Source organism: Herpailurus yagouaroundi, unplaced genomic scaffold, assembly GCF_014898765.1.
Source record: "Herpailurus yagouaroundi ecotype Mexico unplaced genomic scaffold, PumYag 222, whole genome shotgun sequence".
Classification (NCBI taxonomy): domain Eukaryota; kingdom Metazoa; phylum Chordata; class Mammalia; order Carnivora; family Felidae; genus Herpailurus; species Herpailurus yagouaroundi.
This window is the reverse complement of record NW_024412453.1, coordinates 2,951,708-3,022,954: the sequence shown is the minus strand read 5'-3', so window position 1 is coordinate 3,022,954 and position 71,247 is coordinate 2,951,708. Positions and strand designations below refer to the sequence as shown.

Below are 71,247 nucleotides of genomic sequence, written 5' to 3'. Positions count from 1 at the left end.
GTATTCACATTTCAGGCTATGGGATGGAGGAGGGAAGGGGAGAAAGACTTGCAAGCCACTTCTAATTTAAAGGCCTTCCTAGAAGTCACACACAGGTAGCACTTCCAATTATATCCCATAGACCAAAATTTAGTTGCAGGTCTCCCCTAAGGGTAAATGCAGTTCTTTAGATATAAGGGTGGCTCTCAGTCTTTGCCACAGATACCTTCCTGTTTTGTTTTGTTGTTAATTTTGCCCTGTTATCCTGAGACTGAGGGGCTAAAGCCTACTTTAAGATTTGAGTCCAGTTTTCCACTAGAAACCCAGTGTCCAATAGAAGTATGATAGGAGCCACATATGTAATTTACAATTTTCTAGTAGCCACATTTAAAAAGTAAAAAGTAGGTGAAATTAATTTTGATGTATTTAGTCTAATATATCTAAATATTTCAATATGTAATCATTATAAAAAATTATTAATGAAAAAAGTCATTGAAACGTTCTACATTATTTTGTAGTAAGTCTTCAAACTCCAGTGTGTATTTTACACTTAATGGCACATCTCCATTTGAATTAGCCACTTTTCAGATGTTCAGTACCCATTCAATGGCAATGGGACTTGAGATGGTATATTCTGCTTTCTTGAATTTTTATCTTTCTTGCCTTCTTCTGTGTGTCACTCAGCATTTTGTCAGGAAAAAAAATAACAGCTCTCAGAGATAATATTAACATTGTGTTGTATTTCCCTCCAGACATTTTTTTTCCCATGCAGTATACCCATAAGGTACATACATATATGTAATGAAATGAACTAGTTTGTGATCTGTTTTTTGTATTAGACAGTACAATTCCCCTAGGGTCTATTTGAAGAGCTACCACTTTGCAGTCTAGAGCAATATACTCCGTAGCGATCTTTCCTGGACTCATCCCAAAATGCCTCTGGCCCTCTTGGTGGATTTACCAAGCTATTTTTAAATTGGCCAGGCAGCTTTCTAGTCAGCAGGATGAGACTCTTGTTGCTAAAAGTTAGCTTAGTAGGAAAGGTCCTTGTGCTCATCTCCATGTGCATTTGATTCTCATTAGATGTGTTATTTAAGTTCTATGAGGTCGCCTCAAACAATGAATTCGCAATTTCTCCAGGGGAACTACAGGATTAGGCTCTGGCAAATGTATGGTCACAATATACTCATCAATTGATAAATACATAAACTATTGCATGTGTATTTTTGTTTGCAGGTTACTTATATATATATTGTTCATTCGTTAACATTAAACTCATGGCCAATAGCACTAGAAATCTTGCCTGAACAAAGTATTTTCTCTTAAGGCACATCACAGCCTTCTTACACTTAAGAACACTAGACAGTATTTCTGCCATTTTGAATGGTGAAATTACCAACAAAAAACAAAAATGTAAGAAAAGGTATTACAGAACCTTCCATCAGATTGACATAAGCATAATTTATAGAAACATCTACTTGTTTGGAGCATATTTAGATGATTTATTTCTCCCAAATAAGTTTTAGCCTTTCCTCAGAGTTAATCAGCCCTTTAAATTCCAGAAAAGAATAGATTGGCTTCTACACAGAGTATTTGTGAAACAACTCCCATCATTTCTTCTAGGAAGCCTCTGGAATGTCAAGTCTTTGTTGTCTTACTTTTAGGCTGAGAGAGTCAGAAACCTGCTCAAAATAGCTTAAGCAAATGAGTAGTGAGGCATGCTGGGACTTTGGAAATGGGAGGCTATCTTAGAAGCCAAGGGCAGGAAGTGAATCAGGATCTGGCAGGTCACTGGGGTTAGAGGTAACTCTCAACATCTTTTCTTGGGCCATGTTGCTCATGTTGCTTCCAGTTACTGTTTTTCCTTGTGCATCACCTTCATTCTCCTCTCTCTACAGCCTGGCTTTCTTGACTCTTCCATTCACATGGGCCAGTGTGACTCCCCAGGCTGGTACCTTCAACTCCCTATGTCTCCCTCCCTGAAGCCCTTTAGGAGCCTTCTCTGGGAATGTCTGATTCCTAGGATCAGGCTTGACCAAGTCACTTGTAGCCAGGTTGGTGACAGCTGGGCAGGGGCTTCTCACTTCGTGGAGAGAAACATGGCTCCAGGGGCCTACCCCTATTGTGGGAAGGGACAGTGTTCAGAGACGTGGGAAGAGAGAAGGAACATGGGCTGGGCAGATGCCCCCTGATGGCATTTTCACTTGTGGATTACCTATGACTAACTAGTTTTGCTCCCATGCTGGCCCACAAGGGATGTTTTTGAACTAACCTCTGAATCATGTACCAGTGGGCACCTAGGGACCGCGGTCTGGGAGAAACTGTTACCCAGCACCTTGGAGTTGTCTTTACCACTGGTTTTATTTATTTATTTACTTATTTTTAATATGAAATTTATTGTCATACTCTGGTTTCTCTTCAGATCGCATAAATCTTTCGCCTTTTACTAAAGAAATTTATTGTCAAATTGGTTTCCATACAACACCCAGTGCTCATCCCAACAGGTGCCCTCCTCAATGCCCATCACCCACTTTCCCCTCCCTCCCACCCCCCATCAACCCTCAGTTTATTCTCAGTTTTTAAGAGTCTCTTATGGTTTGACTCCCTCCCTCTCTAACTTTATTTTTTCCTTCCCCTCCCCCTTGGTCTTCTGTTAAGTTTCTCAAGATCTCACATATGAGTGAAAACATGTGGTACCTGTCTTTCTCTGTATGACCTATTTCACTTAGCATCACACTCTCCAGTTCCATCCACATTGCTACAAAAGGCCATATTTCATTCTTTCTCATTGCCACGTAGGACTCCATTGTGTATATAAACCACAATTTCTTTATCCATTCATCAGTTAATGGACATTTAGACTCTTTCCATAATTTGGCTATTGTTGAAAGTGCTGCTATAAACATTGGGGTACAAGTGCCCCTATGCATCAGCACTCCTGTATCCCTTGGGTAAATTCCTAGCAATGCTATTTCTGGGTCATAGGGTAGATCTATTTTTAATTTTTGGAGGAATCTCCACACTGTTTTCCAGAGCGGCTACACCAGTTTGCATTCCCACCAACAGTGCAAGAGGGTTCCGTTTCTCCACATCCTCTCCAGCATCTATAGTCTCCTGATTTGTTCATTTTAGCCACTCTGACTGGGGTGAGGTGGTATCTGAGCGTGGTTTTGATTTGTATTTCCCTGATGAGGAGTGACGTTGAGCATCTTTTCATGTGCCTGTTGGCCATCGGGATGTCTTCTTTAGAGAAGTGTCTATTCATGTTTTCTGCCCATTCCTTCACTGGATTATTTGGTTTTCAGGTGTGGAGTTTGGTGAGTTCTTTATAGATTTTGGATACCAGCACTTTACCAGTGGTTTTAAATAATCCGATGCCTTTGTCCTCCTTCTCTCTGGTAGCAAGGGACACTGATTGTCTTTTGCATTCTGACACCAGGGAATTGGCCTGTCTCCTAAACAGTTCCATATGGAGCCTTCATGTCCTTAAATACTGGCCACATCACTCCTACTTTGGAACCTGCCATACTCAGGCAGGTTTAAAATAAATTGTGTGCAGTTTAAAATAAATTTCCTTTGACCTTGGGCAAGTTGCTTAGGGTCTTTGAATCTCCATCACCTCTTCTCTAAAATAAGCAATGCCAGGCTCATTGGTTTGTTGTGAGGTGATCTCAGAAGCTGTTTAGAAAAGCTGTGGCACAGAGCCTGGCACATAACAGTGCTAGTCTGTCCCAGCCTGGCATTCCTGAGTTCTTCAGCACAGCACCCTCCCTGTAAAATCCAGGTTGGATGACATGTGCCTGCTTCCAGGATAGGGATGGAAAATTGCAGTTCATGTTACTGAATAATAAGCTGTCCCACTTTTCATCCTCCCATTATATCCCCCTCTATTGCCATGAGAATGAGAAGTTAATTGCTATGTTCCAATTCCCTGGATTTAAATAAAGTTCCTCCTTACCTGCCTGTGAGTGTCTTAGGGGGAAATAAATGAGTAAATACATTGAAAGCACTTAAAACCGTGCTTGGTGCCTGAGTGTTTAATCAATGTTCTCTATTATTTTTTTATTTCCTTTTTTTATTTTAGAGAGAGAGTGAGTGGGGGAGAGGGGCAGAGGGAGAGAGAGAGTATCCTAAGCAGGCTCAGCAGGACCCCGTTGCAGGGCTTGATCCCACAATCCTGAGATCATGACTTGAGCTGAAATCAAGAGTTGGATGCTCAACCAACTGAGCTGCCCAGGTGCCCCTCTATTATTATTAGGTGTAACTGAATCATATCCTCCTCTTCTATGACAGACTGGCCTAAGTAGGGCTGTACTTCTTAGGGGAAGACAATTGCTGGGCTTAACTGCATCTTAAAATGGTCTCTCTGCATATCTGAATGATTCTGTTTGTTGGTTACAGGGCCCAGACTCAGAAGAGGATAAGAAAAAAATAGATTCTTTTAGGGTCTGGAAGAATAGTCCTACTTTTCCCCTTTTGGATCCCCAGGCCAAACTGTCCCCAAGTCCTATTGATTTTTCTTTTGTCATTCCACTTTCATATTGCCATCAGCCTAGATTTGCCCATCAGTGTCTCTTGCCTGATTTCAGGCGAATTCTCATAATTGCCTTTTGCACATGACTGCCAGGTTCATATATCTTAAATTAGTGCTTTCATGATATCATAGTCCTGCTCAAATGCCAGCAGTTTGCCTCCTGTTTTTTTTTCTAGATAAAGTTTAAACAAGTGCTTTACAGTGGAAGTACTGTGCAATGTGTGTATAGAGTTTTAATAGTAGTCCTATTAAAAAGCATGAAAAGAAATGTGAAATTACTTTCAATAATATATTTTATATAACCCAAAATATCCAAAACAATATCATTTCGATATGTAATAATATAAAAAATTAGTGACGAGATAGTCTACATTTTTTTAGGTTTATTTTTTTATTTTAGAGAGAGAGCCAGCGTGAGCAAGGAAGGGGGCAGAGGGGGAGAGAGAGAGAGAGAGAGAGAGAGGGAGGGAGGGAGGGAGGGAGGGAGGGAGAGGGAGAGAGAGAGATCTCAAGCAGGCTCCACGCTTAGCATGAAGCCCGACTGAGGGCTGGATCCCACAGCCATGAGATCCTGACCTGACCTGAGCTGGAACCAAGAGTTGACACTCAACTGACTGAGCCACCCAGCCACCCCAGTCTACATTTTTAAATATACTTAGTGCACATCTCAATTCAGGTACTAAATATCCATTGAAAATACTTGATCTCGGGGCGCCTGTGTGGCTCAGTCAGTTGAGCGTCTGACTTCGACTCAGGTCATGATCTCACGCCCTGTGAGTTCGAGCCCCGCATCAGGCTCTGTGCTGACAGCTCAGAGCCTGGAGCCTGCTTCGGATTCTGTGTCTTCCTCTCTCTCTGCCCCTCCCCTGTTCATGCTCTGTCTCTCTCTGTCAAAAATAAATAAACATTAAAAAAAAAGAAAATACTTGATCTCTTCAGATTTCATGAAATTTACATTTGAAAATTTATTTGAAACCTACCTGACCTCTTTGAAATGTAATTAAAAATATTCCTGTGACTGAAGCATATATCCATTTTTAAATTTAAGTTAAACTAAGTTAAAAACCTAGTTCATCAGCCATATTTCAAGTCTGCAGTGGCCACATGGGGCTACTGTGCTGGATGGTCCAGGTGTAAACTCATGAGCCTGGCATTCAGGTGTTCCAGCCTCATCTCCCCACTGTGGTTACTGGGTCTCTTGATTATAAGGGTCAGAGAGAACAGTTCAGTCTGTCAGATGATGCCTTGGGTGGTTGGAGGAGTTAATAAGAATGTATGTGGACTAGAGCTGGAAAGCAATCAGGACTTAAGACAGATCCAGGGACCAGCCCCACTCCCGTGACCCGTTCTCTCACCTTCAGCTGACTTAACAGGAGAAGTTGAATAGCCAAATCTGGTAGCTTTTCTCAGGAGGAGCTAGAGGCAGTATAGCTAGTGGGCATTGTGCCATTTTTGTGGCCTGACAGGAAGTGAAGTTGTTCATGCCTGGAGAGTTCTAAGGAGGCAGTGCTGAAGCCCCAAGACCAAGGGCAGTGGCTTCTTGGAACAACAGCCTTTTCTGGTTAAGCAGCATGAGCACTGTATTTTGATCACTATCAACTTCAACTGCAAAACCCTATTGCCTTCTAGCTTGCCTCCAGATCCCCACTATTGGAGTCATTAAGAGGAACATGTGTTTTGTGTAGTGGCATCCATGATCACTGTAGCTTGAATTTCCTCTTCATTTCAGCTCCTGGCCTGTAAGGCACTGAGGAATGAGACCTGGGAAGGACTAGTTTTGATGGGAAAAAGTTCTTGATGGAACATTGTAAGGGAACTGGAACCAACATGTCAGTAGTGAGGAGAGAGACAGCATGGGGCTTAAGTAGAGGGGCGAAGCCCATCCTTGTGGGGTTGTCTAGGGCCAGTTCTCTATTAAAGCGGCCCTTCCCCATTGAGCCAGATCCAAAAAAAACCCTTTTGCCTGGTGAAGGAAGTTAGCTTGTTTATTAACACAGCATAAGCTTGCAGGTGTCATCGGACTATGTCCTGACTGTGGTATCCAAGTTGATGACATAAAAGCATTTTTTCCTAACAAGGTGAAGCCATTGCACGCATTAGACATTCAGAATGAAGAGATTCAGCTTTGGATGCCTAGATTTTGCCACTTGGAAACCGCGTGACTCTAGGCAAATGCCATTGCTTCTCAGACTTTAATGTGCGTACAAGTCACCTGGGATCTCATTAAAAATCAACATCTGAGGGATGGGGGTGCCTGGGTGGCCCAGTCGGTTAGGCATCCAGCTTCACCTCAGGTCATGATCTCATGGTTCCTGAGTTCGAGCTCCGCATCAGGCTTTCTGCTGTCAGCGCAGAACCCACTTTGGATCCTCTATCTCCCTCTCTCTCTGCCCTCATCTGCTCATTCTCTCTCTCTCTCTCTCTCTCTCTCTCTCTCTCTCTCTCTCTCTCTCTCAAAAATAAACATTAAAAAAAATCATCTGATTTAGCAGATCTGGGGGAGGGCTTGAGATGTTGCATTTTCAACAAGCTCCCAGGTGATGCCAAGTAGCTAGGACTTAACCTCTCTGTGCCTCAGTGGCCTCAACTATGAAACTTCAGCTGTGAAGTAGGAGATAAATGGTGTGTACTTTACATCCATGTGTACACATGCTGAGGGCCTCTTCTGAGAGGGTGTGTGTTAAGCGGTAGAGCCATGACCAGGTCTTTCCTACTTTCATAAGACTTAAAGTTGGGTGGGACTCTCAAACCTGCCATCTGCCTATAGCTACCTTAAGCTGTTGCCAGGGTGACTCATGTCTTGGGAAAATTGTTAGGGTTGTTGACTTGTTACATTACTTATGAGCCATCCAACTTCATGGCCTTTGCTTATATACTTCCTGCAGCTCAGGTGGGTCCATCAACCTGGGGGTCAGACGTAGCGTTTAATCCTGGCTCTTTCTCCTTTGCCTGCAGGTGGTTGCCTTTATGAAGTCTCCGGTGGGTCAGTACCTGGACAGGCATCCTTTTCTGGCCCTCACTATGCTGGTGTTTGTTGCTGTGTCGGCCATTCCTGTTGGATTCTTCCTGCTCCTTGTGGTGCTTACCTCCCTGGCTGCTCTTGTGGGAGTCATTTTACTGGAAGGTATCCTGCTCATCTATTCACCCCCTTGGAAAATGATTCAGTTGGGAGCACAGTATTTATTTGGCACCTGCCACTGATATCAAAGTTTCCTCTTATTGAAAAAATCAGAATGACCAAGGCAGATTGTCAGAGTAGTTAAAAGATGGACTCTGGAGTCCACATTAGAATCCTACCTCCACAGGGGCGCCTGGGTGGCTCAGTCGGTTAAGTGTCCGACTTCAGCTCAGGTCATGATCTCGCGGTCAATGAGTTCAAGCCCCGCGTCAGGCTCTGTGCTGACAGCTCAGAGCCTGGAGCCTGTTTCAGATTCTGTGTCTCTCTCTTTCTCTGACCCTCCCCTGGTCATGGTCTCTCTCTCTCTCTGTGTCTCTCTCTTTCTCTGACCCTCCCCTGGTCATGCTCTCTTTCTCTGTGTCTCAAAAATAAATAAACGTTAAAAAAAATTTTTTTTTTAAAAAAAGAATCCTACTTCCACCAACACAATTTTGGACAAGTTATTTATCCTCTCTGAACCTCAAACTCCTCATATGTAGAATGGGGATGATATAATAACTGTCTCAAAGCATTATTGTAAGGATTGAAACTTATAGTTCCATAAAGTATTTAGCACAGCCCATGGCACCTAGTAGCTTCTACATGAATAGTAACAGTCTATTTCACAACTAGTTACTGAATATCCGTTGCATGCCAGGTACCTTGCTAGGTACTAATGTTTCCTCTTCACCACCTTTCCTCCTGAAGTCACACTGCCAACTGTCAACTTCTCCTTTTGTTGCTAAGATAAAATTACTGAGAAGGCAGATCTGACCAGCTCAGTTTGCCTTTTCATATCAGATCACAAATCACAAAATACTGGCCAAAGAGGTGGTTGCCATTGGGTCAGGCAATAACCTCTGATTTATCTTACGACTTCCCAGGGTTAAGATCAAGCAGAGTTGTTTCCCTGCCTGGGGAACTGTGGATAAGGCAATTTATACTCAAAGGAGAAAGTGAGCATCATAGGCAGATGAGCAAAATACAGCCTGGCAGAGTAGCTGTTCACTAAATATTGATGGATAGAGAGACAGATGAATGAATGAGTGGAGGAATGAATGAGTACTGTAGCAAAAGTAAATTTAAGGAGGGGAAGAGAACCACTGCATTTTGGTGTATCACGCAAAGTTTAACAGAGGACAGGATTTACAGATCTGTAACAACTCTTGTTTCCTTTGGGGAAGTAAAGACTTTCTAAACAGGAGGAACAGCATATATAAAGCCTTTAGAACAGTAGTCTGGAACTTGAGTGTGTTTAAGTCTTACTTGTGTTTTTGAAGATACAGACTTCTAGGCTTCATCCAGAGATCGTTAGTAGTTCTGGAGTAGGGTCCAAAAATCTGAAATTTTACAAGCCTTCCTGATGCATCTGATTCTGATACAGTGGTTGTTGGCCACACTTGGAAAAACACTGATCCAGGATTTTGCAAATCTTTGTAAAAAGGCAGCACATCCATTTATATTGTCTGATTTCCTTCCTTTGCAAGGTCCGTCCCTGAAATTATATCACTGTAGCCATGAGGATGGAGTCCTGAGTTATTTGACCACTCCCAAGGCAAGGAAAAGGGTATTTGCCTTGCAGTGATGCCCACTCGGGTGGTTAGATTACCTCCTTTTTTTTTTAAATCTTTTTTTAATGTTTTATTTATTTTTGAGAGAGAGAGAGAGAAAGAGCGAGCAAGCAGGTGAGGGGCAGAGAGAGAGAGAGGGAGACACAGAATCCAAAGCAGGCTCCAGGCTCTCAACTGTTAGCACAGAGCCCGACGAGGGGCTCAAACTCACAAACTGTGAGATCATGACCTGAGCCGAAGTCGGACACTAAACCGACTGAGCCACCCAGGTGCCCCTAGATTACCTTCTTTTAAAGTGATACTGGAAACCTGGATCTTTATGGGAAATCTCACTTAAAAAGTCTGAGTTAACTGTCATAAGCACAGTGGCCTTGGGTCTGGTAGCTTTCAATCTGTTTTAGCTGAATGCTTCTCCTAACTATGCTTTCTTCTAGGACTGGTCATCTCTGTGGGTGGCCTCTCACTGCTTTGTGTTCTCTGTGGCTTGAGCTTTGTGTCACTCGTCATGTCAGGGACAATCATGGTGTCCTACGTGATGGTCTCCAGCCTTGTCAACTACTGGTTTTCTCCCAGGTAAATACATGTCAGTGCAATAATTTAATCTTTACCATTTGGGGGTTTTTCACAAATAATACCTTAACCCTATTTGGTTAGTAAAATTGTGAGAGGCAGGTGTTCCTTATTCCATATACATCAGACATCACTTGGGAATTTACGATGGAGTTTCAAACAACCACCACACACAATTACTCATTTTGTTGTCATGGCAACTCTGAAGTAATTGTTACTGATTCCTTTTAAAAGATACCATTAAATTTACAAAAATTCAAATTAAGGGTTTTTGCGGGGGGCAACCGGAAATACTCAGCATGCATGTACCTCAGGATGATGCAGGGGGCCACAAATCTGCTGTTCCCAAAGTCTGTCTTCATTCCCTTTGCTCTTCAGTGTGTGTGTGTGTGTGTGTGTGTGTGTGTGTGTGTATCTCACCATACTGAGTGTGTTATCTTGTGTTTGATTACATGGATTATGTTCCTACATTGTGGCTCCTAAATGCCAGCTACACTTCATCTGGGCCTTCACTGAAGGAACAGTGATGTATTTAAATGCTAGAGGGAAAACCAGCCATACTGAGATTAGTGTAAGACAGTATGTTTGTCTATAATGGACTGCCCTCCTAAGGGATTTTCAGAGATTTTTTTTTTTAATGTTTTTTAAATTTATTTTGAGAGAGAGTGTGTGAGAGCACAGAAGGGGCAGAGAGGGAGAGAGAGAATCCCAAGCAGGCTCTGTACTGTGCAGGGCTTGATCCCACAACCATGAGATCATGACCTGAGCTGAAATCAAGAGTCAGACGCTTAACTGACTGAGCCACCCAGGAGCCCCTAGAGATGATTTTTTTTTTTAATGCTTGATTTTTATCCATTCTCCTTGATGAATTTAGAATCTAAGTCCCAAGTGGGCTGTCCATTATGCTTCATTTAAGTTCTTGCTTAATTGATGACAGCAGCTACCCATCAAGCACTTGCTCTGTGCCTGGGACTCTGTTATGCGCTTTCCAGGCCTTAGTTCATATAATCCTCACAACCACCCTGTGAGGCAGGTACTAGCTCCAATCTATGACAACTAAATGAAGCCAAGTCCCAAAGCAAAGTGTGGCAGAGAAGGGACTTATACAAGTCCCTTAACTCTACAAGTTACTTAACTCTACAAGTCACTTAACTCTAAAGCTTCTTAACCAAGATTCCAAAGTGACTCCAAAACAGGAGTCAGCAAACAATGTCTGTAAGGGGCCAGATGATAATACTTTATTTTAGGCTTTGCAGACCATGTGGTCTCTATTGTAACTCCTCACCTGTGCTGTTGTAACACAGGTGGCTACATGCCTACAAGTGAGCATGGCTGTGTTCCAATAAAACTTTATTTACAAAAACAGGCAGCAGGCCAGATTTGGCCCAAGGGATTTGCCAACCCTTGCCCTAAAAGAACCTACATCCTGAATTTTATTTTTCTGTAGACTAGCCCTTGAACTTCTTACCAAAGTGTTATCCTCTTGTTACTCATGTTGGAAAATAAAATGTGAAGTAGGTATAATTTAAAATACCTCAGGGGTGGTTGTCATAGGCTTGCCTGGTTGATGTCCCTGGAGTTACATTCAGCTTCTCTAAATTGTTTTGATGACTATCAGTCTCAAAGGAGATAAAAGGAAAAATATTAGCCAAAATGTGGCTTATTAAAGCTAATGTTTCTGAGCCAAAATTTCTCCCCACCTCTGAACCCTGCTCTGCTATACCGCAGGAAGTAGCAAAACCTGAATACCACCTACTTGTCAACAAAGAGAGTAAAAAGATATCCAAGAGGGACGCCTGGGTGGCTCAGTCAGTTGAGCATCCAACTTCGGCCCAGGTCATGATCTCAGCATTGTGGGTTCGAGCCCCATGTCAGGCTCTGTGCTGACAGCTCGGAGCCTGGAGCTTGCTTTGGATTCTGTGCCCCCCTCTCTCTACTCCTCCTCTGCTCGCACTCTGTCTCTCTCTCTCAAAAACAAACAAACAAAAAAAGATACCCAAGATTTCTCCTTTATCTCCTTACAGCCCTCTTCTCCTCCCAACCAAGACCCCTGGACTGATTGTTTTCATTAGGGCAGTGGTTCTCAAGCTTTTTACCTTCTTAAAATGACCCATTTTACCTTCTTAAAACTACTGAATCTCCCCAAGTTTTTGTTCATGTGGTTTAAATGTACCAATAATTACTGTAGTAGAAATTAACAAATTCAAAAAATATTTATTCCTTTAAAAAGAGCAGTTTTACCAGTTGATGTAAATAACATCTTTATAAGTAACATTTTCCCATTACAAAATGAAATAAGTGGCATTGTTTTACATGTTACAAAGATCTTTAAGGTCTCCTTAATAGAGGTCAGCTGGGTTTTGCAGACCCCGCCTCACAAATGTGTGACTGACAAAGAGAGGAAAAGCTTTTTCAGATGACTGTGGATGTTCTTTGATAGTACACCAAAACTCAATACGTGGTAGTTTCTCAAAGGTTAACTGAAATGTGACTTTTTGTAGTTCATTATATTAAAATCTACTGGTCTGTCTTGCACTTTTATTAGATCTTCTATGGTGCGTGTTTTTTAACTTCATGCATTGCTCATTTGGAGAATATTGGTTCATGGAGTCATGCAGATGTTCCACATATACTGTGAAAACTCCACTGTTGGGGCACTTGAGTGGCTCAGTCAGTCGAGCTTCTGATTTAGGCTCAGATCATGATCTTGCGGTTTGTGAGTTCAAGCCCCGCATTGAGCTCTCTGCTGTCAGCACAGAGCCCCCTTTGGATCCTGTTTCCCTTTCTTTCTCCCTCTTCCCCACTTATGCTTTCTCTCTCTTTCTCAAAAATAAGCTTAAAAAAAAAACACTCCACTGTTCCTTTGTGGAGAATGAGAGCAACAAAGGCATTGAGCATATTATATTACTATGAAAATAGTTGTCACCTGAAAATCCTTGCACTAGTGAATTCTTAAACTCAAGAAACTCTTACTGAATGTTCCAAAGCATAGGGGGAAGAAAGAGGAACTGTTCACTTTATTCCATGATGCAAATGGGATCTTGACCTTAAAACAAAAGATAATATGCAGCTAAAATTTTTGAAAAAGAAAAAAGGGAATAAAACTGTAAGATGTCCTTAAGAAAATGGATTAACTGCATGGTGTCATCTACATACCAGCCACCTTATGTCTTTTGGTGTTGCCATGCTTAGCCCACTGGTTTGTGACCTCATGGCCACAAGAAAGCTGTTGTGGCTCTGGCTACACCAAGAACATTCAAGGCAGGATGAAGGGAGAAAAAAAAAATGAGACCTCCCTCACCACTTGAGTCTGACCATTTTTATCAAGTAAGTGCAGTTTTTCTTAGGACCTCTCCGCATCCTGTCCAAGCTGACTTCCTTGGCTAGAGTTGTGTCAGTTGGCTGTTAAGCTGGCAAGGAGGCTGTGAGATGGAGTGCTGTTTTCTCAGCTGTGTTGGTCAGCCAAACTCTGGTGTATGCCACAGTTTTCCGCACTGGGGTGTCCATGTTGGCAAAGGTATTTGAAATTCAAAGATAACCTATAGATGCACTTAATATCGATAATGCTATCTCCACTCTCACTCCCCTCAGAAACTTGCCATCACAGGGGCTAAAAAAGACCTATTTGTCTTCCTTTTTGCCCCTACCTCTCTTCTGTTGAAGATGTCAAGAAACAGCGGATTAATTGGAATCAGAAGATATGGGTCTCAATCCCAGCTCTGCCATTTTTTAGCTGTGTGATCTTGAACAAGCTGCTTAACTTCTCTGTTCTCAGTTTTCTTTCACTGGTAAAATAGGGCTACTCCAACAATCACTGGATTATTGAGAGAATGTGAACAATACACTGAGAAAATGCAGTGTCCAAATTAGAATAGGGGGAAGGGCCATAATCCCTACCCCTAACTCAGTCATTTTAACCTCTTGTACCCTCAATTTCCATCTGTAAATGGTAAAGCCTCAAATCTGGTGTTTCAAGAAGTAGCTAAAAACAAACCAACAAAGAAAGTCCTGTATTCAGTTTTGTGCATGCTCAGCATTAAAGCTCTTTAAAGAGGCCCTATGCCTGGGTAGCTCAGTTGGTTAAGCCTCTGACTTTGGCTCAGGTCATGATCCCATGGGTCATAGTTTCAAGCCCCACATCGGGCTCTGTGCTGACAGCTCAGAGCCTGGAGCCTGCTTCGGATTCTGTGCCTCCCTCTCTCTCAGCCCCTCCCCCACCCACGTTCTCTCTCTCTCTCTCTCTCTCTCTCTCTCTCTCTCTGTTTCTCTTTCTCTCTGTCTCTCACAAAAATAAATAAGCATTAAAAAACAAATAAACATGGGGTGGCAAGTGGTTTAGTCAGTTAAGCATCCAACTTCGGCTCAGGTCATGATCTCACTGTTTCTGAGTTTGAGTCCCGCATCGGGCTCTGTGCTGACAGCTCAGAGCCTGGAACTTGCTTCAGATTTTCTGTCTCCCTCTGTCTCTGCCCCTCCCCCACTCATGTTCTATCTCTCTCTTCCTTTCTCAAAAATAAATAAGCATTAAAAAATAAATAAACATGGGGTGGCTGGGTGGTTTAGTCGGTTAAAGCATCCAATTTCAGCTCAGGTCATGATCTCACTGTTGGTGAGTTTTAGTCCTGAGTGGGGCTCTGTGCTGACAGCTCAGAGCCTGGAGCCTGCTTCACATTCTGTGTGTCTCTCTCTCTGCCCCTGCCCTACTCATGCTCTGTCTCTCTCTCTCAAAAATAAACATTTTAAAAAATAAAAAATAAATAAAGAGGCCGTAGGGCTAACCATTTCCTCTTGTTACCAAACAGACTGTTAACACAACAAAACTCCGGTGGCGACTGTCAGCTTGCTATGAAGTCCGCAGACTTAGAGGGGCTCTACCAGGAATGATCGGCTGAGCGGAGCCAGAGCTTTTTGCAAGCACTTCTCGAAGTCTGTGGATCATACTCAACCCTTAGGATTGACTCAGATGGGGGCTGGGTGGTCAAACACTCCCTGTATGTGTCCTCTAGCCTTTTCTCTTATTTGTAGGATCCTGCGGGGGCAACTTGAGGCCACTTGGTGATCAGTTGCTCTTGAGTCCCTGTGGTTCTGTTGGCTGACCCACCCTCACGTGAGAATTAGCTAAAAATTGCAGTGGCTTGGCAGCTCCTCCCACCTTTCACTCCTCTCCAGTGTGCGGTCTTGACTTTGGCCCCACTCCTTACAGCCAGCAGCTTGACCCCAAAGACTCCAATCTTGTGTCCAAGGGCCCAACTGGGGCAACTATGGTTTCTTTTTTTTTCTTCTATCTTCCTTCCCTCCCTCCCCTTCCTTCCTTGCTTCCTTTCTTTTTTTTCTTTGTTTCTGAAATGAGGAAGCTGTTTATTTCTTCACCTCCTTGAAACGAGGTGGCAAAAGTGATCGAAAACAGAACAAATTCTTCTGCCTTATTAGCTTTGTATCAGAAAAACTAGCAAAATTTGGTAATTATGGCCTCTCAGACAAAGCTGGAAAATACAGTCCAAAGTTAACTTTATGGCCAAGGGCACTTTTGAAAAAGTCTAAAGGCTTAGTTCCCATGTTGAGTACTGTTAAGTGCTGTTACTTTCTAAAATACTTGCACTTGACACTTTTGTATTGTTTTCAGGAACTTGTTAAGCCACATCTGTAAAAAGTCCTATGGAATGCTAAAGGATTACACAAACTTTTAAAATCCCATGGGATTTCTACTTCAGTGGTCTGCTGTGGCATTTTATTAAATATTTATCTAGATGAGCTTCTTAACTCTTTATTTCACCCCCAAGACATCATACCTGCTTATTCCTTCTCTGTTGATTTCATGTCAGATCCCAGGTAATAGGGTTTGTGATAGACACTCCACCCGAAGTGGCTTTAAAAAGTGGGGCGCAGAAGGGGGAAGTTCATTTCACTCAACTAAAAAGCCAGGGGTTAGATTTTCAGGTACTGCCGGATCCAGTGGTGCTTTGAGGCATCTCTCTCAGCCCTCAGCCCTACTTTCCTCCCTGTGAGCTCCTTTTCCAGTCAGGCCCTCCTTACCTGGGGTCCCAGCAACTCTGGCTTTACATCAACCCTACAGTCAGCACTCTGCACTGGTAAGAAAGCTGCTCTTTTCCAACAGTACAAGCAGATGTTCTGGGCTTGGCTCTGATTGGACAGACTTGGGTCATGTGAGCAACCCTGAACCAATCACAGTGGCCAGGAGGTTAGACTCTGCTGATAGGGCAGGGCTGGGACACAGGTTCATGGGAACCAGGGATGGTTTAGGTCAGGTCCACTGGTTTCACATAGGATGGTGTGCATACTCCCAAAGGAATATGAGAAGGAGAGGAAATATTTACTGGGCAAACTAAAATAATAAGCCTGCTACTTGTGATAGGGCATAAAGGCCTTCATCTGGAAACTTCTGAATCCCTTGACTGTCATGCCTGTCCCTAAAGGTGGTTTTACCTCTACTTGAGAACAAGAGGTGCCCTTTCTTGCCAGTATTAACAGTTGGTATTTATTAAATGTTTCTTTTCTTCATGCAAGGGTCTGCTATTTTCTGTCGATGGTATCTACCCAGCTGGGTTCTGAGGCTTCAGTAATGGAAAAATGAAAAGGTCCCCAGTCCTGAAGTTCACTTTCTAACACAGGAGTTGTTTAACAAGTGAATTAAATGTTGCTGTATAGCAGTTTACCACAAACTATAGACTTAAAAGAGCATATGTTAACTCACATTTTCAGTGTGTTAGGAGTCCTGGCTCAGCTGGGTCCTTTGAAAGACTACAAACACAGTGTTGCCAGGGCTAGGTTCTCATTTGAGGCTCACCTGGGGAAGGATCCACATCCAAGCCCACATGGTCACTGGCAGCATCCAGTTCCCTGCAGTCTATATGGAACTTCACACCTGGCAGCTTGCTTCTTCAAAGCCACTGAGAGAGAGAGTCTCTTAGCAAGGCAGACATTACATTCTTATGTAGCATAATCACGTACATCTTGTCACTTTCACTGTATTCTGTGGGTTAGAAGCAATCACAGGTCCCAACCACACTGGAAAGGATGGGATCGCACAAAGGCATGTGTACCACAGGTTGGGATCATGGGCTCTACCTTAGAGTCTACCTGCTACAACAAGCAGACAAAGTATTAGATTGTGACAAGCATATCAATGAAAGTAAAGGATGATAAATAACTGTGGGAGGCCAGTTTAGTCACAGCAAGCAGGGATTTCTTCTCTGAACCAAAGAATGAGAAGTTACTGCCATGCCATGAGCTGGGGCTGCATGTTCCCAGCAGAAGGCACAGGGACACAAAGGCCCAGAGACTGGAAAAATCGAAATGTCAGTGTGGCTGGGCCTGGTAAGCAAAGGGTAGATGAAAGAGATAGGAGTCCATCGTGCACTGGTCCATATAGTAAGAAATTTACACCAATGAGTAAAGGGAAGACCATAAAGTTTAGAGGGACATAGACTTGGATGTTAAAAGATCATTCTATAGGCAGTGGGTTGGGAGCTGAAAGCCATTTAGGTCTCCAGAGGCCCAGAGCAGAGGATGGTTGTGGCACCACACTGGGATGGAGGTAATGGAGACCTCCCTCCCTTGGAGAGCCGGCAGCATCTGGTGGTTGATTGCATGTGGATGATGAAGGAAAGGGGGACATAAATTTTTTTAACTTGAGCCGGTGGGTAGACAGAGAAACTATTTTTCTGAGGTGGGGACTGGGTGAATATTCAAAATCTGCTTTGCTTATATTAAGTCAGATACGCCTTTAACACCAATAGGATTAATCAAGTAGACTGTTGGCTTAGAGTGTAGGTCTGGGCTGAGGATATAATGTTTGGGAGTATTTTCAGTGCTGAGAGCTTTACACAGACATCTTATGAGATGGTCTCCTAGGAGTAGCCAAGAGATCATTTTAAAACACATTTCCGATTATATAAACATCCTTACTTCAAACTCTGCAAGTACAAGGTGCTTTCCCACTACACTTGAGTGAGACCCATCACAAGCTGCCCCTGCTGGCTTCTCATTTTTTGTATGCATCAGCCTCTGAAGTTTAGAAATGAAACTAAGGTTTAGAGCAGAACTGACTCACTAATTCTGCCAAGAAATGTGGCATCTAATCATAGCTTTGCAATTCAGGCTCCCCATAATATTGCCTGGAGCCCAAGGCCTTTGCCAATCAAACAAAGTAAAATAACGTACAGAACCTAGCAGAGTGCCTGCCATAGAACGGGCCCATAAGGCACAGTTGTCAAAATGCACAGTGCACCATCGTTTAAAACAGTGCAACAGGAACGTGTAAGAGGCCTATTGTTAGCCAAGCTTGGAGGAATGTTAGGACTCACCCATTATTCAAAAGGTGCCTGCTTTTTAGATATAGTTCAATGTGCGGCTCATTTGGAAAGGTAATTTATCCTCAGAGCATGAAAGCTGTGACTTTATACAGCCAGAATGTTAATTTATCAGTATGTCTCTGTTTTTGCCACATGTTGGGTGCGATCTTGAAACCTCTACAAATCAATACACGTTTTCAGTCCATCCTCACTACCACCCATTTTAGAGATGAAGAAGCCAAAAGACTGAGTGGTTAAACTGTTTTAAGGGCACACAGAAACAAGTGGGATTCAAGCCCAGTCTGCCTGACTACAAAACCCACCTGTGTAACCCGTGTACTGTTCAATATCCACTCCTCCAACCTGCCTTTGAGGCCTTCTGAAATTTGGACCCATGCCCTAATAGATGCCATCTGCGACCGTACCCACATCCTTTGCTGCCGTGTCACTGAACTCCAGAGATCGCCGCTTTCATGAAACGGAATGTGAGCGATTGGCTTCCCCTAAAATTGTCCCCATTGAAGTAACCATTTCAACTACCACTTGTGTGCAGCTTCTGCAGTCTGCTCCGTGTAGAACAGGGTGTCATAGGTAAGTGATGAATCCCTGAATTCTACTCCTGCAACCGATATTGTACTGTATGTTAACTAACTAGAATTTAAATAGAAGTTGGAAAAGAGAGAAAAAACAGGGGGATTGAGCCCAGAAGTTGCGGCATTTTGGCAAAGGCAGATCAGGCGTGAGTTGTCGCAAGAAGGTTGAGAATGACTAACGGTACTTTCATGAGGTTCTGCTGTGCTTCCTTGAGCAGGAGAGAAAAGGTGGAGCTAGAGAGAGGACGTAGAATTTGAGAGTAACCTTACCTATGCCATGGCATCCCCCAGAACCCCTGTGCGTGCATGCATACACATATCCTGAGTGATTAAATTATGCGTGCACGCACGTGCGTGCACACACACACACACACACACACTCTCTGAGTGATTGGTAAGAGCTGTGACAATTATAAATTATTAAAGTGCTTTCTTTGCCTTCCTGAAGGAAAGGAAGGGGGTAGGGATTACATACAAATTTGGTGTGCCTCTTGGGTGTGTCGTTAGGGTGGATATTATCCATCATGTGTGTGGCAGAAAAGTTGAAAATCAATGGTGTTGGGCATACCCTTTCCAAACCTCCCTTTTTGAAACATTTCCACCTTCCACAGTCCAGCTTAAATTGAAGTCATGTCTTGCTGTGTGCACTGTCTTTATATGTACAGCCCTTGTGGACCAGGCATGGTGAGCAAGTGACAACCTCTCTGTGTGTTGACTTCCTCAGTCTGTAGTGAGAATGCTACCCACCCAGAATCTTTGGGAGGTGGAGGCAAGTGATCTCTAGATTATAAAAGTGCTACAACACAGTGGAACAATTATACCCTTCCTCAACGAAATTGTCTCTTGCATTTGTCCTTCCTCCCACCCTGCTTACGTGCCTCCTCTCCACCAGTGCTCTGGGGATGGAAACAAAGTCCGTCTATTCACTTTGGGTAGCCTATAACCTTATACATAGAAGCCCCTGAACAACATTTTCCATTGACTAGAAAGATCAAGAAGTCTGGATCTATAGCCTGTTCCCGTCTGGCAGCATCTGGAGGCATTTTTGATTGTCATGACTGTGTGTGTGTTTGGAAGAGGGGGTGAGGCTGGCATCTGGTGGGTTGAGGCCAGGGATGCTGCTAACCATCCTACAGTGCATATGACACCTCCTTACAAAAATATTATCTGGGCCCAAATGTTGGTGCCAAGGTTGAGAAATCTTGATGTAGACAAATAATGAGAATTAAGAGCATTAGGCCAAGCAAGGCACAGCTCGTCTGGGATCAGAGGCTGGAGTTGGCCAGGTCTGTGCTAGAGCAGCCAGTTACAGTAATGGCATCAGGAAAACACCTTCATGTTTGTGAAACAAACATTTCAGGTTTTCAAAGACCTTTCACATCGATTACTATTTTTGACCTTTCACAACAGTTTTGCAAGGTCACTCTCTTCCAACTTCATGTGATATTCATCAGCTGGCAGAAGAGGAAACTGGGCCAACAGTTTGCCAAAGGTCTCAGGGCTGGCTGGTGACTACCCCATCACCAGCCTGCCAGGTCAGGCACTGTTTGTTCATCTCTCCCTGCTTTGTTGTTAAAGCAGAAGTGACATGGGGCACCTGGGTGGCTCAGTCGGTTAAGCTCCAACTTCAGCTCAGGTCATGATCTCACAGTTCGTGGGTTCGAGCCCTGCCTTGGGCTCTGTGCTGACAGCTGGGAGCCTGAAGCATGCTTTGGATTCTGGGTTTCCCTCTCTCTGTCTGCCTTTCTCTCTTTCTCTCTCAAAAATAAATAAAAATTGGGGCGCCTGGGTGGTTCAGTCGGTTGAGCGTCCGACTTCGGCTCAGGTCATGATCTCGCAGTCTGTGAGTTTGAGCCCCGCGTCGGGCTCTGTGCTGACAGCTCAGAGCCTGGAGCCTGCTTCAGATTCTGTGTCTCCCTCTCTCTGACCCTCCCCTGTTCATGCTCTGTCTCTCCCTGTCTCAAAAATAAATAAAACGTTAAAAAAAATTTTAAATAAATAAATATTACCAAAAAAAAGCAGAAATGACAAGGCTGAGTCACGGGGAAAGTGGACTCCTTGGCAGGGGGGAATCCGAGCCATCTAGGTTGGAGAGGGCATGGCCCCCCGGCCCCCCCCCCCCCTCCGCTCCGGGCTGTAGGCATTGTTCAAGTTTCCAAAACGCAGGAGGAGACTCAAGGTCCTATACGTATGCTATGCCCCTGTTTAGGTGCTGGAGCTTCAAGCCCCATTTGAAACCCTTAAAAAAAAAAAAAACAAATGGATCAGAAGTGTTTCCTAAAGAAAGCGCTTAATTTCTGAGCCAGAAGAGGGAGCTCACGTTCAGGCAATATGAAGCTGGGCCAGCAGGGAGTAGCGCTAACTGGAAGAAGCTTTTGACTCACACATCAAATGTTAACTTGCATCCATTAATGTGCATTGTAAATGTGCATTCGTAACAAGGAGTCCTGCTACAGGGCAGATTCTGAATCCTTAGGTCTGGAGCAGGACCTGAGTTTATGCGTTGCTTACCAGCTCCCAGGGGAAGCCTTGCACAGACCACACACCTTGGGTAACAAGGTAATAAATAGATTGCCTCTTCAGTCCTCTCCTGAAGATGCACACCTGAGGCCAGACACTGTAAGTCTGCAGTACCAGGGCTAGAACCCATGTTTCCTGCATCCATGCTTGCTTCCTGGCATCTTCCCTGCCCCTGTGACCCTAACAGAATTAAGGGAGGAGGATCCATTCCTAAGTATGGAAGAGAAGAGACCATACTGTCTGCTTTGAATTGGTAACCTCATAGATACTGCCAGTTATTTTACCAGAAAAAAGATGGGTTTATCTGTGAATAAAAGAGAATTGCAATTGGGGACAAACAGCAAAACTGTAGGCAAGTCCAGGTTACAAGGGAGAGGCATGCTTTTTTTTTTTTTTTTTTTAAATGTTTGTTTTTGAGAGAGAGAGAGACAGAGTGCAAGCTGGGGAGGGGCAGAGAGAGAGGGAAACAGAATCTGAAGCAGGCTCCAGGTTCTGAGCTGTCAGCACAGAGCCCAGTGTGGGGCTTGAACCCACCAGCTATGAGATCATGACCTGAGCTGAAGTTGGATACTTAACTGACTGAGCCACCCAGGTGCCCCCCCCCCACTCTTTTTTCTGAGAGAGAGAGAGCACGTATGCGTGAGCATGCAAGCGGGGGCAGAGGGAGAGAGAATCCCAAGCCGGCTGCATGCCCAGTGCAGAGCAGGGTCGATCCCACAACCATGAGATCATGACCTGTGTCAAAATCAAGAGAGGGACAGCTCAATGGACTGAGCCACCCAGGTGCCCTGAGGAACGCTCTTTTTAAGGAGAGAAGGGGTAAATTGGGAAGGCTGTTATGAACTAAAAGTCCATTGGAGAAACTGGGAGTTTGAAGTATAGTGGTTTCTCATTGGTTGAACTGTTGCCTGATGGGGGTGAGGGGGGGCAGGAAATGAGGAAAACATCTCTACTTCCACCTGGAAGAGTAGAGTGGTTCCCTATTCACAGTAAAATTCATCTCTTCTGTTGTGTCTGCAATTGATTTGGAGTGGTAGGGCATGGGAACTCCCCATGCCAAAACTTCCTGACTCCATTTTAGTGATGTTTCCTGTTACTAATTTTCATAGAATCAAACTTCTTTGTACTATATTTTTGGTCAACCACTTCCCCACGTGAGGACCAGTGGGAATTCAAAGATGAACAGAACAAGACTCTGGTCCTCTTGGGCCTTGTGTGAGCCAAAACAAAATAAATGTAACAGAAGGTGCTCTTCTTTGTGATTTATACAAATTTGGCTATTAATCCAAAGGACAGCTTACATATAACTTGGGGTGTTCTTACAGATGCAAATTATACCCATAGTCATTCTCCTAAAAATAAAGGTTCTTTAATCCTGAATCATTTTGAGTGTTTTTTACCTACAAGAAACAAACGGCCTCCCTTTAAAAGTAGGAATCCTTATGGGGTGCCTGGGTGGCGCAGTCGGTTAAGCGTCCGACTTCAGCCAGGTCATGATCTTGCGGTCCGTGAGTTCGAGCCCCGCATCAGGCTCTGGGCTGATGGCTCAGAGCCTGGAGCCTGTTTCTGATTCTGTGTCTTCCTCTCTCTCTGCCCCTCCTCCGTTCATGCTCTGTCTCTCTCTGTCCCAAAAATAAATAAACGTTGAAAAAAAAAATTTAAAAATAGGAATCCTTAGAATCTCACTCAACATCAAAGATTGTTAAAATTTCAGCTGAGTAAATTTGAAGATCTAATTGGTTGTGAGAAATAAATCCACTGGCCCAATCAAAGGAGGGACTAGGAGACTTGGAGCACAGTGAAGCAAGGCTTCAATCAAAGTTCTTGCAAGAGCAGGTATCTGATGGACAGGCACAACTCGGGGCAGTTATAGCATGCAATTTATCTTCTAGCGTGCACGTTACTCCCCTGGTTCCTCATTGGCTGAGTACTACAGAGGTGACAGCCTTACCTGGAAGTCACCTATAGCCATGTAGTCTGATTGGAACAAATGTACACTCCTTGAGGTGACCCAGAGAACTTCAGTTCTTTGGCACATGCTCATTGCAGAGCCCACAAAAAATAAGCCTGGGGAAATGGAGAGGGGAGGAATAACCAGGAAGTGAAGTGTCCAAGCATTGGGGACTCCATTGTTGCAAGGGGTGGGGGAGGGGTGTGTGTGGGCAGCTTGTACATATTTCCAATAGGTTGTAAACCTATGGTTAACTAGACAGCACAGCTTTTATTTGGTGTGTTTGAAAATGAATCATCTCACTTCTCACATTGGTTTTATGAAGCAATTCATGAATTCCATCTAGCAAGTAGAGGGGATCTCTGAGGAGCTGTACAAAGTGGAAGGTTTTTATAGGAAAGAGGGTAGGGCAAAGAAGTTATTAGCAAAAGAAAAAAATTGTTTTAGGCAAGGTCACTCTCCCTTAGGGGAAGAGCAGGAGGTCTTACACAGATAAAGATGATCTCATCTTATTTTGGGGAATGGAGAGGGCCCATTGGTGCTGATTAGAAAATTCCTGATTTACCAGTTAAGACTACATTTCTGGGGTAGGTTGAAACTGCAATTAGATTAGGTATTAAGCTCTGTTTTGGTAACTTGGCCTAGCATAAGTTATTCCATTTTGGGGCCTGTGGTTTTCTTTTTAAAAGATGCAAGTGACTCCAGGGTTGATTGAGGAAACACAATGAAGTAGTCAGGAATTTAGGTTTTCTGTTTTTACTCCGTCATTCTCAGTGTCATTAGGTTTATTTCCTCATGGTCACAAGATGGCTGCCACAGCTCAAGGAATCACAATGTCACACAACCACATCCACAGGCAGGAAGAAAAGGGGCTAGAATTACATAACTTTTTTTTTTTTTTTTTTTTTTTTTACACAAGGAAGCAAAAGACAGAAGCCCCCTTCCAATATCCCTCAATAAATGTGATTGAACAGAATCATATGCTTGCTGGTAGCTGATCTGCAAGAGGAATGAGACTTTATCTTCATTATTTAGCTCAATCTGGGTATATCCCCTGGGGGATATACTACCCCATTCCAGAACAAAGTCAAATTTCTCTTATTAGGGAAGAAGGGAGTGGGGAGAGAAGATGGAGGATTCTGGGACCAACTCCAATGTGTATGTCAGGGCAGGGTGGGGGTGGGGGGTTTCCCATACCACCAAGCAATTCTGACACCATCTTGTGTCCTACAATTTAACTGAATTCTGTGACTATCTGATGTCACTGTGGCATCAGATCCCACACACAGGTTAAGGTCTAGGTCTTATAAGACTGACTCCACCCCAGCCCACCCTGCTTCAGGTGCCAGTCACAAGTACAGGTTGTCACCTGTGCTCCTCCTAATGGACTGGCTACAGATAGGAGGTTCTGATGAGACCCTCCTTGGGTTTGATGAGTTTGCCGGAGTGTCTCATAGAACTCAGAGAAACATTGTACTTACTAGATTACTGGTTTATTATTAAAGGATGTAATTCAGGAATAGCCAGATGGAATTGATGCAGAGGCATGGAGAAAGGACAAGGAACTTCCATATCCTCTCTGAAAGCATCACTCTTCTCAAATCCCCACCTGTTTGGATTTTACAGTCATGATTGGTTAAGTCCCTGACCACTGGTGACTGATTCAACCTCTGTGCTCTCTCCCCATCAAGGGGGTGGGACTGAAGGTCTCTACAGTCTATTTGAGGTTGGTGTCCCTGGCAACAAATCCCCTTCCCTGGTTATCTAGGGGCTTTCCTTAAGTCGTCTATTAACATTACAAAAGACTCCTTGATTGCCCTCTTCACTTAGGAGATTCCCAGGGTTTCAGGAGCTCTGTGCTAGACCTGGACAAAGACGAAATATGTATTTATTATAAATCACAGTATTACAGTAAAAGAAAGGGGGAAGAAAACCCTTTCTGATTAAGCAGCCAACACTACACTGTCTGTTCCAGTGCACTCATGACTGTTGTAGTTGTGTTTATTCACAAAATAAAGTTCTTCAGGTGCCCTGTGATCAAAGGTCAGGACCAAGAAGCTTAGCCAAAATGGTAACCTCTGGCAGGGAAATCTACTCTCAAGAGAAGAAGTCGTTACTCCTGCCCCCCCGTTGGCCCCCCCCCCCCCCATGCACACTGGAGTCCATTAACTCATCAGGTGGAAGCTGCTATGACCAAGACCATGGACACTCCATGTTCTACTGTTGGAGAACTGAATAAAGTACGCCAAAATGGCTGATGGCGCTAAAACAATCTCTGGTCTCTAGTTTAGAGACCCCCTCCTCCGGGTTCTTCTTCCTTTGTTTGCTGCGTGTGTGAAAACCCCCACAGATGTGGAAGCTGACAACTATAAATTACCCTCCCCACTTGCATTCAGCGCTCAGATCTTTGGAGAAACGGTCTCCTCTGCGCCCGCCGGTGTTAAATAAATCTCCAATCCACCAAAATCTCCAAGTGCTGCTTGGTGTTTCCACCAGCGTTCCAGCCTGGGTACATAACACTACCTTCTGCTGACCCCCCTGTCCTGCCCTCCTGCCCACAGTGAAGTGGCTTGCCTCTCCATGCACCACCACCTTCAAGCCAGAAGCAATGTAACTCTATGTATTTTCTGCTTATTGACCCAGTAGTGACAACCATAAAAGGAAATTTGCATTCTGGTAACTCAACGGGTTACAACTTAAATTCCCACATCAGGATGGACTTCTGTTCTCTGCAATTCTTCTATTTCACCAGGATATACTATGGTTTAGAAACGAGGCTGGTTGCTACTTGAATTTGCCAAGTCCTTGAGATGATAAACTGTTCCCATGTTCTTCGACTCTATATAGGAGCAACCATGTGTGTTTGTAACACGTCTATGACAAAGTTTGCCACCAATTGCTTTGTTTAACACAGCGATTCTTACCCAGGGGTGTATGTCAGACTCACAGGAGCAGCTTTGCTTTAGTTTCCTTTTGCTGCTGTAACAAATTACCACAAGCTCAGGGGCTTAAAAATAACCGATTTATTTTGGAGGTCAGAAATTTGAAATCAGTTTCACTAGGCTGAAGTCAAGATGCATGCCAGTGAGGCTATTTCCTTCTGGAGGCTCTAGGGGAGAGTCCTTTTCCTGGACTCCTTTAGCTTCTGGTGTCCACTTGTTTTCCTTGGCTGGTAGCTCCTCCCTTGTGCTCACTGTGCATCATTCCAGTCTCTGCTGCCATTGTCACATTGCCTTGTCCTCCTGTGGTCAGATCTCACCCTGTTTCTCTCTTCCAGGGATGCTTGTGATTGAAGTTAGGGCCCACAGGGATAATTCAGATAATTTCCCTATCCAGGACCCCGAAATTAATCATGTACTCAAAATCCTCTTTTCCCATGGAAGATAACATTTCACATGTTTCTGAAATTAGGACATGGATATTTGAGGGCCATTCTTTGGCCTCCCACAGAGCCTAAACATGCTTAGACACCCCTCAAAGATTCTAGTTTAGTAGGTGGGGTCAGGACATGTTTATTTTTCAAAATATATGCCTGACTAAGTACCTGTTACCTAATACATAGTTATATCCTACCTTCAGTTGCTTATAATTTTATCTCCGCGGTTTTATTTAGATGGCTCCAATGCTGACTGGGCAGCACATACACAAGAACTTGATGATTGACTATCTTATTGAATGCTCACGTGCTTTCTAAGTAGGCTTTGTTTTTTTAAGATTTTAAGTAATCTCTGTGCCCAGTGTGGGGCTGGGACCTACAACCTCAAGATCAAGAGTCACATGCTCCACTAACAAAGCCAGCCAGATGCCCCCAAATAAGTTTTATTCCCATTTTACAGATGTGGAAGTAGACTCAGATTGTGTTCCATCTGCCCAAAGTCATGCAGCAAGAGAGAGACAGAACTAGAACACACAAACCTTATTCTAGCCCTTATTCCAAAACCCTACAAATTTCATAAAACCACCCAAGTCAGCAGAATGGCAGGAAAGAAAAGTTCAATGTTGGAGGGGACTTCCCAAGGCTCATAGGTCCATTACCAATCCCTGTAACCTCCACCCATGGAACTGTTGGGCTGAGTGTTAGAATCCCACATGCCCTTCATCTACCTCCTGAGACCTGTGTCACAATTACAGCTTATCCTTACTGGATAAGGTAGATTGCAGACACTGGGTGAAGGAGCAGCCTCTTGGGATTTGAGCTCACTCCCCACACAGCTAGGCCGCCTCCCCCACATATGGCAGGATGCGTACCACCCAAAGTTGAGAACGTGACTTTCTTCAATCACTCTTATACTTGTTCCAGGTTACCATGGCAACAAGTATTCATCCTAGCAGCTGTTCCACAGCCGGTTAGCTTTTCTGAGTTCTGCCCTAGCATTTGTGGCAAACATCAGAAACAAGTCTGTGGCGGCACCCTGGAGCCCAGGTCACCTTGATCCTGACTCTACACAAACAGACCAATCTGGGGATGAGAAGCTCCAGCTTCATGATCAAGACACAGTGATATCCTGGAAAAGCTACACTAGGGTTCAAGTCGCTCTTCTGTAAAATGTACGCATTTCTAGCAAAGTGTTGGCTGAGGGACGCATTAGAGGTTATATTTGTTTCCTATTGCTGTTTTAAGAAATTAATGCAAACTGAGTGGTTTAAGACACAGGTTATTTTGCAACTTGAATTCAGAAGTCCAAAACGGGGCAGCAGGGCTGTATTCTAGGAGAGAATATATTTGCTTGCCATGCCCCACCTAATATAGGCTGCCTGCATTCCGTGGCTTGTAGCCCATGTCATTCTGATTTCTCCCTTTGGAACACGATGTGATTCTGATCTATTTACCCTATTTATAGGGACCCATGTGATTGGACCCTATTGCATAATAGCCCCTTGGCAGGACTCTTACCACATCTGCCCAGTCCATATAGACTTGGGGAGATCAGGAAGCCACTTAAGTGGCCAACTCTCAAGTGCCATTTTACAAAGTACAGCATATGCAAGACTTCTGGTTCTAATATGTAACACTGTTACAGGATAGTCACAGAAAAGTTGGACTCTAACACCATTTGTCATTAGTAGGTTAAGGCCATATTCTCTTATCAAGCAGTATCTAAAGAATGGCTTTGATGAGATACCTTGAGTTTTTAACCTCTGTTACTCTAGACAGACAAGACATTTCATATAATGGTGTGGGGTTTCCTTCCCCACACCAGGGATGAGTTCTACCATATATATCTAATGAATGGAAATTAATATTGGATTCCTCCTTCCAATATATAAGACCTATATTATACCTAGCCTTCTTGAGGAAACAACACTTGAAAAAAACAGATTATGGCATTTCCCACTTGAGGGTTGAAGAAGTCCACAAAACACTGTTTTACCCTCCCTGCCATGTACAGATATCTAATTTTTCTTTTGAAAGAACACACATGTAAGTAGGGGCTGACCAGAGGAAGAAGGAGAGAATCTTAAGCTGGCTACATGCCCGGTGCATAGCCCAACTCAGGCCTCAATCCCACCACTGTGGGATCATGACTTGAGCCAAAATGAAGAGCCAGATGCCCAGTTGTCTGGGCCACCCAGGCACACCCCTGTTCAGACATTTAGAAGCTTTATGACTTTTTTCCAAAACAAGTTCTCATTTAGACCTAGGCTTTTTCTAGTTATAGAAATGAACTCACTTATATTCTCCGTTAGTTGTCTTGAAGATGGTCTGTTAGAACTTCAGTGTGAAGCAAACACTAGTCATACTGATTTTACTGCAGTGTAGCAGAAGCTAGGGGACCCTGAGGGAAAAAAGGCTCAGGAAGAATGAATAATCATGTGTTGGTAGCGGGGAAAGCCAGTCTCCAGCTCAGCTAAGGGGCTGGTGTTCAGCTGTGGAGTCTTAATGAGACTAGAAATGTTGTAATTGCACTTAAGTAAACTAGAACCTTCTAATTTTATCCCTCCAAGGGAGATTGCTGGTCTTGAATTGCATGAGGAGGACAGGGAAGAATGACTGAGTACCTCAAGTTCTCAGGTAAATTTTCAAGGAATAATTTCCATTAGGCAATGTTGGAGCAGAACACTAGATAAATTCAATTAATTCCTTGGGAACATGTGGTTTCCCTGCCCGTCTAGACAAAGAAAATCATGCCAGTGACTAGGGGTGATTTCTTGTCTTAGTCTTGCATAGATGAATGGAGGAGTTTAAGACTGGTCTCTGTAGTCAAAAGCCACTGTTTAATTCTCTGGCTCTACCAGTTTTGGTTAAGGACGTCAAAGCTGCGTTGACAGTAAGCACTGAAGTCACACATCTCCTTATTCACATCCACACAGACTAAAGCCCATTGGGGTTGTGGAAATGTCCTACAGTTACCATTAAAGCATGACTGTAAGAAAACACTCCATGTAAGGTTAATGAGGTAAAAAGCAAGTCGCTTACTTCAACCATTTTATTTGAAAATCCTTAGTGATTTAACATCATGGTTCTGTTCTTGCGCAGGTAGGTGATGAAGCCTAGCGTTGCCACAAGGCCTGCTAAGGCAGCCACAGCTACCACAGTCTTAAAAGCAACATATCCGGCAGCCCCATACCCTTTTGAGTCCACCACATCTGGGAAGAAAGCAGACATTCAGGTCTTAAGATCATTTCAAATCTAAAGGCTCAAGTTCAAGCCTTAGGCTCCCCAGAGAAGTTAAATTATGCCTCTAATGTCTCCTTTGGGAAGCTTGCAATAGAGTATTTAGTCTTACTCTTTGAGCCAACCTCCTCCTCTCTGGTCCCACTGCTGCTCCTACTTCCTACTAACTTTAATTAACCTAAAATCCAATGGGCTGACACCTGGAAACAATCTTACTGTTCCAGTCTAACCAACATTCTGGCATTCATAGAGATGACCTCGAATGTACAATTTCTTACACTGTCTTAAGTCCCTAACAAAACTTCCAATTTCCAATTGTAAGCCTAAAATTAAGACCATTTGTGATGAGGATATGGGATATGACCAGGAACACCATCTAGTACAGACTCAAATTTGGCAGTGGTAAGGCACATTCATTCTGATCTCATAGTTTCACTTCTAGAAAGATATCCTGAATTTGTTTAATTGGCAAAGATTTAAGAGTATTCTACCATGACATTATTGACAGAGCCTGAAGTAACCTACAGGTCCTTGATTGAGGACTGTGGCTTAACTACAGCTGTATGCATGCAGTACTATGTAGCTGTTAGCTGTGAGGTGCTCTCTGTACAGATTTAAGTGTTTAAGTGTAAAATCATAGAAAGCAGGTAGAAAATATGGTTCCACTTGTGTTCAAGGGAGATTTTTTTTTAAGGGGGATTTTTGGAAGAGTACACAAGAGACTTAATGAAGTATAGCTAGGAAGAGATATTCCTTTCTCTTCCTTAGAGAGAGATTCTTTCACTGCTTAGAATTACTATAATCATGTGTTACTCATGTATGGTTAAATTCAACATAAAAGGTATGAACTTGAGTTCAGGAAGTGCCCTAAGCTTTAGCTCCATACCTCTGAGTGAAGAGCTATCTGACAGCAGGAGGATGGGTCCTGGAAGACTCACTATCATTTTCTCTTCTTCAGTGGTGCCTGTGGCTGGAGGGAGAAATTGGAATTTGTGTCTGTCTGACCTCTGGAATAGCGAGGAGTAGAGAGGGGTGTTGATGGACTTTTTTGAGCACATCTCCATCGAGTCCCCTGCTCTATGTGGGTTTTCCCCACCTTTGCAGGAGAGGACATACACCTTAGGGTAAGAATAGGATAAAATCTCTAAGAATATTCAAAGATTAAGTTCCGAGTCAACCTGGACTCCAGCATAGTAACTTTTGGGAGTCATGTTTGCAAAATATCAGGCTCCAGTCCATGTGTAAAACCAAATTTGCCCATAGTCTTATCAAGAACTGGTCATCTCAGTCTTACTCTATTGGCAGGGCAGACTGGGCTAAAAAGGTTTCTTGCAACTGAATGAAGATTCTCAATCAACCCCCCTCTTTTTTTTTTTTTTTTTAACTTTTTTTTTTTTTCATGTCAACTCTTCACCACACTTGGGGCTCCAACTCACATTCCTGAGATCAAGAATTCCATGCTCTAGCAACTGAGCCATCTGAGCACCCCAAAGCCTTATTCTTAGTTTCTAGTTCTATAAAGACCAGTCTTGCTTTGACAACTCATGGCAACAAGGACTTCAAGTTATTACCTCTCCTGTGTCTGAATGACACAGGGCAAGTCACGGAACACAGAGGGGAGTCAGCAGACAGTCGACTGCAGATTAAGACACTGCAGTGGAAGTAGACCTGGGGATAAAGGAAGAGTTAAGTGGAACTGATGCACTCACTTTTGACCTGTCCCAGGTGACTTAATCACTTACCAGACTAGAAAGCACTTGGGCCTCTGATACAAAGGCAAAGGTCTTCACATCAAACCTCCGATAGTGAGAAGGATAGGTCACAGAGGAGCCAACTGGATGGAAGGTGGTTCTGTGGTTGTCCAGGTTGTATTCACAGCTAGGAGGCACACATCAGCAAAGATTATCAGCTTCATTTTCCCTGAAGTTTAACTCAACATCTGCCCATATTCAGCTATGTGTATTCAAACACCTTCAGAATTGTTCTACCTTCTACCTGTACATTTTATTTACTATACTTCTGACATGGCGTCTCCACAAATATTAAGTCATGAGTTGTATATGCTAGTTCTGTTTTTCGAACATGCATTAATAAGATTTAAGTACCTATTTGCCAGCTCAACTTATCAAGAACCTCCAGTTTCATATGTGTGTTTTCATCGGACATTGGCTTAATCCTTCCATACTCAGCTGAGTACCTATTTTATCCCAGGCAGTTAGTATAGATCAGGGACAAGGAAAGTAGAGAATTGGGGTGCCAGAGTGGCTCACTTGGTTGAGCAACCAACTTTGGCTCAGGTCATGATCTCATAGTCCAGGAGTTTGAGCCCCACATCAGGCTCTGTGCTGGCAGCTCAGAGCCTGGGGCCTGCTTTGGATTCTGTGTCTCTCTCTGCCCATCCCCCCTCACTTCTCTCTCTCCTCTCTCAAAAATCAATAAAAAACTAAAAAAATAGTAGAGAACTACTGCTATTTTACCTCTGATGATACAAGAGGTTGGTAGCTGTAGAGAAAATCTTATGTTAGGTGGGCTACATGTAGTCCTGGACCAAGAGTGTACCTGGAGTTTAAGAGCTTAGGAACAGATTATAAGGGCTTCAAGGAAGGTAATCTATGGTTTCTATACAGATGAAGACCATTGAGGGCAGAGCTGGGAGGACAGCCACCAATTCACATGTGTCTAGTCACAGCTTCAGAGCATTATGGATCAAGTCAGATAGGCATTTAAATCCCACTATTTACTACATCTTATTTTGGCTAGTCATTTAAGCAGCCAGCTTGGGTTTTATCATGAAGTGGGGTGGCTAGTGTCTTTTCATAGCTTGAAAGGAGGTTCAACTAATGCATGTTGAGTACATAGCACCTTGCTTGGAACATGGGTGAATAGCAACTGGCAATCTCTTCTCTCTAGATCAAGAGTATTAGAGCCTGGCATCCTTGGAGAGGAACCCATTCTTTTAGATTCAAGGTTAAGAACAAAGTATATCATCCTATTGGACCAATGACTGGTTACTTATGAGTACCAAAATCAGCACTTTTGTGACCTAGTGCTCTCCTGAAACCCTAGAGGGTTTTATCTTCTCACTGGCCTTTTTTTTCCTAAACTTTTTAAAAGTAATCTCTACACCCAACACGGGGCTCACACACAATCCTGAGATCAAAAGTCACATGCTGTACTGAGCCAGCCAGGAGTCTCTTCACTGGTGTTTTGATTAGCTGAGCTACCTTATCTATAGAGAATACCTACCCATCCATGATAATATTCCACTGGGGGACGGAGGCTGGGTCCACCGTGGGTGTTGCCCAGCAGTCATCTAAGACCAGCTTGATGTTGGGGTCAGACCTATTTAGGACTCTCACTTCCAGATAAATTGGTTGGCGGAGGTATCTCACCACAGGGTACTCCTTCTCCCCGTAAGGTTGGAGGTAGGATTTATCTGAAATGGAATTGAGACCTCTTCAGTATTCAAGTGGTTGATGGTTGCAATAGGAGCTAAAGCATCACTAATGTTCCACTGGTCTGGCATCATCACAAAGTTCAGGTTAGGGAAGATTTACCTCAAAGGATTTCAGCAGGTTTTTTTAAAAATTTTTTTTTCAGTGTTTTTGAGAAAGAGAGGAGGTGAGCAAGGGAGGAGTAGATAGAGGGAGACAGGATCCAAAGCAGGCTCTGCAGTATAAGCAGAGCAGGGCTGGAACTCAGTAACTGTGAGATCATGACCTGAGCCAAAGTTGAACACTTAACCAACTGAGCCACTTAAGTGCCCCAAGCAGATTTTTTAGGTTGTAACATCTCACCTGGGTAGGTTTGCAGGATTAAGGCAAGTGGACCTGGCCTCACTGAGGCCTCTGGAGGAGGAAGACTTTGGACTCTGGTATTTATTAGCAGGTCACCTTTGCTGTAATGGCACTGCACTGTCATTCTGTAAGACATTAGGGGAGGGGCAAGGTGGTACAGAAGAATTTTAGGTTAGGATCCTGCTTGAATTTCATCTGGAGCTTAACAAGTAGCAATTTAATCATACCTGAATTCACTATCTCTAGAAATTGTGCTTGGAGGAAGATCCGCCCAGACAGCATGTATTTCATTTTCATAGATGACTCTGCCTTCCTTGAACTTAAAGTTGGATAAAGGTTAGAAGCTAGTAACAAGTGACCTCGAAATCAAGCCCTAGCATTCTATAGTCTGCCAGCACTAACCTTATGTCTTGTCCCGCATCCATTCAGGGGTATGTGAAACAGTATCAGCCCTTGAGATGCGGCCTGGAAGGTAGGTTGGCAGGATGAGTCTCCCACCCTTAGGGTTTCTAAGTTGAGAGCTGGTTTTGTCTGGTGACTGTAGACCTTTATGTCCATAAACCCATCCTGAGTACACAGGTCACCTGTAACTAGATGGCAGTCAGAGTTTAAAGTAGTTTGCCAGGTGAATGGTATTTACCAACACTGAAGTGCGGATGAGGAGATCTAGGAGAAACCCTTGAGGGACTGAAGTTATTCATGGATCAGATTATGGCTTAAAGTGTAATGCCTTGTATCATCATGTCCCTTATTTCAAGACTCACAAATCCTGAGTGGTTTGGGGAGGGCAAGGATGGAGGGTAGTGGACGCAGGAGCTAGTTTTCTTATTGGCTGGACTGGATACAGGTTAGTAAATAACAGAAGCACAGGGGCAGAGGCAATACTGAAGAAATACCTACTCCCTGTTTTTGAGCCACTTATCAGCATTTGGGGGAAGTCTTTTAAACTTTTGTAGCCCTTATAGTTACAGGTTTGGATCAATCTTATTTAGATGGTGGGCTCACGCTCCTAAACCACAATATATCCAGGCTACTTAAACATAGATCCCTTATACATACAGGTACCTATCACTGTCTTTTGGAGAGCTTATCTACTTAGGATGCTGTTTTAGTAGCTATACTGAGATTTCTGATCTGATCAGTTTCCTCAGTAGAAGCAATACAGAGTCCGAACTTCTATACGCATTCTGACCTACAGAAAGGCTAAGGGAGAAATCATGTAAAAAACCATTTTTCTTGGAAATGTTTTTACCTATAGAAACTGGTGACTCACAGACACACTCAGGATAAAGCACCGTGGATATAGTCTCTTGATTAAAGGCAAAGGTCAGCTTGAGTGAAGCTAAGTAGAACTGATAGGGTAGGCATTTTTCAGAGAACTGCAAGGAGAGAGGATTATCAATTAGCAGCCACAGCCTTGGGGGCCCAGAACAGTCCCAGTGAAGCAGGAAGGAAGTACACTGAATACCTGTAGGGCACACTCTAGAATTAATCTGGATTCCCTTCAAACCACAACAAGCAAGATCCTATCACTTCTCCAGATCAGGATGCTTTCCTAGGCAGGAAATTTATTGCTTTAAACTCATGCCCTGAAATACCCAGCTCTGCATGCTCTTTGTACTTTTCACTGAAGCCTGAATTTACAGATCAAATTCCAAAGAGTGGAGTGCTCTGCCAAGCTAGGTCTGATTCATCAAGCATTCTACAAATGTTGTCAGATGTTATTGTGAAACACACTACCCCAACCTAAGATTACTCTCTGGTGTCCCTGGCAATTCCATCAGTCAAGACTGGCCTCCAACTTAACAGTTCAGGACACTTTTGTTTGGATCAAACTGTCCCGCTTTTAGTAGGGCATAGGAGGGTCATCATCAACAACTTATAATCAGTTCGATGAGCTGAGTTACACACACACACACACACACACACACACACACACACACACACACAATGAAACAAACAAAAAACCCCACACAGGAATACTTCCATTGCAGCGGTTTAGGAGGCTGTATGTTTCAGAGTAAATTTCAGTTACTGGAGAATTCGCTTAGGCCAAGTGATCAAATGAGGCCTTCGATTTTGCATCTATTCTACTGACAGTTTATGGACCAGTCATGAACTGTATCAGGGTTATTTAATGACTGTTCTTCAAGTCTGGCTTCCTTTAAGCCTAGCTGTTCATGATAGGAACATACTTCCATTTTGAGAAGAGTTTTGCTGAAGTGCAATGTCAAGCCACTGGATTCTTCTTTATCAATCCCATTGTTGTGCAGCTGGCTTACAGCAAAGTTCCTATTTTCAAAGCTCACAGATTTTAACTTCCCAGGAAACTCTGGTATGGTCAGAGTCACATGTGTGGTGTTACAGGTCACAGCATCTAGAAGGAATGGCCAACACAATGCCCATGATCAGCTTTAAGCCCCTAGAACAGTGTCTCCCACAACTGGAGTTGCCCCTTCCTGTATGTCAGGGCCTTACCTGACATACAAAGCACTCGTGTTGTTAAGATGATCTTCTGCCCAAGAGATTCATGTATCAACTTCAGAGACACCATGTAGAGGTGACTGTTACCTTGCTGAGGGTGGGGTGGGGAGAGAACATTTTTCCAACATTGGTTTACTTGAATTTCTAACAAATGCTCTAGGAGTCATCAGGGCAAACATATACTCAAGTATTGGGCACTATTTTGGCCCAACTAGAATTTAAGCAGTTTGTCCAATGACTGTTTATCAGATGTTCTAGTTTTTAAAGCTTATGTCTCCTAACCTCTGGCCAGTCAGTATTGTCTACTGGTAGGACCTATACGTCACTCCTAGGCAGATGTGAACAAAAGCTGGTTTTATCTTAACAGCATACAGAGGAAATGTTTGTAAAACTCAGCAATCTGTTTATATTCTATGTGTAACAGGACTGTTCTTGTTAAAATGGCTGACATTTAAGCGCTTATCTGCTAGGACCTGTTTAAATTACCTTCACACATTAACTCATTTAACTTCATGTCTTCATTGTTGGCCCTCAAAGCACCAATTTCTACAAGCAATCATTGTCCTATGATGTGTAACAACAACATCTTAATTGCTCAAAGACCTTCATGGTACCCTAGATCACATAGAGTAGATCTAGATAGATCTATGGGAAGAACACATCTGTTTTGTTCACCCTTTTATATTTCATACTCAGTGCAGCGCCTAGCACATGGGAGGCATTAAGATACCTGTTCAATCAATTGTATTCTCAGTTATTTTGAAGACATGGTTGAGACCACGCTTAGACTTAGAATATTGGTCTGTCCTTTGGTAGTGGTACAAGGAGATTCATACCTACCATGTAGTGAGTCACTCCAGTGGCATTGAATGACACCTGGAAGGTGATCTTGTGGTTATCAAACAGGATATTGTATCCTTGTCTCAAGGCATCCTGAAGAGTCAGAGTTTTGGCTTTTGTACCATCACCAACCTCAATGCTCCATCCCATTGGATTCTTGGTATCCTAAAGATACAAGTTTGATTTAGAGGGCTGGTGCTCACCTTAACTCCAAGACTATTGGTCTACTTAATATTTTAATCAAGATTGAAGTTAGGTCACTTCTACTATAGAACTAAAGGTTACTTAGGTCTGTAATTTAACAGGTGACTTTCATACCGTATTTTCATCAGCCAGGCCAGGAATGACATTAAAGGTAAACTGGAAAGAAAAAGTAAATAAACCATGATGTGAGGCTTTGATTTGGCAGAGAAGTTTTCTGAAATCATGCCACCTGTCAGTATGTGTAGAACACCCAGAGCAACTGCTGTGTACTTCTACCAAGAGGTCTGGTTGTGGGGTAAGAAGAGGCACAAGTCCAGTCATGAAAACTAGCTGTGCCCTTAGACATCATTTCATCTCCAGGCTTCCGATGACAAAAAGCAATTCCAAGATCGCAACTCTCTTCCAGTTTTAAATTGGGACACTAAGTTCTTAGATGCTCATTTTTTCCCTTTGTCCACAGAAATCAAGCATTCAGTCAAGTCATGCCTTTTTATCATTGTTATAATCAAGGATGAATTATTTTCCCATTGTTGATATTAGTTATGTCAGACTATAAAATCCCAGAGTAGGAGATTGGGCTATTTTGCTTTTTTACTGTATCTTAGCATCTGGCACAGAACCTGGCACATCACGGGCATTCAATTTGTCACATGTTTTTTTAATGTGATTGCAGCTACCAATGTAATCCTTTCTACTGCCAGGTATGATGTGCTGAGCACTGTATATATCCTCTCAGTTAATTCTCAGGGCCATCCTTTGAGTTAAGTACTATTGTCTCCTGCTTAAGACTTGGAAACTAAGACTCACTGTGGTCAAGAAATGAATTCAAAGCCACATCATCAATTAGTGGTGAATACCAGATTGTAATCCTGATCCTGTTCCTAACACCAGCTCTGTGTAGACCACCCCATTTCCCCTGCAGTAACCATGAGTAGCCATCAGTCTGCTTCACTCACAGACATGAAATCCTTTGTGCAGATAGTGGATCCTGCATGCTCATGGGTTTCTTCTGCTTGCATAACTGGACAGTTGATCTGATACATCAAACTGTTATGTCTTGAAGCAGCATTGTGGTCCTTGAGTCTGATGATCATCCGGTGCTGGCCAAGCTGTGTGCAAAGGCATAGTAACAACAGTAAGTGCTGGTATCTTGGTGGGAAAGGTGATTCTAGAAGACCATTGGATCCAGCTGAATGGCCAGACTATTGAGGTTACTAGTACCACAGGTTCTGGAAAGTAACCATTCCTATACAAAGATAGGCTATAGCTAGTGCTTTCAAATATCCTAGTAAGACTCCTGTCTTGGCATAAAGTAGTTTATTGAGCTTCAGGGATTAGAGTTAAGGTTCTGATTTGACATTTAGCTGGAACCATGATATTCAAAGGTAATTTGGCACCTCTGCCCAAGTCAAACAAATATTGAGCACGTATTTATCAGCCATTGTTTGGGTGCTAGACGGGGCCATCTTTGGTATTTTCCCCTCGTTTAGGGAACTCAGTCTCAAGCAAAGGACAGCCACCTTTTTTCTATTAACTATTAATAAGTATTTTAGGATTTTAAGGCCACATACGATTTCTAACATGTACTTTTTAAGTCTTTAAAAACCATCCTTAGCTCAAGGACTATCACACACATGCATACATGCACATCATGGGTTCAATGTGGCCATCCACAGTTTGCAGTTGGCAGACCCTTGGTCTAAAGCAAACTCTAGCCTCTCTGAAAGTTGGCAAAGGCCATCTCCAAAAGGAAAAATTAATTACTGGAGGTTTTCACTGCAGAGTTAGATCAAGTAGCCAGTTAAGTATGCAGATTTCTAAAATGTACCTTAGACCTAAGTCATCAACTTAGATCAATGAACTAAGTGTATACAAAGTTCCCCAAGTGATTCTTGGCTACTTGACAGGTTTCCTTTACTGCTCCTAATAACCTTGATTGGGCAGTACTGTTGCTTGGCAATAGAGAAAACCCTATTGCTCAGCTGCTGCTTGCCTTCCAACACCTGTTTTTATAGCATAGCAGTTCTCTTTGCCAGCACCAAAATAGCCTTCAGTTGCCCATGGAGGTTACTGATCAGAATATCTCATTTTAAACATTTGTTGTATCTTACTGCTGTGCCAAGTTCTTCATCTGTATCTTATTAATTTTTAGGTGCCCTGTAGAAAAGGTACCATAATCCCCCTTTTGCAATGAGCAAGTCAAGGCTTAGAAAAGTTAGCTTACTTGCTCAAGATCACAACTCGAGAGTGGCAAAGCCAGTACTCATACCAAGGCCCTAACTTCAGGGTTTTTCATTTTCAGCATTATTGACATTTCAGGACTGGTAATTCCATGTTAAAGGGAGCCACCCTGTGCAATGTAGGCTTTTTAGCAGCAACTGTGGCTTGTACCTGCTGGATGCCAGTGGCAGACAGCCCCCTACACCAGTTGTGACAGCCAGTAAGGTCTTCAAAAGGTCTCCAAACATTGCACAATGTCCTCTTGGAAGACAAAACTAAACAACTCCCCCCAACCCCCAAAAACAGTAACAAAAACCAACCAACCAACCACCACCACCACCAACCACCCTTGATTGAGAGTAACTGCTCTACTCTAAAGCCAAATCCTTAACTAGTAGGGTTACTATTAGTAATTACTAGGTTACTATTTCCCACCATCACTCCTCAAAACTATTACTTACCATTCTTCTGGTACAGGTCTCATATGGGGCCTTTAAGGTGAGCTTTTCTGGATCCAAGATGTAAGTGCAGTTCAACAATTCAAAACTAAAGGGATCTATAGAAGCCAGAGCAAATGGCCAAGAAGTACATTACAGTAACAAAGTAAACCAAAGCTACATAGCTAAGAGTATCAATCCATTTCTAAGCTCCATCATTTTACTTTTTATTGTCCCAGATGGGTGATAGGACCCAAGCTTTAAAAGATGCTGTGGTTTCCTACTAAAGATTTCTCAGGAAATTCTGAGATAAGACAGGTTTCTAAGGCAAGATGAGGTCTCTCACTCTTACTGGCATCATGCAAATCAGGGACCCCTGTGGCATCATGGGAATTGGGTGTCAGTTACTCTAAAGTTTGCATACTCTGCTCACCTGAAAAATAGGGCTAGCCTTGAACTAAGAGTTTTCTGCTAAGACTAAGATAAGAATATACACATTACTTACCCACCACAGATGTATGCCATTTTTTGGTGCCAAAATCACTTGGAAATTCCACTGCCATTTTAGTTTCATAGCAAGTGACAGTACCTGAAGAGGAAAGGAAAAGTTTGGGGCCTCCTTGAGCTGCAGGAGGCAGGATTCCTAAACTTATGGAGTCACCTCTCCAACAGGCATCAGGGAAGAATACCACTTGCAAGAGGCAAACTTTGATCCCTACGTTCAGGGAGCTCACAGATTGGTGGCAAAGACATAACTAAAATGCAAGTTACCAACTGTAGGGAAGTTGTCAGTTAAATGCCTGGGGCTTTCTGGAACTCTCCAAAGTTAAGCCCAGAAGAGGCCCCAGAACAGGGACCAGGCTAGAACCTTGACAATGATGCTGACAGAGGTGGGGATGGTAGGTCTGTGAAGAGCTAGAGAACAAAGGTTCTATCTAAAGACTTTTCAACTTGAAGTTTAAAAAATGCCCAACATGGGGTGCCTGGCTGGCTCAGTCAGAAGAGCATGCAAGACTCTTGATCTTAGGGTCCTCAGTTTGAATCCCATGTTAAGCGTAGAGATTACTTAAACTTAAAAACTTCACCCTACATAAGCCCAAGAACACTTTTTTAAAGGCTAAATTCTACCTATAATATGCTATTTTACATCCTCTTGCCCACGTGAAAGTTTAAAAAACTCATAAGCAGAGCAGCTCCAATTTCGTCTGTCATGTTGATGCTTTCCTTAAGCATAAGCTTGTGTTTGAAAAGGACGACTCTTAAAATGGGGATTTAGTGGGGCGCCTGGGTGGCGCAGTCGGTTAAGCGGCCGACTTCAGCCAGGTCACGATCTCGCGGTCCGTTGAGTTCGAGCCCCGCGTCGGGCTCTGGGCTGATAGCTCAGAGCCTGGAGCCTGTTTCTGATTCTGTGTCTCCCTCTCTCTCTGCCCCTCCCCCATTCATGCTCTGTCTCTCTCTATCCCAAAAATAAATAAACGTTGAAAATAAAAAAAAAAATGGGGATTTAGTGTTGTGTTCTGCTGTTTTGGGGGTACCATAAAGCTTGAGGCAGTAAAGGAATAAAAACTAGTGTAGGTGTTTTGCAACATCTTTGCTTTAGCAAGTATACCAAGTCATGGGTAAGTAATAGCAAAATCTACTGACTTGATCAAACTAAGAAACGGGGTGAGTGGAGATTGTGGCCCATGTTAATGTTCCCTGGCCATCTAGCTGCAACCTGTTTGAAAGATGCTAAGGGCATTTCCCCTCACCCAACAGACATACCTGGGAAGACAGGATTCACCAACTGCAAAACACCTATGGAATTCACTGAAGTCACGAGGATAAGGAGTAGAAAAAGTGACCTGTAGGTGCTAGAAGGAGATTGGGGAGAGAGTTAAGGAGGAGTGAGCTTTAGCAAACAAGGCCATTGTGTCTGTCCCTACCGTGCTGCCAGAATTACTCACCTCCAATCTGCATTAAACCAGCTTGAAGGACTCCCACTATCTCCTTCCTGTCTGGAGGCCATGGCCAAATGTACCACCAAATCAACCAGATAGAGGGATGGGTTGGTCTGTGCTTTTTTTATAGCAGAACATAGAACATGACCCCGCCCTCTCCCCATTGGAGACACCTGAGTTTTCTCCAGCTTTCTCACCTGAGAGGAGGGATTTGGGACAGGAAGGACTTTCTGGAAGGCCTGAAGGAAGCATAATTCTGCCCTTCCTGACATTTGCCTTTGGGTTATTCTACCAGCTTCTCTGTGGGCCAGCCATGAAACCAGAGGTCACTAAAATTGGCTCCAGGTAAATGAATTGGTGTTTTTCTCCATAACACTGGGCAAAATTAGTATTTTTTGGGAAAAATACAACTCCAGTGTAGAGTGAAAGAGGGTGGTGGATTTTATTGAAGAAAGAACGTCTCTTGTTCATACCATCTTCAAGTAACAAAACTTTCCTTTAAGTAACCCCTAGTTTCCTGGCTGTTATCACTACCCTGGCAATGTGCATGAAGTACCTTTACAAAAAATGATGATATATTATTTCCCCCACGTATAAAAATTTAAATTAACTGCAAAAATTCAGACAATTACAGAAGGATATAGAGAAAAGGAAAAAGTCACCTGTAATCTTGCCACTGCTAATATTTAGATATATAGCTTTATGGGCTTTTTGAACAAACACCACACACAAAAACCAATAACCTGGGATCAAAGTTTAGGTAATGTTTTGTAACCTGATTTTACCACTTTACATGACATGGGCATTTTATATATCAAACATAAAGATCTCCATTACCATTTTTAAGATTGCATAGTATTCAATGTCTAGATAAATCAGCGTTTATTCCTAATGATGGACATTACAAAGACTTCTAATTTTTCATCATCATAAACCATAATACGATGGACATTCTTGTATATTCCCCTGGCTAACCCTTGGTAAGTAGAAATTCTGGGTCAGAGAGAGTAATGTTCTAAATAATAATGTCATATGCATACCAATTGGGAGTTTACACATGGGGAAATTGAGGCAAAGCAACTTTGCCCAATCTATTAACAACTGAGTGTCAGAGCCAGGTTGAGGACTCAGATTTTGTAAGGCCCAATCAAGATATTTTCAGCATCTCTTACTGCAATTTGAGATACCTAGATTTCTGCAGTCATGTTCAAATTCTGTGCAAGTGGCAGGGTGGCACTTGTAATTATTGATTTATGGCGTTGTCTTTGTAGTATAACTTGAGGGGTAATCTCCATCCCTGTTACAGGTGTCTGAAATACCATTGTAGGTTAGGCAGTGTTTCCCCAACTTTCTTGATCAAAGGATTACATGGGGCTCTCATTAATAGCACACATTCCAGGCTCTCACCCAAAAGCTGCTGAATTGGGCTCTCCAGGGGAGGGTCCTGAGTTAATGTACTATTTAACAAGCACCACAGGTGAATCTTATGATGGGGAAAATTTGGCACATACTTGGAGGGAAGGCATGAAAATGAGTGATTGTTAGTGGTCAACTTCTTCAATGGGAATTAACCCATTATGTTATATGGAATTGGGGAGAGGGAACAAAAGCCAGGATAAGCACATTTCTGGGATTAGAGACAGTGAGAAGATTTAGATTCCAAGCAGAGGCATGGTAGCAGTAGTTACTCCTTTTCTCTGAAGCATATTTTCAAAAAAGTGACAACTTTTCTGCAAATGTGAAGGTAATTTCCTACCATGATTGTTAAGACTGTGATGGGAAGGCCGTAGAGGATGCAGTGTGGAAGCAAGGTTCAGAGACTGATGTGTCACTCCACTTTCCCAGGCCCCACCCCCAGGTTCGCTTCTCTACCAATATTGTGCCTTTTCTCCAAAGTAGGAGGTCTTGCCTTGGAAAGGACAGATTTGATCCCAGCCCCAAATTCGGGGTTCTGGGAGACTAAGGGGCAGCACAAAAGCCCTGAGCAGGAGGCATGGAGAGAAGGAGGACCACTGTGGGAACTGGTAAAGGTGGTGAGTACACCAAAGACTAATTTCTTTTATTTCTTTATTTCTTTATTATTTCTTTATTTATTTTTAGGGTATACTTTTTTTCTTTTCAATGTTATTTATTTCTAAAAAAAATTTTTTAACGTTTATTTATTTTTGAGACAGAGAGAGACAGAGCATGAACAGGGGAGGGTCAGAGAGAGGGAGACACAGAATCTGAAACAGGCTCCAGGCTCTGAGCTGTCAGCACAGAGCCCGACGCGGGGCTCAAACTCACGGATTGCGAGATCATGACCTGACCCAAAGTCGGCCGCTTAACCTACTGAGCCACCCAGGCGCCCCTTATTTATTTTTTTAATATATGAAATTTATTGTCAAATTGGTTTCCATACAACACCCAGTGCTCATCCAAACAGGTGCCCTCCTCAATGCCCATCATCCACTTTCCCTTCCCTCCCACCCCCCCATCAACCCTCAGTTTGTTCTCAGTTTTTAAGAGTCTCTTGTGGTTTGGCTACCTCCCTAACTTTTTTTTTTCCCCTTCTCCTCCCCCATGGTCTTCCGTTAAGTTTCTCAGGATCCACATGAGTGAAAACATATGGTATCTGTCTTTCTCTGTATGACTTATTTCACTTAGGCTACCACTCTCCAGTTTAATTCACATTGCTACAAAAGGCCATATTTCATTCTTTCTCATTGCCAAGTAGTATTCCATTGTGTATATAAACCACAATTTCTTTATCCATTCATCAGTTGATGGACATTCAGGCTCTTTCCATCCGATTCAGTGATCCGCTTCGGGAGGGGCCCTGCGGCAGCGGGAGGGAGTCAGACCCGCCGCTGGAGGGATGGATCCGCAGAAGCACAGTGTTGGGTGTTTGCGCGGTGCAAGCAAGTTTCCTGACAGGAATTGGTTCCCTTTGGGATTTTGGCTGGGGGATGGGCGAGGGAGATGGCGCTGGCGAGCGCCTTTGTTCCCCGCCAAGCTGAGCTCTGTCGTCCAGGGCTCAACAACTCTCCCTCCCGTTGTCCTCCAGCCCTCCCTCTCTCTGAGCAGAGCTGTTAACTTATAACCTTCCAGCTGTTAAGTCCCGCTTGCTGTCGGAACACACTCTGTCCAGCCCCTCCGCTTTTGCAAGCCAGACTCTGGGGCTCTGCTTTGCCAGCGGGCTGCCCTTCCGCCCCAGCTCTCCGTGTAGCGCTCACCGCCTCTCTGCCCTTCCTACCCTCTTCCGTGGGCCTCTCATCTACACTTGGCCCCAGAGAATCCGTTCTGCTAGTCTTCTGGCGGTTTTCTGGGTTATGTAGGCAGGTGTGGGTGGAATCTAAGTCCTCCTGCGCCGCCATCTTCCTTCGCGACTAATTTCATTAGCACTGTTTGTGCTAATGACTACAAGGTATTCCCTCTACTCTCTGAGTGGGTCTCTACCTGATGGTCCTGAGGTCACTTCTTACTTGCTCATCACCAGGCATTTCTTGAAGGGAGTTTTAAGTTGTTATGCATAACAAGGCAGTATTGTTGCCTCATTTGAGCATGTGCCCTCCTTCTGAAATACAGTTCTTATAAATAACAGTTTACAGTTCTTTTTCTTTTATGTTTACATATTTATTTTGAGAGGAGGGTGGAGGAGGGGCAGAGAGAGAATCCCAAGCAGGCTTCACACTGCCTAGACCCTGACATGGAGCTTGATACCAAGAAGCATGTGAGACCATGACCCGAGCCAAAATGAAGAGTTGGACGCTTAACCAACTGAGCCACCCAGGCATCCCAACAATTTACAATTCTTAAATTCCAAGCTTGCTTGCTGTCTTATTTTCTACAATATAAACATATTAAAAGACAACCTAAATGTCATCATCAGATTGTTAGGTAAGTATGAATATCTTCAAATTCTAAAATGCATCTGGATTCATGTGGATCTATGGATGGTAATATTAAAGATGACCACAATAAAATTGGAGTTTTGGAGTTGTATAATTAATGTTTTTATATTGTACTTAAAAAAAAGAAAAAAAAATCTGTGTATGTCTATACATTTTTGTGTCTGTGTATATAAATGTATATTTGAATTGAAAATACAGGAAGGATGGGGTGCCTGGATGGCTCAGTTGGTTGAGTATCTGATTCTTGATTTCAGCTCAGGTGATGATCCCAGGACCATGGGTTCGATCCCTGCATCAGGCTCCTCGCTGAGCATGGAATCTGCTTAAGATTCTCTCTCTCTCTCTCTCTCTCTCTCTCTGTCTCTCCCTCTCTCTCTCCCTCTCTCTCTCCCTCTCTCTCTCCCTCTGCCCTTCTCCCCTGCTTCCATGTGCGTGCTCTCTCTCATGGAAAAAAAGTCCAGGAAAGTATTTCCAGAGAGCTAATTGTGTTACCCAGCAGAAGAGACCATGCAGATATACAGGCAGTCAAACCCAGTCCAGCTATGCTGGCCATTTACAACAATTGTTGGTTCTGGTTTGTCTGTGCTCTTCTTCTACTACTGGTTATAAATATATGCACAATATCATCCATAGGAATACGGAGGTGGGGAACTCCTGTTTTACTGACTCTATTTTTTTTCTGTATTGATTGAGTTGTCTTGGTGACAAAATAACCAATTAAAATAATTTTAAAGTGCAAACAGAAGTAACAGTAAATCTGAGTGGTATTTAAGTGATCAATAGAAGGTATACAATCAAAGGCCCATGGGTTCAAACTTCATGATATAAAGGTATAGCACCCAAGTGAGTGGATTTGGTACGTGAGGCTTCCAAAGTCCATCTCCCTAATGTAAAATGAAGAAATTACACCTAAGAGGTTTAGTAACTTGCTCAAGATCTTACAGAAAGTTAGCAGCAGAGATCCAGTAAGGAATCAGGTCCTGATGTCCATTCCCAAGCTCTTTCTAATTCATTATGATTTTCCCTTTCTCTCTCTCTCCCCCTGTGTGTGTGTGTGTGTGTGTGTGTGTGTGTGTGCATGAGGAGGTGTTTTAAAACTCTGCTTCTCTTGCAGATCAGTTAGCTTTAGAAGTACAAGATGGCATTAATTAGAATTTAGCAGTATAAGATAAATAAGAAATCTAGAAACTTCTACTAGCTATGCTAATATAGCTTAAAATAGCTTTCAAATGTCAAATATGAATTGGACTTAGGAAAACAAGATAGATTATGTCAATGAGAATGTTCTTTAACATCATATGGTAATTCCTTTAACAGTGTAACTATACAATATTAATATCATTTTCCTCTTGGGATCTTTAGACAGATCCAAGTTGAATAAGCCTCTTGATAGTCATGGGCTCAGAAAGAACTAGAACAAAGGCATGCAAGACTTCATTGATCTGTAACTATAAAGATAGGGCAGTTTAGGTAAATGGATGACAGAGAAGGCTCAGAAGTTCTAAATAAAAACCCATTTATATAAAAGTATTAATACAGATTACTCCATAGCTAGTAAAGAGTGCAGTGGTTACCACAGAAATAGAGAAAAGGTTTTCTTGGCAATGCAGCACATTACTTTTAGTTGATAGAATATATGTTAAATATTAAAGTTCTGAAGCTGATGTCAATATTTGTTGTAAAAGTCACAATCTTCCACCCCTCCCTGTATTCCCATCCCTTGCAGTGTGCTTCGAGGTCTGTTTCTTCCTGTGTCTTCACTTCCCCCTTGAGTCTGGCTGGTTTGGTCAACAGAATGTGGTAGAACTGGCACTATGCCAGTTCTGAGCCCAGTTCTTGAGAGGCCTTGTACTTAGAGATAGATCCTCTAGCTTAACTTAAAATGAGATCTTTAGGGTGGGCCCTAATACAATATGACTAGTGTCTGTAAGAGAAGAGGAAATTTGAACAGAGATGTATACAGAGGGAAGACAATATGAAGACACAGAAGAAGATGGCCATCTATAAGCCAAGGAGAGAGGCCCCAAAAAAGATCCTTCCCTCATAGCCCTCAGAAGGAACCAACCCTGCTGACACTTTGATCTTGGACTTCTGACTTCCAGAACTGTAAGAAAAAAATTCTGCTGATTAAGCCACCGAGTTTGAGGTACTTTTTGGGGCAACCCTAGAAGACAAATACACATTCTCAGATTGAAAGACAACTCTGTGTGACTATAAAATATATACTCTTTTTACTGAACCATGATGAAGGATAGGACCAAAAAAACCCAAAAACCCAAAAAACAAAACAAAACAAAAAGCCAGTTCCTTGTTGTTACGGAGAAGAAAAATGCAAAGGAAAGAGAAGGTTTAAGAAAATGCAGTAATTATACATTTATGATTGACCTAAAGAAGGGAGAGAGTTCCTTCCTTTCTTTTTTTAATTAAAAAAATTTTTTTTAAACATTTTTATTTATTTTTGAGCGACAGAGTGTGAGCAGGGGAGGGGCAGAGAGAGAAACACACAGAATCAGAAGCAGGCTCCAGGCTCCAAGATGCCAGCACAGAGCCCAACGTGGGGCTTGAACCCACCAACTGTGAGGTCATGACCTAAGCTGAAGTCGGATACCCAACCAACTGAGCCACCCAGGCACCCCAAGAGTTCCTTCCTTTCTACTAGTAGTACTGCTACTTCTGCTTGACTTCAGCTTCTACTTCCAGTGGGACTACTACTAATTAACATTCATTGAGTACTGACTACAGACCATACATTGTGTGAAGTAACTAATTACTTGCATCAGCCCTGTGAATAATATTACTTGCAATAACTCTGTGGGGTTTTCTCTTCATTTTACTGGTGAGGAAATTGAAGCTCAGAAGTAATCTGCCCAAATTAATGGTGGGATTTAATTTCTGGGTTAGTGTCTGTCAGTCTCTGACTTAAGAATCTGTGTTCTTAGCTATTACCATACTAGGGCTTTGTTTCAACATAATGCATGCTGCTCACAGTTGCATAGTTTCCAGTCCAACTATCAGCTTTAAGAGTGGTGAATGGTTTTGATGGTATTTGATGACAGGTACCGTAACATCCCTCCTTTGTGGTAAATTCTATCTTGAAACAAAATGGCAGCTAATACAGGTTTTCCAGTGATCATTGTTCTTACAACTTTTATACGAATTTAAGCTTTGAGTGAGGACTTGGTCATATGATTTTATTGACTGAAATCTTCAATTCACAGAGCCAATAATAATTAGAAAGGAGTAAGGGCAAAAGAAAAAGGAAATTTGTCTAGATAACAAAGCCAGTTGATTCAAGTGCAGAATTTAAATTCGTAGCCCCTGCTTAGACTATCCAGTATTCACATTTTAAAGAATTTGTTTTTGGAAACCTTTATAAAACTCTCCACTGTTACAATGTAATGCCATCTGGGATTTAGCATTTATAAAATATGCAGTTAAGAGATGCCAAGAGATTCTTCATGCAAACCAGATGGTACAATAACAGCTCTGTCTGTGTTTTTGGCAGAAAAATAGGACTTTGAATGGCTTGAAACTTATGTGAATAAATTAAGCCCAATCAATACTTCAGGGACATTATAATTTCAATAGTCAACTTACCCACCTAAATATTTTCATAAATGTTTTCATTTAGAGAAGAAAAAAACAAAAGGGCAGACAGTGGTTCCTTTCATTGCCTCATGTTTGTATTTAACAATGTTTCTAAGAAAAACAACACCAGTGACCTTCAATGTGGGAAAGAAAGTTTCTCTGTATTTTGAGTGATATATGTGTTTAAATGAGAAGCAGGGTTGTTGAATCTCTTTTGAAGAGGAAAAATCCACATCAAATAGGTTGAAGAGTTTTGTTGCTGTGCTCAAGAGGAAAACGTACATAAATAACTAAGTGACATTTTCTGAGTAATGGACTTAAAAATGTCTTTACCTCAAATGGTTTGTTTCTCACAAACCTAAGTCCAGCACATACAGTAATGTGTTAATGACGCCTATTCTGTCCTTGCTTACTTCCTATAAGTTCCATGCAACAATAGGACTTCTGTAATCCTTTATAATTTTTTTTACTTTCTGTTAATCCTTTTATTTTCATTAAAATTCATAATAAGATGCTCATTAGATGAAACAATCTTGTTAAAAGCAACGTTCTGCTTGGATCTTTTCTTTTTCCTTATTAGGTAAAAATGTGCTTCCCTACCATACAAGTGAATTTCCTCTATAATTAGGCGTAAATAGCTTTGGAGAACAAATACAGGCTGCTTTTGAAAACCAGGTCTCTTGGGTTTAGGGGGCAATCTCGTTAATAAAAATAAGTGTTTCTGGGCTTCACATTGAATTTCTTTCCCAATTAGCAGTGAATGGTTTTTCAGAACAAGGAAGAAGTTGGGTTTCCACTTTGTTGGCATTGGTTTTTCTTGGGGGTAGACTGGAGGTATCAACTACCACTAATCTTTGTTCCTTCCATCTCTCTCTCTGGGCAAAGGAACACACAAGACTCTGTTTTATAGATAGATCAGAGTCCTATGTAAATTCTCCATCCAAGGGCTACTACTTCCTTTCATCCAGGATTAGACTCCATGGTAGATGGGACAGTTGTTTACAACATCAAGCTGTCAGGTGGCAGGAGAGACTGCAAAATTATAAACACAACAATGAAGAATGGACAATGCCATTGCTTTGTGGGGAGGAGGAGACCCTTTAGGGGGAGAATCTTTCTAAGTGTTGCCCCTGGGGGTGCCAATTAACCCTGTTTTCTCTGGGTCATTGGCAGAAAGAAGTGGTGTTTGGGTCTAAGGGACTCTCAAAGTGAAATGGTTAAATGCATGGGGTGTCAGGTAATAAATGAGTTTTTAAGAAAACAAAGGAGGAAATAAAGCCTACCCCCTCTGAACCTAAGTGGCAGCAGAGGGACATAGAAGTCACTAGCAAGAGTTTCTAAAGTTATTCTAATATTGCAGGTGTATAGGGAGGTGGGAGCAGGACAGGGTTGGTTACAACAGGAAGGTGATGAGCACCTGACTTACTCTGGATATTTAAATGGACATTTAAATCTGACCCTTAAAGTCTATCAACCAGTGTGTAGGGAAGATATTCTTTTCTGACCTTCAAAGAGTCCAATAGCATACTATTGGGACAGATTCAAATACTTATTTCCACAAGGCCAATACTGTCAAAACATACAGTCAAAAGCCACAATTGCCCCATAATTATCTAGACTCCTGATGAGCAGTTAGTGCCTAAATTATATGCAGATCTGTCTTAGGTATTTTCATTAATCTCTGCCCTTACCATCTCCTACCAGTTGTGTCTCTCCTTTGTACTTTGAGAAGTACAGTAGAAAATAAGAAAAGAGACCAATTACTAAGTTTTAGAGCTCTCTCTCTCTAACTGCACTCTTAGCCACAATCACATGGTTTCTTGGCTCTTCCAGTTTGTAAAACCATACTTCACAGTTTGCAAGGAATTCTATATCATTTCACCTTTACTACTATAAGTTTAGATGATAATATGGTCATGAGCAATATCCTCCAATTTTATTCACAAAGAAATGGAAACTCAAATAGATGCAGCAAGTTCTTCCAGAATATATGGACTTCAGGTCTTCTAGGTCTAATTTCAACCCTCTCTGTCAATCTCCTCTTGAGGGAATGGTGTAAGGAGGATCTTCAAGTTCAGGATCTGTTTCTGCTTCACCTCACCTTCCCAACACACTCTTCCTTTTTTTTTTTTTTTTAACGTTTATTTATTTTTGAGACAGGGAGAGACAGAGCATGAACAGGGGAGGGTCAGAGAGAGGGAGACACAGAATCTGAAGCAGGCTCCAGGCTCGGAGCTGTCAGCACAGAGCCCGACGCGGGGCTCGAACTCACGGACCGCGAGATCGTGACCTGGCTGAAGTCGGCCGCTTAACCGACGGAGCCACCCAGGCGCCCCCCCCAACACACTCTTCTTTTAAGGAAGGGGTTTTCCCAAGGAAATGCCAAAGGGTGCCAGGATATTTAAATACCATTTAAAAATATTAAAACAAACAGCTCAGGTGTCTTACCATTTCGCAGGAGAGTTTGAGTCCAAGTCATGAGTGCTCCTGGAGTTGAGAAACTCTTCCTTCTCCTCCATTTCTAACCCTTTTTCCTATATGAATGATTGCTCTGTCCTCCTTTATCTTTGCTTCCATCCTTATCTTTACCATTCTCCTTCTCCCCATCATTATCACATTATCTTTATCATCATCTTCATCTTGTAACAGACTCCTCGTTTGATTGGCACTTAGCTTTCTATAAGCTAATAATATAGTTTATAATTATATACACGATAATTAATCGATCTTTGAGAAGCCCTCTGTCAGATTATATATGATTTTCTATTTTAGAATATATTCATGAATGTAATTGTGTCTAAATTAAAGTAGCTCATGAAAAAATTAGTTGTTCTCACAGTATCCATAATATTTCCAAAAATATTCCAAAAATATCCAAAATATTTCACTCTCTGCAGTCTTAAAAAAATTCTTTTTCCCTCCTTACAAATAAATAATAGTGTCCTCCAGGTTGCTTCTACAGCTTCAACTGGTTCTCATAGAAACCAGAAAAAGGAACAAACATTGACTCTTGGAGCTAATTATCGTGAGAAACTTGCAGATGAAAGCTTTGTACTTTCTCAAAGTTGACAGATAATTTATCTTGGAATAAAGGCTTAGAGAAAAAGAGATAAGAAGAATAAAGAGTTATAGACTTTGAAAATAGATCTTCCTCACCTCAATTCCATGGACTATTATCCAAACATATTAAAGGTTTTGTAACAATATGGGAAATACTTATGGTGGATTAAAGAGAGGAAAAGACAATGCAAAAATGTATGTATTTGATGATAAAAACTATGTAAAATATATACTTCAAGAGAATATCTATACAGTTTATCAGTTGTATCGGATGAGGGGTTCTAATTTTATTGCTGTGTCTTCACAGGACATGGTCTGCATGAAATCTATCATTTGATACTTATTGAGGCCTGCACTGGTTTTATTAGGTGGGCAATTTTTTTTCCATATATGAAGTTTATTGTCAAATTGGTTTCCATACAACACCCAGTGCTCATCCCAAAAGGTGCCCTCCTCAATACCCATCACCCACCCTCCCCTCCCTCCCACCCCCCATCAACCCTCAGTTCTCAGTTTTTAAGAGTCTCTTATGCTTTGGCTCAAAGAGAGCTTTGGCTCTCTTCCACTCTAATCTCTTTTTTTTTCCCTTCCCCTCCCCCATGGGTTTCTGTTAAGTTTCCCAGGATCCACATAAGAGTGAAACCATATGGTATCTGTCTTTCTCTGTATGGCTTATTTCACTTGTCATCACACTCTCCAGTTCCATCCATGTTGCTGCAAAGGGCCATATTTCATTCTTTCTCATTGCCACGTAGTACTCCATTGTGTATATAAACCACAATTTCTTTATCCATTCATCAGTTGATGGACATTTAGGCTCTTTCCACAATTTGGCTATTGTTGAGAGTGCTGCTATAAACATGGGGTACAAGTGCCCCTATGCATCAGTACTCCTGTGTCCCTTGGATCAATTCCTAGCAGTGCTATTGCTGGGTCATAGGGTAGGTCTATTTTTAATTTTTTGAGGAACCTCCACACTGTTTTCCAGAGTGGCTGCACCAATTTGCATTCTAGGTGGGCAATTTTTATAAATATTTCTGTGTACTTGAAAAGAACACGCTTTTTCTATTGAGTATAGAGTTATATATACGATTGTTAAGTCAAGCTTTTAATTGTGTTCAAAAATTTTATATTTTTACTAATCTTTAACCTAATATGTGTGTGTGTGTGTGTGTGTGTGTGTGTGTGTGTGTGTGATATACAGAGGGTGAATTAACATTATCATTATATATATAATATTAAGAGTTAATTAAAATCTCCTACTGTGATTGTGGATTTGCTCTTTCTGTTCCAGTTCTATTATTTTTTGTTTTATCTATTTGGGGGCTATGTTATTAGGTACACACAAGCTTAGGACCACTATATTTTGTTGATGAATTGTTCCTTTCATCATCTCTCTTTATCCCTAGTAATTTTTTGGCTTAAACTATATTTTGTCTGATATAAATATAGATATACCATTTTTTGTCAGTATTTTCTTGATAAAACTTTTCCATTTTTTGCTTTCAATCTTTCTGCAATTTTATATTTTAGCTGTGTCTGTTGTGAATAAGATATAGCTGGGTCTTCCAACTGGTGAATTTTGTCCATTTACACTTATTTGTTTTACACAGATATTTGGACCATGTTTTTGGTCTTACATTGTGTTCTTTATTTGCACGAATTTTTCCATGTTTTCCTCCTTTCCTTAAGGTGGGAGTTTAAGTTATTGATTTGAGATATTTCTCTTTTTTTAATACAGGCATTAAAAACTGTTAATTTCTCCCCCAAGCTCTGTTTTATTTATTTTTACATTTTTTATTTTTATTTTACTTATTATCAAGTTAACATACAGTGTAGTCTTGGAGTAAAATCCAGTGATTCATCACTTACATATAACACCCAGGGCTCATCCCAACCAGTCCTATCCTTAATGCCCATCACCCATTTTCCCCACCCCTGACCCCCATCAACCCTCAGTTTATTCTCTTTATTTAAGAGTCTCTTATGGTTTGCCTTACTCTCTGTTTTTATCTTATTTTTCCTTCCTTTTCCCTATGATCATCTGTTAGGTTTCTCAAATTCCACATATGAGTGAAATCGTGTGATATCTGTTTTTCTTTGACTGACTTATTTCACTTAGCATAATACCCTCCAGTTCCATCCACACTGTTGCAAATGGCAAGATATCATTCTTTTTCATTGCTGAGTAGTATTCCACTGTGTGTGTGTGTGTGTGTGTGTGTGTGTGTGTGTGTGTATAACATCTTTTTTTTAATGTTTATTTATTATTTTTGAGAGAGAGAGAGACAGAGTATGAGTAGGTGAGGAGCAGAGAGAGAGGGAGGGGACACAAAATCCAAAGCAGGCTCCAGGCTCTAAGCTGTCAGCACAGAGCCTGACATGGGGCTCAAACTCATGGGCGGTGAGATCATGACCTGAGCCGAAGTCAGACACTTAACCAACTGAGCCACCCAGGCACCTCATATATACCACATCTTCTTAATCCATTCATCAGTTGATGGACATTTGGGCCAAGCTCTGTTTTAAAATTCTGAGATGTTGTGTCTTCATTTTCATTCAGTTCAAAATAGATCTGATAAAGGATTTTTGTTCAATATATATAAAGAACTTTTGTAACTCAATAATAAGATAATAACCCAGTGAGAAAAATGGGCAAACAATTTAATAAAGATAAGATGTAAGAATGGCTAATAAGCACATGAAAACGTGCTCAACATCATTAATCATTAGGAAATGCAAATTAGAACCATAATGATACCACTTCACATCCGCTAAGGATGGCTATAAGCAAAAAGGCAACAAAGGCTGCAAAGATATGGAGAAATTATCACCAATCATTGCTGGTAGAAATGTATAACAGTACAGTGACTTTGGAAAAACACTGGCAATTTCTGAAAAAGTTAAATATAAATCATCATGTAACCCAGCCATTCCGCTCTTTGCTATAAACCCAGGAGACATAAAGATATATGTCCACACAGACTTGCGTGTGAATGTTCTTAGAAGCATTATTCATAAAAACAAAAAGGGGAAACAATCTAAATGTCCATCAGCTATTGGATGAATCATGAACATTTGGTATATTTCTATAGTAGAATATTATTCAGCAATAAAAAGGAAGTACTGTTATATACTGAAAAATGAATGTACCTCAGAAAATTATGTGAAGCTAAAAAAAAACCCTAAACACAAAGACTATATATTTTATGATTCCATTTATATTAAATGCCCTTAAAAAGCAAATCTATAGAGACAGAAAGCAGATTAGTAGTTTCCTGGGGTTGGGAGAGGAAATGGGGATTAACTACAAATGAGTATGAGGGATATTTTGAGGGTGATAGATATGTTCTAAAATTGGATTGTGGTGATGCTTGAACCACTGTGTAAATTTACTATCATTGAATTACACACTTAAAAGGGGTGAATTTCATAGTGTGTAAATTATACCTCAATAAAATAGTTTCTAAAGTAGACCTCCCCAGTGAACTAGACTAGTTCTGAATTGTTTGGAAATTATTTTGTACATTCTGTGCCTAGATGACCAATACTACATTCAAGACATGCTAATGGACAGGAAAAATTAAATGTGGCTTAAAACACTCAAGAGGAGCCCCGCATTCCTTACTCTTCCAGGTCATGGCCATGCCAGAAAGGAAAGGTCCAAGTTCAGTGCTGTGAACCTTTCTGGCTGCCTTCCATGGAGGAGGCTGGAATGACCTTTGTCCTGAGGTGACACTCTTCCTTGTTACTGATTAACCAGCTTTGCAGGAAGGCTACTTCACCAACAACCTGATCTGCCTGGAGAGCAATATCTGGCTGGGCTTAGGTGGGCTGTAAAAATGTCCACTCGCTACCACCAAGCTGCTAGTGATAGCTACTTAGAACTTTTGAAAGAGGCTACCAAGAGAGATCTGAATCTTTCTGATGAAGATGGCATGACTCCCACACTCCTGGCAGCTTACCATGGGAATTTGGAAGCCCTAGAAATAATCTGCAGCAGAGGGTAAGTTCAACCTGATGGTTTCTACTGTAAACAGTGTTTATGGTAGGAGTTTACAGACAGCAGCAAGAGACAGGGAAGTCAGTGAAAATACTTTGTTCTTTATGGATTGTCTAAATAATTGTCTTTTTAGAGAAAAAGAGAAAACTGCCTAGAGATGCTCTTTTCACATTAAGAACTGGTACCATGGGGATGGCTCATCCCTTATGAGCCACACATAGAAAGATCCTGAACTCTAAGGCTTTGTTATCTGCTCAGGGCAGGGGGATGGGGGGGAGGATATTTTAATTTTGTGTCTTTAAAAATCTTTTACATAAGGGCATCTAAGTGGCTCATTCAGTTAAGCATCTGACTCTTGATGTCAGGTCAGGTCTTGATCTCAGGGTCATGAATTCAAGCCCCATATTGGGCTCCATGCTAGGTCTGAAGCCTACTTTAAAACAAACAAACAAACAAACAAACAAACAAACAAACAAACTTTTCCATGAAATTTAAATGGTTGGCTCTTAAAAAGAAATCACTGTTTTACTTGACTTTAAGATGTTAACTTTGATTGGAACAAATGATGCGTTGTTTTTTTTATCTATTCCATTAAAATCCACAGCCTTTTATTAATACACAACCCTAATGCAAGGCATGATTCTTAGATGAAATAGTTGGCTTTATAAGGGACCTTCAGCCTGTCTTATCTCTCTAGCTGTCAGATATATACACATGCATACACACTTCCCCCAAATTCTAATGCAGGAATTACCTATCTCTTCTTCTGCATGTTACCAGAAGGGCTAGGCAGTGTTGGCAACTATAACCCGATGGCAGTAAAGAAAGGAAAAAAGAACACATTAATAAAGGAGCTAAGTGAATCAATTTCAATTCAGTAAATATTTACTTTTACATATTTGCAATGTACCAGCAATTTTATTGGCCACTGGGGATGCTCTGATCAACAAGAGAGACCCAATTCCTCTCCTCATGGTGATCAGATTTGAGAGAGGAAGACAGAAATTAAATAAGTTAAGTCATAGATGATATTGGTTATAAAGGGGGGAAAGAAAGGGCACTACATAAATAACACAGGCATCTATCCCAAACCATAGAGTGAGGATAGGCTTTCTGGATCATTGAAGCTGTAACTTGAAAGGTGAGAAGAAGCTGGCCAGAAGATGGAAGGAAGAATGTTTCCCAAGTGAGAGCACTTTGCATTCTAGGCACTGAAGTTGAGTATGGCTGGATGCAGCTTTAATGGGGAGAGGCCAAGTTATAAGAAACGACCAGATCACAAGAGCCTTGTAAACTCTGTTTGGGAGTTGAACTTTATCCTAACGGCATGGGAAGTCATTGTCAGGTTTAAGCAGGGTAGCCACCTGGTAGATTTGTGTTTACAAAACTTGTTCAGGCAGCTGTGTAGCAGTCACAGAAAATGTTCAAGGGCTATTTTAATGGTTGAGATGAGAGATGAACTGGACTAGGGCAGTGGCAATGGCAATGGGGAGACAGGGATGGTTTGGAGTGGCAGTTTGGGTGTAGGATCAATTACAGTTGACTGGATGTTTTGGTGAGTAGAGGAAGAGGAAGGTAAGACCCCATGTTCCACCGTTGTGTTAAGTTGCCATGGAGTATATAGGCTGAAAAAAATATCTTGTACAGGTTTTCTTAGGCTCCCATATTGACCACAGCCAATTTTCAGGAACTGTGAGAGATCAATTGCCAGTTATACTTAAGGGAGTTAAAAAGGGAAATAAATTAAAAATTGAATTTAGAAGTTAATCAGTCATTGATCACTGACAGTGGATCATGTGGTAATTATTAATACCCAAACTCTGGCTTTGTTAAAAATTGTGTTCCTTTCTTTTCAAAATTTAAAGATGAAAAGCAATAATTACATGTGTTCTCCTACACTTGGAAGATGGCGCCAATTATACAAAATTTCATTTTGCCTTCATTGTGTATGTGAATTTTTTTTGTTTTAACCTAAGTTATCTTCCTCCCTGATTCTTCGAGGATACTTATTGCAAAATTTTACATCATATTACAAAGATAGATTTAATAAAGTAAAAATCAAACCAATTTTCACAGTCATTAACATTTGGGCTTATATCCTTCCAGACTTTTTCCTTTGAGAACATGTACATACACATACATTTTTCCCCCTGAAAAAAGGCAGTCATATTATACAAACTGTTCTGACACCTGCTTCTAATTATTTAACAATAGATTATGGATCATTTTCACTTTCAGTTTTTTATTTGCTCTTTGAAGTAGAAATCTATACCACTGGTGTTTTGTTTTGTTTTGTTTTGTTTTGTTTTGTTTTGTTTTGTTAATTAGAGAGAGAGAGAATTTGCCTGAATTTAGCCCAGGCAAACACTATAGCATCAATATTGGATTCAGCTAATCAAATGAGGGGAACCAGTTTGTGAACACCTGGGCAGATATGTGTAATGGTTCTATCAAGAATTATGAAAGACACCAAGGACTAAAAGACAGAGATTGGATTTAGAAGAGTGGGGAGAGGGGCAGATGGAGAGGGAGAGAAAGAGACAGAGAGAGAGAGAGAGAGGGAGAGAATCTTAAGCAGGCTCAGCGCAGAGCCTGATGTGGGGCTTGATCCCATGATCCTGGGATCATGAACTGAGCTGAAATCAAGAGTTGGACAGTCAGCTAACTGTGCCACCCAGGCATCCCATGCCACTGTTTTTTTAAAAATTTTTTACTGTTTTTATTTATTTTTGAGACAGAGACAGAGCATGAGCAGGGGAGGGGTAGAGAGGGCGGGAGACACAGAATCTGAAGCAGAGTCCAGGCTCTGAGCCATCAGCACAGAGCCCGACATGCAGCTCGAACCCACGGAGTGTGAGATCATGACCTGAACCGAAGTCGGACCCTCAAACGACTGAGCCACCCAGGCGCCCCATCATGTCACTGGTTTTTAATGACTATATGGTATTCTGTTTTTACGGTTTCATCATAATTTATTTAATCAGTTGCTTGTTCATAACACTTAAATTTGAATCCAGTCTTTCAACTGTTATTAACAAGTTGGGATGAACACCCTTGCTTACTCATCTTTACACAAGGGTCTAATATTTCCTTAGGATAAATTCTTAAAGGCAGAGTTATTGATTCAAGAGGGTGCTATGTTTTAAAAGCTTTTGGCACATAATGTGCCAGGAAATTTGAACTACTTTATGATTCCTCCAGCATTGTTCATTTTCCCATACTCCTGCCAAAACTGAGTATTACTGTTCTTTTTAATCCTTGCCTATCTGATGGGCAAGAAAATGGTAGTACATTGTTTTCATTTATATTTCTTTGATTATTAATAAGTCCAAATATTCCTTCTTATGTAGAAAAACATTTTTGAAAGACTGATTTTTTTTTTCTGAGAACAGCTTCACAAAAAACAAATTAACTTCAAAAGAGAAAAAATGATGTGGACCAGATGCTCAGAGTAAGTTCATATAAGCAAGTTGCCCATTTAGTGACTATAATACCAATCCGGTTTTAAAAATTACTGCCCAAATGCACTGACCTACAAAAAGGCAAGAGCAAAATGGGGATTATTTTAAAATCTCTTCTGTGAGTTTCTCTTTTGGAAAAAAGAAATAGGAAAAGAAACCAACCCAAGACTGAATTTAGCCTAGGCAAACACTATAGCGTCAATATTAGATTCAGATAATCAAACGACGGGGACCAGTTTGTGAATATCTGGGCAGGTATGTGTAATGATTCTATCAAGAAGTATGAAAGACACCAAAGACTGAAAGACAAAGATTGAATTTAGAAGTACTCCATGAGGGTCGCCTGGGTGGCTCAGTCAGTTGGGCATCCGGCGTCAGCTCAGGTCATGATCTCACAGTTCACAAGTTCGAGCCCTGTGTCAGGCTCTGTGCTGATGGCACAGAGCCTGGAGCCTGCTTTGGATTCTGTGTCTCCCTCTCTCTCTGCCCCTGTCCTGCTCATGCTCTGTCTCTCTCTCTAAGAAATAAATAAACATTAAAAAAAATATAAGGTCTCCATGAAATTTGTCATTAGAAAATATTTTAAGTTATACACAAATTTAGAAAGTTGCTTTATTTAAAAAAATTTTTTTAAAGTTTTTATTTATTTTTGAGAGACAGAGCACGAAGAGGAGAGGGAGACACAGAATCTGAAGCAGGCTCCAGCTCCAAGCTGTCAGCACAGAGCTTGTCGCGAGTCTTCAACTCACAAATTGCGAGATCATGACCTGAGCTGAAGTTGGTTGCTTAACCAACTGAGCCACCTTGGTGCCCCAGAAAGTTGCCTTAAAATAAAATAAACATTAAAAAAAATTAATTTTTGAGAGAGAGACAGAGACAGAGAGGGACCTGGGGGAAGGGTAGAGAAAGAGGGAGACACAGAATTTGAAGCAGACTCCAGGCTCCGAGCTATAGCACAGAACCTGATGCAGGTCTCGAACTCAAGAACTGTGGGTTCATGGCCTGAGCCGAAATTAAGAGTCAGATGCTTTGAAAAAAAATTTTTTAAATATTTATTTATTTGAGAGAGACAGTGTGAACAGGTGAGGGGCAGAGAGAGGGAGACACAGAATCTGAAGCAGGTTCCAGGCTCCAAGCTGTCAGCACAGAGCCCGACTTGGGGCTCGAACTCACAAACTGTGAGATCATGAAGAGTCAGATGCTTAACCAACTCAGCCATCCAGGCACCCAAGAAAGTTGCTTTTAAATAGAATTTTTATAAGTGGAAATAACTTAAATACGCTAGGGAAACTTTTAAATCATCTTACTGACAGTTTCATCTATAAATTTGGAATTTTGCATTTGAAATTTTCTTAGAACAAGACACATATTTGGGGTCATCTCAAGGTTTTCTTGATGTTCTTCCTTCCATCTTGAAAGGATCATAAGTTCCAAAGCATGTAGATTTAACCTAAACTCCTTAAGACCCTGAACATCCCCACCATAGCTCACTCCTCTCAGTAATTTCTTTTTTAACTTATACAACCCAATAGTTTCAAGCAAATTTAACCAGTATGTTTTTATTTATGTTTATAGTACCATCTTGGATGTTTTTACAATCCCTCTTTGATGTCTAGACTACTTAAGGAGTCTTTTGAATATGGTGCTTGGTTAAAATAAATAAAATGTAAAACGACATCTTTGGGGGTGAGGCACTGTGCCCCCCTAAGATACACAACTGCACTAAGACTGAAAGAGGTTTTCTTTGATCCAAAACAATTAAATCAGGCATACTGAGCAGACCTCTTGGAAGTAGCAGCCCGACAGAATGGTCTTATTTAATATTTGCTTTCCTTAGATTAAATTTCACTTTCTTTCCTCTTTGCACTGATTTCCCTTGCCCCATCTCCATGCACTCTGGTCAACCGAAATATACTCCTGGTTCCTCAGATATGCCATGTTTAACATCACCCATATGTGCATCTGTTCATGCTGTTCTCTGCTCAGAAGGAGGTTACCAACTGCCAGAGTATGGGCTGGATCCAGTCCAAAACTGTGTTTTATTTGGATTTCACTGTATTTTTCTTTTAAATTGGAGCCAACGTTTGAAATTCAAAAAATTCCACATGAAATCCTGGATGTCTGGCTTTATGTGGAAAATGGAAGCCCTGGCCAAATTGTGCCTGCTTTTATTCAAGGTAGCAGTCAGCTGCTGCTGAGCGACAGCTATCCTTTCTCATTGAAGTTCACACTCAACTATGACTTTGTTGAAAGAACAAGCTTGGCTCCATTCAGCTGCTTAAATGACCTGCTTGGTTTCTTTAAGTTGAGTCTGAGACTTCTCTAGGAGATGTGATACAAAGGACAAAAAGACACAGGCTTGGCCCTCTGAGGCATATTATCTCATTAGGGAGTTGGGACATAAATATTGGGCAAATTAAGTACGACTATAAGTGTTAAAAAGTAGCAAGAGCTAGGGTGCCTGGGTGGCTCAGTCAGTTAAGCGTCCGACTCGATTTTGGCTCAGGTCATGAGCTCATGGTCACGAGATGGAGCCTCATGTCGGGCTCCACTCTGAATGCAAAGCCTGTTTAGGATTCCCTCTGTCCCTCCCCTGTGCTCTCTCTCTCAAAATAAATAAATATTTAACAAAAGTCACAAGAGCTATTATAATGCTGTGGGGAAAAATAAATATATGAAATTTGGGATTATGAGTTTAGGGAAAAGGGAAATGATAATAGGTAATATTTGTTTATTGAGTATTCACTATGGACCAAGCACTTTTCTAAGGCTTTCTGTTAACTTATTCACATAGCAACTCCATGAAAATTATTCTCACACTCATTCAGATGAGGACACTGAGTCCTCAGTGAGTTAAGCTTGAGGCCTCATAGCTGGTAAAGTAGAAAAACTTGAGGTCTGTTAACATAAGACTATATTGTGCTGGAGACCGTTAGGCCTGGAGGCAAGCCTGATCCAAAGTATGCTGCCTGTGTAACAGGCTTAAATCAGTTAACCATTCTGAGCCTCATTTTACCCCTCTGATAATTATCCTGGTCTTTCTTTAAGAAGGAGATGGTGATGGTGGGTGGTGGTGATGGTGTTGAAAGTATAAACCTTCACAACTGAAAAGCCTGAGGAGACCAAGGCTTTCCATGGAGGAGTTACAAATCCGATTCATCAAATTACTGGACATTGGTTAGGCTCTGTTAACTAGCACAGCTCTTCTCAATCTGCAGGGAACTTACATATCACCTTGGGATCTTGTTAAACTTCGGATTCTGATTCAGGAATTCTGGGCTGGAGTCCAAGATTCCGCATTTCTAGCAAACTAGCAGCTGCAGCTGCTACTACTGATCCAGGGACCAAACTTTGAGTAGCAAGCAACAGAGGAAGGGTCACAGGGCATTGATGTGGCTGTTGCAAGTGCACGGATTGTCTCTCCTGTTTCCACATCCTACTCACCAAGAATGTCAAGAGGCCTTCTCAGAACCTGTCTCCTATCCTTCCATGGGTCCAGACTGGGGAAAGTTTAGAGGGATCCTGGTTTGGGGGTGTAGTCTAGGGTGAGGGAAGAATCCCTCTTAGTACCTGTATTATCAGAGTCCTCATCAATGGCTTGGGCTTGGGGCCAGAGCCATATTAAACAACATGACTGCCAGTAACTCACAATCTCATAGGGGGAGTGGGGTTGTGGCCTGGGGCAAGATTCCAGTAGGCATTAATTCATCCCACAAATCTTTACTGAGCACCTACCGCATGACTGTTTCTATGCTGGCATGGGGTCTCTGGCCTTAATCCCATCTGATAGTACCCTCAATTACACCACAAGCCGTTGCAGAACTGATCGCATATATGACACTGTAATTACATGGAAGTAAGTTGGGGAATCAATGGATATGTTCTACCCTTTGTATGAATAATGGTTGTAGTAGATACTGTTTGGTACCTACACAATATCCATTCTCCTCTTCTTTCTTGCTGGTGGGAACCCAGTTCTGTTCAGTTCTTTATTTTCCTACATGTGACTCCAGTGTGGTAACACTGTTAGAGTGGGAATGAGCTCTTACCAGCTCATGAGAGATGATTGCTAAATTTTCAGGAAGTTTCAGTCTGTTAAACAGTCATTATTAAAAATAAGGTTATTTAACCTATCAGTTAATAAATTATATTTTTAAATACTCAAAACTTCTCACTTCCTAATTATTTAGTGCATTTTACTGTTAACTATGTTCTTAAGATTTTGCACATCTGCAGTATCTACATATATGGTGGGAATAATTTATAACAGTGTGTTACTGTACATCTCTTCCAAACTGTGTCCAGTAATATCACATTAGTAGCTTGAATTTTGCCATGATGGGTGTATGTACAACACAAAAATTGGCACATGCCATAAATCAGAGCTTTGATCTTTTTCTTGGGTAAGCCAGTTGTTAAACATTTACAAGTATGCCACTGGGTAATCTTATCCCTAGCTTCAGGGAAAATTTTTAATTGGCCTAAGTTATAGTAGTTCTATTTCTCTTCCTATAGACATGTGATCCAATTGGGAACAATGAGACATGAAAGTGGCTTTTTTGGGGGGAGGGGGATGTTTCTTGGAAAGCTTTTCTTCTAAAAAGGAAGCAAATGGTAGAGATGGGCTCTTTCTGTTTCTGGCCATGTTGATTTCTCTATGTGTTTAGACTTTCACAAGTTATAACCAATGCCAAGGCAGGATTAACATGTATTTTGTTCATCTTGGTTTTATTTATTTATTTATTTATTTATTATTTATTTATTTATTTATTTATTTATTTATTTTGGACCTCATGTTCTAAGAAACAAAACTTATGTGTATTTTTGATATTTTTTCTAGAGGGGACCCTAATAGATGTGACATCTGGGGAAATACTCCCTTGCATTATGCAGCCTCCAATGGTCATACCCACTGTGTTTCATTCCTGGTCAACTTTGGTGCCAACATCTTTGCCCTGGACAACAACTTACAGTCTCCACTGGATGCTGCTGCTAGCAGAGAGCAGAATGAATGTGTTGCTCTCCTGGATAAGGCTGCCACTGCCCAGAACATCATGAGCCCCAAGAAAGTTACCAGGCTGAAGGAGCAGGCTCAGAAGAATGCCAGGAGGCAGATCAAAGAGTGCGAGAGGCTCCAAGAGAAGCACCAACATAAGATGGCTCGCACCTATAGCAAGGAGGAATCTGGGACTCTTTCTTCTTCCAAGGCTACTTTCTCCAGGTCATCCCTTTCAAATGCTTCTGCTTCTGGTACATTTGGGTCAGCAACTAAGGGCATTAAAGACACCTTCAAGATAAAGTTCAAGAAGAACAAAGATACAGAAGAGCTGGTAGGGAAGGAGAGCAGAAGTGGGCAGAGGAATGTGATGGAAGTGTTCAGAGAAGAGGAGGAAGACACATTCTCCCAGGACTTCAAAGAGAAGCTCCATTTCTCAGCAAAGGAGGACGGAGGTGTGCAGCACGAGTCCATTCTTAACCGTCCGGGTCTAGGCAATATTGTTTTTAGAAGGAACAGAATATTAAGTCCCGAAGACCTCTCAGACAGCAAGAGGGTGTTGGGATTTCAGATGCACAGTGAATTGCTTCAGAGACAAGGAGCAGCAGAGGCTGAGGAAGCTGAGGCTAACAAAGAGGGAGTGGAAAACAGCCATGAAGATGATTTGCCTTGGGATGAGGATGAAGTGGAGTGGGAGGAAGATGTGGTTGACGCTACTCCTCTGGAAGTATTTTTGCAGTCCCACCACCTGGAAGAATTCCTTCCCATTTTCATGAGAGAGCAGATTGATCTAGAAGCTCTGTTACTTTGCTCTGATGAGGATCTTCAGAGTATACAAATGCAGCTTGGTCCCAGGAAGAAAGTTCTTAATGCTATAAATGGAAGGAAGCAGGTGCTACAACAGCCTGGGCAACTGATTGACACCAGCCTCTGATGGATTATTGGGTCCACAGGGTGAACCTGCAGCAATGGGGCAATGCTGTGGCCCACTGGAAACCCTCCAGTCAACACCCTCTCTATGCCCAATGCCAGGCCACTGGGAATTGTTCCTAGGGTTTTGGAAATGCGCTCCTAAGAAAGAGGCCCAGACTGTAGTCTGAGAAATATTCTGTACCTGTCCAAAAAACCACCAGTGACCAACTCAAAGAGATCTGGGAATACAAAAATGCAATTTTCTCTCTAACTATCTTTTTGATATTTTTGAATATAGAAAGGGTTAAATGAATGGCAGACAAGGGAAAATCTCTTTAATTTTCCAACTCTGAACTTAAAAATTATAATCTCTTGTCACACAAGCATGCTGCTTACTTTCTCATCCTTAGAGCCTGGGGATTCCAACTCCAGTTCTGTCCTGAGCTCTATGACTTTGTCTGTTGGAAGAGATTTGAGTTCTTCCGTTGGCCTGAGGCTTCATGTCCAACTTAAATGTGTTTAACCCCTCAACAGATGTTTACATGTTTATAAGTAATGGAAATGGGTTTATAATATTCCTGCCTGGGAACAGAGGCAGAGCAGCATGTAGGGAGAGTGAAGAAAGAAATAGAATACCAGGTACCTGATGTAATATGAATCGTATCTCCCTAAAATTTGTATGTTGAAGCTTTATGCCTCAACATAACTGTATTTGGAGATCAGACCATTAGGGATGTGATTAAAGTTAAATGATGTCATAAGGGACACAGATGGATGGTGTCCTTATAAGAAGAAGAGACACTCAGGGTTGCACACACACACAGAAGAGGCCACATGGGGACACAGCAAGAAAACAGTCATCTGCAAGCCAAAGACAGATGCTTCAGAAAAACCAAACCTTCCAATACTTTGATCTTGCACTTCCAGTCTTCAGAGCTGTAAGAAAATAAATTTCTGTTGTTTAAACCACCCAGTCTGTGGTATTTTCTTATGGCAATCTTAGCAGACCAAGACTAAGGAGTGGAGAGAAAATAAGGATGCCGAGAAAAAGTCTGGACTGTTTCATGATTTTTCTCAAGGTAAGTGCCTTCTGAAACTTAAAAGAAGGCGGGGAGTCTAGGTCATTTGTAGGGAAAAGTTGATTATAAAAGGAAATGTTACATTTTTATGTGCATGTACATATCTTTTTTTATGTGGTTTAAAAAAATTTTTACTACTTTTTTTATTTTTGAGAGACAGAGAGATAGAACATGAGAGGTGGAGGGGCAGAGAAAGAGGGAGACAGAATCTGAAGCAGGCTCCAGGCTCTGAGCCGTCAGCACAGAGCCCGATGCAGGGCTCAAACCCATGATCTGTGAGATCATGACCTGAGCCGAAGTCCGATGCTTAACCGACTGAGCCTCCCAAGAGCCTCTATTATGTACATATCTTTTATTTATTCTTGTCTGTCACCATGGCCACATGTCTGAATATGTGTAAGTTCTACGATATAAACTGGCAGCATTGCAGCTGACATTTTTGAATGGCTGTCCCAATTCAGATTGAAACCCTACTGAACAGCTAAGCTTCCTTGGATTTTTATAGCCAGACTTACATCAAGTGGAATTTACTATTGACTGTGTGTATAATACAGAAACAGCTATTCATCTTCAGCATGGTTCCTCATGCACATCTGTTTGGGTTATTTCAAGAGGCACCCATGGAGATGATAAGCTTCAGGAGGGTACAGATGTGTAAATCTGATGAACAATTGGCTCATTCTTCCTCAATGGATAGATTCAGAAAGATTGTCAGTCATGGAATAAATATGCTGCACTAGGGGATGATCATGTTTACAAATACTGCATTTTGTTGGTCTGGAATAGACTGAAGCTGTATTTGCTTTCAAAAAGTGTGCACAAAAGCATTTGGCACATGAAAGAAACCCAGATAAAGTTTGTTGTGTCTGAGTCTGCGTGTATTAGTACTTCATTATTGTAGATGCCAGGATCCTCTCTCCACTTATTCTCCAGAATCTGCCTAATGAGACACTGGTTCCTAGGATATATGAGAAGTATAAGTCACCGGGGTTGGGGGGCGGGGAGGAAGTGCTGCTGTTAACAAAAAGGATGAGTTCTAGTAGTACTTTGTACATGACTGTCAGAGGTTAAAAGTAGTATAGAAAGCCTGGCGATACATTGTAGCAAATGAGAGGCTGTGTGAGGTGGTACAAAGAATTGTGAGCTGGAAAACTGCATTGCTGCCTGGATAGAATATCACCTTACGGACGTGGAAAGATACCTCTTTGGGAGAATGAGAAAAGGCAGGTCAGTGGAAATATTACTGGAACTCTCTGCCTTAAAGGATTTCATTCAAAGTGCTTCGTGGGAGTTCCTCATTTCCAGCTGGAATTCTCCATGCTAGAGAATTCTTCTTTCTACTGGAGGGGCAGCATTTGGCTCAGAAAATACAGGAAGGAGGATGTTTGTTTGTCCAGTAGAACTAGAAGCTCTCACCATGACCATCCCCTTGGACTTCATGTCAATTTTGCGATGAGAGAAGGGGATATGATTTTGAAGGACATGTGGATTGTAAAATGTCACATGAAAATGCCATCCAAAACTGCTGGGTTAAAAAGAAGGGACCAAACCTAATCCGTTTCTGTTATCACGTGAATAATCATAAACCTCTGTGAGGCCACAATGGGTTGTCAGAGTTGCATTTTTTTCGACAGCTGAATTTTATTTTTATTAAGGTAACCCAGCTTATAGGCTCCATCGGCTCATCTACCATTCTCTGAACATCCCCTGTTGTTCCATTTAAAGGGTAGATACCATGTCTGCAATTATCACAAAAATTAGATCAAAATATATGAACGAAACAGTGAGAATTACCTTCGGTCTTATATATCAGGGAGCAAAGAAGTTGAATTAAAAGTTTCCCCCTACTGAGAACTCTGCTACGCCTACTTCCCTATTGGAGAAGCCATGTTCTGCCTTACAATGTAAGCTCCTTGGAGACAGGGAGTTTTCTCTGTCCTATGTTCACTGACATATCCCTTGTACCAAATTCTGGTCTGTCATATAGCAGATGGTCACTATTTATTGTTGCATAACTAGATGGGAGGCCTCGGCTGGAGGCAAGATGCAAATTATGCTGGGCTGTTGATTCCTAGGAGTTTCACTGAATGTAGTGTCTCACATGGCATCTAAGGGTCAGGGTGGGTTATGTGACGTCGAAAGGAGTGACTCTGAAAGGAAAAACTTTCTCCCCATTGCACAAACCATTCTCAATCCATCTTCTGCCTCAAGTGTAACTTAGTTGTAGTCATCAGTCACGTTGGACAACTCTCACCTCTTTTGGGGAGACATTTGCTATTGGGGATCTCACCAGGCACCTTTATGCTCTTCTTGTGGGCTCTTGGCCTCTTATGAATTATTTACAGAATCAGTATGTGAATGTTCTCCCAACTTATCATGAAGGATATAGCCTCTCCATCATGCCACATTGCTGTAAAAAAGTCTTATACCATATTATAAAAGGTTATAACTGTTATAAGAATTCTAGATGTTTCAAACTAAATGAAACAAGAGAGGCCTAAGTGAGGAAGCTAGAGCAGTATAAATGCCTTGTCTAGAGACAGACTGGAAGATTATGAGCCTGGATGAGTTTAAATACTCACTGTATTCAGACCTCCATCCCTTAAACTAGATGCTTATCCAGTGCTATCAAACTCCCTAATGCCCTTGGTTCTCTCTCTGTCTCCCTCTCTTTGTAGTCGAACATAAAAGTCAGTGAGAAATAAAAGAAAGAACATTTCACTGAAGGAGTTTGGTGTGTCAAACACATATCGTGCTTATATCTCAGGCCGTCAGGCTATACACATCAATTGTATGCTTACAATTCCAAAATCTGAGTAACCAACCCAGACCATTGTTTTGAGCTCCAAATCCGTAAGCCCGAGTGCTTATCTGACGTCTCCCCTTGAATGTCTCACAGGTACCTCAAACTCAATATGCCCAGAACTAAACCCATCTTCTCCCAAGTCGGTGATTCTTAACTGGGATAATTTTGCCCCAGGGACCTCTGGCAATGTCTACAGGCATTTTTCATTATCGTGACTTGGGGGCCAGGGGTTGATACAGGTATCTAGTGGCTAGAAACAAGGAATGCTAAACATCCTACCGTGCATAGGACAGCCTCCTACAACAAAGAATAATCTGAACCCAAATGTTGATAATGCAGAGACCGAGAAACCCAGGGCTCTATCTATTCTTCCTCTTTTGAGAATGGCATACTTAACAAGCCTCTGATCTCATCTCTGGCCCTTCCTCTCTCTCTCTCCTAATTGCAGCCACACCAGGTTTCCTGTAGCTTCCTGAATATAGTGTGCCTCTCCTATGCCTGTGCCCCCGCACACAATCATCCCTCCTCCTGGGAAATCCTTCCTCCATGTAGCCATCTCTCTTGGGAGACTCACCCTCTCTGCCTGCCACTAGTCTGGGTTGGACCCTGTAGCTGTGCAGGCCACCTTCTGTTTAAACTCCAGAACCTCTCTCTGCTATTCTCCACCTTCCTCTGTGTCCCATTGGTGACCTCCATGGACTCTCCCTGGACTTCTGATTGGGTTTGGCCAGTGGGAGGCACCATCAAGAGACCAGAGAGTGGGAGGAAAGAGGGGCTGAGACATTTACTCCACCTCTCATTTCCTTGTGGGGCTGTGGCTGCCTCCCTTCATCCAAGCCCACAGCCCCTGTCTGCCCTAGCTCCAGTGCTTGCTGGGTTCCCTAACTGCTCATGCCAACTCAGCGAGTGGTGGTGGCAGCTTCCTACTGTGGCTGGCCTTGGCATGCTTCACTGTCCCCTCTGCTTCCTGTAACTCTCCCCTCTCCTTTCTTAAAGTCCCTTCATTGAATTCTCTTCGGTCACCCCTGTTCCTGCTGGGACCCTGACTATATGTTCCTGTAACACTGAAGCATGGTACTGTAATCATCTTTTTACATCTCTCTTTTCCTAGACTGTGTGCTTTTGGGGGTAAATACTGCTTGTTTAAAAAATTGAAGTATAGTGGACATACAATATTAGTTTCAGGTGTACAACATAGTGGTTCAATAATTATATACTTTATGAAATGCTCAACCATGATAAGTATAGTTACCATCTGTCACCATACATTACTACAATATTATTGATTATTGATACTATAATAATATTGCTGTACTTTTCATCCCCACAACTTATTTTATAACTCAAAGTTTGTATCTCTTAATTCCCTTTACAATGACTGTTTCTTTTCTATTGTGTCTTGGTGGCCTAAAACAGTTATTGTATCGGCTCTTATGGAAAGATCAAAAGAAGAAATCTATGAATTATTTCAGGCACTTAAAAAAATTTAAATTCCAATATAGTTAACATACAGTGTTATATTAGTTTCAGGTATACAATATAGGAATTAAACAATTGTGTACATTACTCAGTGCTCATCATGATAAATATACTTTTAATCTCCTTCACCTCGTTCACCCATTCTCCTATTCACCTCCCCTGTGGTAACCATTAGTTTGTTCTCTGTAGGCAAGAGTCTGTTTTTTGATTCTTTTTTTTTTCTTTGTTCATTTCTTTCTTAAATT

At 41.9% G+C, this 71,247-nt stretch overlaps 3 protein-coding genes across 8 annotated transcripts in view; 2 read left to right on the top strand and 1 right to left on the bottom strand.

Moving 5' to 3' along the window:
- The window catches only part of LDAF1 (lipid droplet assembly factor 1), a 23,463-nt gene extending 3,129 nt beyond the window's left edge, over positions 1 to 20,334 (top strand). For 4 of the 6 annotated variants that reach the window (XM_040458812.1, XM_040458814.1, XM_040458815.1 and 1 more), the window contains 3 exons: positions 7,469 to 7,637; positions 9,676 to 9,814; positions 11,836 to 12,352. In XM_040458812.1, coding sequence (XP_040314746.1) covers positions 7,469 to 7,637; positions 9,676 to 9,814; positions 11,836 to 11,920 — 393 coding nt within the window. In that variant the 3' untranslated portion in view covers positions 11,921 to 12,352. Of the gene's footprint in view, positions 1 to 7,468; positions 7,638 to 9,675; positions 9,815 to 11,835; positions 12,353 to 14,613; positions 16,336 to 18,529 lie in introns of those variants that run through there. The other 2 variants (XM_040458817.1, XM_040458816.1) reach the window with 2 other exon arrangements.
- Positions 20,335 to 29,572: 9,238 nt separating this feature from the next.
- Positions 29,573 to 41,793, bottom strand: ZP2 (zona pellucida glycoprotein 2). Its single transcript, XM_040458818.1, has 19 exons — positions 41,732 to 41,793; positions 41,550 to 41,638; positions 40,291 to 40,374; positions 39,810 to 39,904; positions 38,085 to 38,237; positions 37,243 to 37,284; positions 36,925 to 37,089; positions 36,079 to 36,175; positions 35,796 to 35,977; positions 34,853 to 34,979; positions 34,003 to 34,190; positions 33,828 to 33,919; positions 33,601 to 33,725; positions 33,050 to 33,239; positions 31,546 to 31,681; positions 31,375 to 31,471; positions 30,653 to 30,803; positions 29,916 to 29,956; positions 29,573 to 29,775 (listed from the first exon to the last, which is right to left on the bottom strand). Exons 1-19 carry the CDS (start codon positions 41,791 to 41,793, stop codon positions 29,630 to 29,632), a joined length of 2,262 nt encoding a protein of 753 aa, XP_040314752.1. The 3' UTR covers positions 29,573 to 29,629.
- Positions 41,794 to 52,577: 10,784 nt separating this feature from the next.
- On the top strand, positions 52,578 to 66,608 carry ANKS4B (ankyrin repeat and sterile alpha motif domain containing 4B). The gene is made up of 3 exons (XM_040458810.1): positions 52,578 to 52,634; positions 55,903 to 56,272; positions 64,571 to 66,608. Exons 2-3 carry the CDS (start codon positions 56,109 to 56,111, stop codon positions 65,658 to 65,660), a joined length of 1,254 nt encoding a protein of 417 aa, XP_040314744.1. The 5' UTR covers positions 52,578 to 52,634; positions 55,903 to 56,108; the 3' UTR covers positions 65,661 to 66,608.
- Positions 66,609 to 71,247: the final 4,639 nt, after the last annotated feature.

What these genes read in the sequence shown, in the direction of transcription:
- ZP2 (XM_040458818.1), bottom strand. Translation starts at nt 41,793, where the DNA reads ATGGCCTCCAGACAGGAAGGAGATAGTGGGAGTCCTTCAAGCTGGTTT. An exon ending in GATGCGGGACAAGACATAAG is followed by an intron (nt 33,920 to 34,002) that starts GTTAGTGCTGGC and finishes TCCAACTTTAAG; the next exon opens with TTCAAGGAAGGCAGAGTCAT. An exon ending in GGAGGAGGTTGGCTCAAAGA is followed by an intron (nt 29,776 to 29,915) that starts GTAAGACTAAAT and finishes CTTTCTTCCCAG; the next exon opens with ATGTGGTGGACTCAAAAGGG.
- ANKS4B (XM_040458810.1), top strand. Translation starts at nt 56,109, where the DNA reads ATGTCCACTCGCTACCACCAAGCTGCTAGTGATAGCTACTTAGAACTT. An exon ending in GAAATAATCTGCAGCAGAGG is followed by an intron (nt 56,273 to 64,570) that starts GTAAGTTCAACC and finishes TATTTTTTCTAG; the next exon opens with AGGGGACCCTAATAGATGTG.